Below are 59,241 nucleotides of genomic sequence, written 5' to 3'. Positions count from 1 at the left end.
TTAGCCCTCTGCAGGATCCAGTCCTAAGTACCCCGTGAAGTATTCTCCCACTCTCTGCTACCACTGAAGTCAAAGCAGTTTCTCAGAACCTTTTGGGATTAGGCCCTTAGCCAACAGCCTAGATGCTGAGGTCAGAAGGTGCTATTCCGATTGAGTCTGACCTCCTGCATAGCACAGGTCAGAGAATCCCATTATCTGACTGGGTAAGCCCTGCACATCAGCTGAGCCTGGGCAGAGGTTTAACATAAGGCTGGGAGAGCACAGGGAAATTTTGGGTTATATTTATATTCCCTTCCCCCAGCTGCCAATAGTACCCATTGCCCCCCTTTCTCCTCTTCCCCGGCCGCAATTAATTTTGCTCTGAAAACCAGGGATCTGCAGCCTAGCATAGAATATTTTAATTCTTACACAGCAAAGGTATTCAGTTAAAAAAAGCCACTCAAGTGACACACTCCCTTCTTTCTGTTTAAAGAAGCGATGCTACATGATAACAAAACTCAAGCACTTAGCAAACTTTTTTGATGGGAAAACAAATTGGAGTAACAGAAGAATAAATACACCAATTAATTACTTTGCTTTCTCACACACAGCAGGAATACTTACCATAGTCCAAGATCTCAGTTTCTTCTATGCATTACAGAAACTAAAGTGCATCTTTAGTAAATGTTCAGGGCTCTGTGATCCAGAGAGCAGGAGGGGCTTAGGTTCCAGACCTGCTAAACATAGTGAAACCTTTGTCCCTGTGCCTCGCTCTGCCACTGTAAACAAGCCTGTAACTTACTCCCACTGTGCAGGGCTAAAGTGGAGTAAAATGGCCTCAGTGTAAATGAGAATCAGGCCTTTTCTCTCCCCCCGCCCAGGACTCCTTGGGTTGTTAGTACCCAACGCTCGTCAATTTCACAATGCTCAGTTAGACAGAAGGCTCAGGTGCCAGACTCTGATCTCAGTGACGCTGGTGTAGATCTGGAGAGACCCCATTGACGTCAGTGGAGTTACTGCAGATTTACACCAGAGTAAATGAGAGCAGCAGCTGAATTCAAAGGCCTGGATTCTCCTCTCATTCACACCAGTGCAAATCCTGACAGGAGAACCAGGCCTCTTGTGTCCAGAGCAGTGTCCTTACAGAAAAGGCTCTGGGACCAGATCTTCCGCTGCTGTCAATGAAGGTAGCTCTACTGACCTTAGTGGAACTATGCCAATTTACCCCAGGTGAGAGTCTGGCTCCCTGTGGTACATGGTAGAATGTTTGGTGCCCTGCCATGGAGTAGAACTGGGAGACAGTGTAAATAATATCCATAAATAATCCTGCCTCCTGTTGAAAATGAGCTCTACGGGAGGACAAGCTGCATCCTAGCTCCCACATGTACAGAACTGGCTTATTTCATCCAGCACAGTCACAAGCTTTCCTCCCTTGTTGGTTTCTCTGGGTTCACAGCCCCTCAGCTAAGACCAGTGGGCTGTGTCTTGACTGCACAGTGGCAGAACAGGTTTGGCAGAAGCCATGTGCTGAGGTATCTGTCTCCCTTGTAAGCCAGGAATGCACTGAAACCAGCTTTGTTTCATTAAATAGTTTTCTTTGACTGCTCCAGGCTGCAGATTGTTACACGATAGCTCAAAGGAAGAGGCAAGGGACAAGGATTCCCCAGTGATTACAATGCCCTCGCTCAAGGCTATTTCATGCCACGTGACATGCTTCTGGAGAGGGGCACGCAAAGCGCCAAATGCAGGCAAGGGAGTTTGAAAACTGGGTCCCACCTTTGCCACAACTTTTAACACCGAGGTGCAGCCGGCAGAAACGACAGGTCCCAGCGTGCAGCACTCTGTCATGACCGCTGGACTCTAGCTGGAGCAGTACATGCTGGGAGCTGTAGTCTCTGCCAGTCTCCTTATTAAGGATGACCGTGGCTGCACTGGGATTCCTTTGGGGCCATTTGAGGGCAGTTGTCAATGGGGCCCTCAGCTGGGCAAAGCTCAGGGTGCCTCTGGCTTAGGCTGCAAAGGGGGTAGAGGGCTCAGTCATGGGCAGGCACTTTGGCCTTGTTTGCTCTATGAAAGCCAATACAGTGGGGAGGATGGGTTAGGGGGGCTTAAACCAAACACTGTGGGGGTCCTATTGGGTGAGATAGACATGGCCTATCCCCACTACGCTGCAGCTGCCTGTCCCCAGGGGGCTGTCACTTCATGCCCGGCTTGCTCTAGCTCAGCATCTTGTGTCGGTCAAAAACCGTCTTCCTCTGCTCCTGCACCTGGCGCTTCCATCGCTGCTGGGCTCCTTCCACCCTCTCCAGCACCGTGTTGGCTCTGGCGCCGGTGGGAGCGGGAGCTGCTGCCAGTGAGCGGGCCTCCTGCAATGCAAAGGAAGGAACCAGGAGGTCAAGGGAGTGAGTGGGGTGGAGGAGTGATATCTCTAATACAGAAAAAGGCTGCTCAGCGTTCGGAGACACTTTTACAGGAAGAGCTATTTCGGGACTGAGTTTTCCTTGCAGAGAGAGGGCCTGATTTTCAGAGGTGCCCAACTCCCACCGACGCATACTGGAGGAGTGGGTCCTCAGTGTAACTGGGCTTAAAGCTAGGATCACCCGTGCTAAAAGCACAGGCCTCCAGCACTGGAGCTAAAGGAGCAGCTCCCCTAGGAGGTACTTGTAGTAGGCTCTTATCCCTTTCTTTAGGCCAGCAACTAGAAGGGCCAGTGCTCCACACTGCTAATGTGAATTCCCTCCCCTCAGACTCCTTGCTTTCCACTCCCTCGCACCCATTCCCCTTCCCCTCCCAGGAATCTCCCCCTGCCCTCTGTGTCTCGGGGCTGCTGCATTTCAGTCCTTCCCAGCCACATGAACTTGCACAAAATCTCTCCATCAAAAGGAAGCATTACTTCCTGTAACCGCAGCAGGAGATGTTGGGGCTATCTCTGTGCTGAAGCTCAGCATGGCTCCCCAGTTCCTGGAGGGATTTCCTGAACGGCTCCAGGCACCTCTCCTCTGCTGCCACATACCTCATAAGGGATTAACATGCCTCATTTGCCTCGCTGAGAGCCGCCCACTAACTGCACCTTCCTTTGCAGCACCCTGAGGGCACGGCTTCTAAGGCTGCACAGCTGCCAGGCTTAGCAGGGAGCAGAGCAGTGGTGTGGAAGAAAGGGGTGGGGGGGGGGGAACAAGTCAGTGATTAACTCCTTGGCTTCAGTCTGCTGTCAGATCCATCTGATGGTCCATTGCTCTCACGGCAGCGCAGGAACTGCAGGACCAGCACTGAAGGGGTTGAAGTCCATGGCTGTTCATCCCAGCTTTGGTCCCAATGAAGTCAGTGATCCAACTCTCATTTGCTCTAACGGGACCAAACGTTGATCTATGCTCAGTGCTTCGCTCATGCCTCTGGAGGATGTTGTGTCAGCAGGAAGGAGGAGTGGACCCCCAACAAGGGCTATCCCACCAGCAGATCCAGATGCCCTCTGAGAGTGTGTGCGGCACACTTGCTAGCCAGACCCCTCATGCTCTGCAGCAGTTGCTCTCCAAGCTGCTCCCTTCCCCAGCCAACAGGAGCTGGGCTAAGCTCCTCTCAGGTGTAAGCTGCTCTGGGCATGCTGGAAAATGGTACAAATGACCATGGGTCTTCTGAGCCACAGCGCTGAGTCTGCTGCCATTGTGGGCTCAGTGCAGGCGCAGCGTGTTACAGAGGAGACACACACACTGTGCTCTCTCTTTCTCAGATCTGGTGTTTGTCGTTCCTCAGTTAGAAGGAAGCATGTGTCTGTTTTTTGTGGGTGAAAGGCAGCTTCAGAGTTTAGGTGCAAAAAACCTGGTGCTGGGAGAACGCAGGGACAAAGCAGAGATGGAACGGGGCTAGGGGTGGGAGTGAAGTCCTCTGGGTTGGGAACTTGGGACAGGGGAGTTGTTTCTGGCTGGCTGCAGACTCAGGCAGATATCACTGCACTGGTTACACTTGGGGCCCATGTGGAAGGTTCAGCCATGAATGGTTTTAGACACTTAATGGTTTTAAAATGAAGGATTCTGGAGCAGCTGAATAGGTCATGCCGGCCAGGGCCCATCTGCCAACTTCTCCTGGCGCTGGTGGGTGCTCAACCCCGCCCCCAGCCCTGACTCAACCCCTGCCCCACCCCCATTCCAACCCCTTCCCCAAAGTCCTCACCCCAACTGGACTCCAGCCCCACCCCAGCCCCGCCTCTTCCCCACCTCCTCCCCTGAGCATGCCGCGTTCCCACTCCTCCCCCCTCCCTCCCTCCCACAGCTTGTTACACCGCAAAACAGCTGCGGCAGCAAGTGCTGGGAGGAGAAGTGGGGACACAGCATGCTCAGGGGAAGAGGCAGGGCTGGGGCCGGGATTTGGGGAAGGAGTCCAGTTGGGGCAGGGACTTTGCCCCAAATTGCCTGGTGCCCTACGCAGCTGCGTGCTGCTCCAGCGGCCAGCCCCATCCCACGGCCAGCTGAGCCGGCCAGGAAAGTTGTCCCTGCTCTGCCCCCACTCCACCTGTTCCCCAGAGCCCCTGCCCTGCCCCCATTCCACCCCTTCTCCAAAGCCCCCACCCCTGCTCCACACCTTCCCCAAAGCCCCACCCCTGCTCTGCCCCTTCCCACCCCTGCTCTGCCCCTACTCCATCCCTTCCCCAAAGCCACACAGAAGCCTCCATGCACAGTGGGAAGGGATTAATGAACTCCTGGCAGCCCAGTTAGCTCAAATTGGAGTCACCTGGAGCAGGAGGCTTCCAGGGTGGGGCTTAATAAAAAGAAGAGCCCTGACCAGTTGGAGGGAAGCAGGCAGAGAGAGCAGTTGGTGTGGGAAGGCAGCTAGCTGAGGGTCAGGACTGGGACAGGCTGGTGCCTCGCAGATCCCCTGGAGGAAAGGGAAGAGTATGTGTTGTTTCATACTTGTTCTGGACTTTGAGAGCCCCGGGAGAAGTAGGACCACATAGGAGCCAGGGGGAGGGCTAACCCTCTGCAATCCAGAAGGCTTTGGAGGTAGAGCAGCGGAAGACAAGCTGGGGAACTGAGGTGGAGTGGCTGTTGCGCTGGAGTGCTGCTAGGGGGTGCTCTGGAAAGGCAGTGGGGCTAGAACAATACACCAGTGTGTAAACGAGAATGGGGCCCAGTGGTTCTATCGCAGCACTGAGCAGACAAATAGATTTCTGGGCTCTGCATAGCCTCACGTTGCATAGACCAAATCTTCCCCCATTAGTGTTTGTCAATCACCGTGTGGGTGCCCCATGATCAGTCCCAGGGAGGGTGGAGTGTTTCTGAACATGTCCAGGCTGGTCACACACCCTCTCAGCAAACACACTGGCTTCCTCTCTTCAAAGCGTGTCCGGGCACCTGGATTACAGCTAATCCGCTGGGAGGGGATGCGCCCAGCAGCTAGCAGGGAGCCCTGCCAAGCCTGCCAGGCGGTTGAAAGGAAGGCAGGTGTCTTTCATTTTACTCCTGAGCGGTGCTCTCTTAGCGCACAGGGGCAGGCGCAGTGAGGAAGGTCCCCTCAACACGAACGGCTGCAGGGACACCAGGCCGCCGTGGGCAAGCGCCCTTGAGCACTTGGGGCATATCCCGTCCTGCAGAACCGTCCCTTGCCCCTGGCTGGGACAGGGAAGGGGGCTCTCCCCAAAGTTCACGTTGGGTTCCCCTGCCCCACTGAAGAGCAGGCTGTGCTCTAAGGGTACAACTGCATCAGGGGGAGCTGAGCTCGTGTCCTGTCTTCAGCGACGTGGCCTGGGGTCAAAACTCTTCCCCCGCCTGACTCCTTAAGGCCCCATATCCTGGTAATCCTCTGCCTGACCTAGGGTGGGCTCCTCCAGGGCCTGTTAACACTGAGGCGAGGGGCCCAGACGTGCTGCACGCAATCCATCCCTAGGGCCGTCCCCGCTGCAGGGCTGGGACGGTGACTGGTGAATGCCCAGTGCCGCCGGTGGCACGCAGCGTCTCACACCAGAGCTCGGCATGGCTGGGCGGAGCCAGCGTCAGCCGGCCTCGGGGCAGAGACTCGCCTCCGGCTGAGGGCAGCTGGGAGCTTTCAGCATCCGGGATACAGCGAGTTCTGCCCCCTCTCAAGGCCTCGGCACCATCCCTTCAATGGCTGTTCTCTCTCGCCTGTCCGCGTCCCCTCCCTATCCTCCTTGTGCCCCTGCTGACAGTAACCAGGCTGTTGGCTGAGGAGGGTGACTGTCTAGGGAACCCAGAAGGGGTTGTCTGGAAGGGTCTGAGATGGCTCCCCCTGCCAAGGGGGCTGCCTCGCCCCATTTCTCTGCCTTGTCTCTCTCCTAGGAGCCAGGGCCTGACCTTAGAACCTGGGCATGCACCATGGCAGTGAAATGGCAGCCGCTAGGCTCCTGGGCCAGCCCTTGTTTGGGTAGTCTGCTCAGGACTGAGCTGGCCTGGAGACTGCAGCCAGGGTGGCTCCTAGAGGCCATGATAACCTCAGCCCAGAAGCTCCACTGATTGGGAAGGGATCATCTAGCGATCAGCACAACCCCAGCTTGTCCAGCACCATGGTCCCGGCTCATGGAGCAGCTCCAAACAACCGACACCTAAAGGAAATGCTGGGTCCCAGAACCGCACGTTCCACCTTCCATAATCCACCCCCTGCATCTCTCAATTATAGCGTGAGCCAGGGCTACAATTAGCTCATTACAGCTAATCACTGTGTGTGCATCAGCTCCACTCCCCCTGCCACCTGGACTACCATTACCGCCCACTAATAACCAGCTTCATCTACGTTTCCTCTGGGGGCTGGGACGTGGTGGCCTCCCTGCTCAAGCGATGGGAGCTGGGGGGGACAGACAAGGCAGGATATACAGGGCCTAATCCTGGTGTCCTGGCTCTGAAATCCACACGGAAGTCAATGGAAGCGTTGCCTGAGTCCAGAGCTGGGCTCAGGAGAGGACCAGTGGCTTTTGGACAGAGGTGTGGCAGCAAGACCACGTGTGACGTGATAGCTGTTTGCCAATCTCACACGTGCTGATCCTTCTCTAAAATCCACCAGAGCTAAAGGAGATCTCCCTGAGCTACTAGCAGTAGCAGGTCCTTTATCCTCACATCACTCCCTGGCTCATACGCAAAGCCAGGACGTTACCGCGCGAAACATCCCAAGCCGATTTGAAAACCAAGCCCGTGTTTATGGCGAGCAAGACAGAGCAGCAGTCAGAGCTGCTGAGGGCTGGGCGTTCTCTGGCTTAGAAAGTCACCTCCAAAAGGAAGAACAATTGTAATAATGGGGCACATGCATCCCCTCACCCCGGAGCCCAGGGCACTGTATGGACGCAGGGATCTAGCAGGGGAAAGATTAAACAATACAGGGCCTGGCCGTGGGGACAGCATAAAAAACCACCAACCCCCTCCCCGGCATGAGACAGGTTGAGGCGTGAGTGAAAGCAGGCAGGGTGGGACTGGATGTTAAGGGGGAGTCAATGGCCCAATCGAGGCCCATCAGCACAAAGGCCCAATCAACTGCTGATCCCTAAAATGCAGCCAAGTGGGATCTGTCAAAGGTGGGTGTGGCCTGAGTGCAGCTCCTGGTCCAGGTGGGGCCCCTGGAATAGGGGGTCTGGGGTGCAGCCCTTGGCACCCCTACAGAGTCAAAAGGCACCAGCTCTAGCTTTGTCAGCTCCTCTATGCAGCTCTCTTGCCTCCCAGCACTGTCTGGGCCTTCACCAAATGACCCTCCTCCTGCACCCCTCTAGAAGGGTATTGCCAGGTGGGGGCCGCCAGGGCTGCACACAGATGGGAGCAGTTTGCATTTTGTTTGGATCCAATCCACAATTCAGCAAATGAAAATCAGTCCAATTCGCAAATGGGCAGGACCACAAAACTCCCCTGTTAACCGCCCCGGGCAGGCCCACTCTGGGCCCTGGGAAACTTGCAGCCGCAGGCTTCACATTTCAGAGCGTCACGTGGACCAAGATCCGGGATTTAAAAAATAAAACAGAACGAAAAATTCTACATTTCTAGTTGGCATGTAAAAAGTGCCAGCCCCAGCAAGACCCAGGTGGGATGGGAGATGAGAAACATCAGCTATAATGACCCCTGGTGTCTGCCTGCCCTCGTTCCCAGGAGCTAACCCTGCTCTCTCTCCTCCTCTAGGTTCTCCTACCATGCCCACCACCCTCCATATCACCCGCTGCAGCCCCCTGACCTCGTTCTCCTCTTCATTGTGCAGGGGCTGGGTGTAGGCGTCTGGCTTCCGGATCAAGGGGTCGACCAGCATGAGGAAGGCCATGTACAGCAGCAGTGCCCCCACCACCGAGAGGTAGATGATGATGATGATCTGCGGGCACACCAAAAGGGGCTCTGGGACGTCTGTGGCGATTGCAGGGCTGGGGGCCAGCCAGCCTCCTCCCCAAGCCAACCCACTGACTGATGGGCTCAGGAGGAAACATCCCCGCCCCCCTCACCCCCCCGCCAATGGGCAGCTCAGTCCATAACTATCCACGGGATGGAGGACGGGGCACTGTCAGAGCCAAGATACCAGGCTAGAGGGGCCCCTGCTGTGCTGCAGTCTGGCAATGCCTCAGTGAAGTGGACTGGGGCTCCCATCCCAGCCTCCCTCCCAGACATAGGCGCTGACTCCATGGGTGCTCTGGGGCTGGAGCACCCACGGGGAAAAATTAGTGGGTGCTCTGCACCTGCTGGCAGGCCTGAGAGCAGACACCTGGGGGTGGCCCGGAGCAGGCTGGTGATAAAAGTGGAGGGGAGTGAGACTGGGCTGATTTCTTCGGGGAGGAAAGAGGAACCAGGAGGGCAGGGGGCTTTGCATGGAAGGCTCAGCAGGGAGGAGGAGATTGATGCGGTGTTTGCGGAAGGGGGCCATGGGAGGAGCCTGGCCAGCCTCCCAAGCCATGGCCACCTCCCAGCTACTCACAACAATAACAGCAGCTGGGCGCCCTGCTCCATCTCCCAATGTCGACACCCTTCCCAAAGGGGAGGGGGTCAGTGTCGTCATCCCCAGACCAGAGCCAACAAGGGGAAGGGGGGTGGAAAGTCTTTACTATGCCCCTCCCCAAGCTGGAGGACAAGAAAGAATCCAAGCGAGGAATCCCTTCCTCCCCCATTGCATGGAGAACGGGCATCAGGCCCCCAGAGCAATCTCCTTTGTCCCACGTCCAGCCCCTGCGGTTCTGCCCGGGGGCGTGTCGGGCAGGGGCGCGAGCAGCCCGTCTTTACCTTGATGGTGGTGGTGCTGCGCTCCTCATACTTGCACTCACACAGCAGGCAGTAGGCTTCCACGTCGTTCCCCGGCACTGGCATCGGCTCCACCACGTGCAGGCAGTTGCTGCGTCACAAAGGAGCCGGTGTCAGCGGCGGGGTGGGGCAGGTGGCTGAGCTCCTGGCAGGTGCCTGTATTCTGGGGCCCGGAGCGCGGCCAGCCGTCATGGAGAACCCTAGTGGTGATGCTAGGCAGCGCCAATAGCTTGGTGGAGAACCACCAGGCCTGTCTGCGTCCAGCAGCCCCCTTTGTGCTCAGTCCAGCTGGGAGAGCTCAGCAGTTGCTCAGATCACTTTACACGGGAGGTGGCCGCAGGCTGGCTGAAGCTCTGGGTGCCCCAGATACTCACCCCCGGAGCTGGGGCTGGAGGAGGACGGCCTCAGCGAGTGCCTTGGGGTCAGGTGGCTGTGCCTCTAAAGCCACCCCACGCTAATTAGCCCTCTGAGCAAAGAGGCTAAGGCCTGAATGGGCCCTGGAGGCTGATTTCCCCCAGAGAGGGGCAGGGCTGAGGCGTAGGGGTGGCTTGGGGGGAATCTTGCCCTGCTGCTGTTCCTGCTCTGGGGTTAAACAGATCCCGCAGGCTCCAGTCAGGCCAGCTACGCGACTGGCTCCACTTGCTCAGAGATCTGAGCCGGCTCCAGCTTCTAGGCACCCCCAGGAGCACACGGGTGCAAACCCTGAGTTAGGTCACAAGTGCAATGAGTTTTCTGGCCTCAGCCTAGTCAGTGAATGATGTATGGTCACATGACACAGCACCATGACATGACAGTCTTTTGGGGGAGAACAAGGCCTGGCACCGTAGCTGATGTGAGGACTGAGGGGCGTGGGCAGAGGCAAGCAATGTGTGTGGAGTCCAGGGCTGGACTAGCAGGGGGGTTGTGGGTCAGGATTGAAGGACACCGGCAGAGCAGTGTGGAGCTATGGCACAATGCAGACAGGTGCACTGTACCTTGCTCTCCTCAGTAGCTCTCAGACCTCACCCCTTTCAAAGGCATTCAATTCCCGTGCACTGCAGGAAGAGAGAAGCGGCTTTGGCAGGGCATGCCAGGAACAAGCCCCAGCTCTGCCTGTCCAGGACACGCTGCTCCCTGTGCTCCCTCGGAGGCAAATGTTGAAGCCTAGCTGTGGCCCCAGATTTTCATGTTAGCAGCACACAGTGGAGGCCGACAGCCTGGCTCGTCACTGTCGTTGATTCCCACGAACCACTAAACACACACACACGGGAAAAACCCTTGACAGTGTAAATTCACTGCAGCCTGGCATTTGGGGAGGAGCATGTACTTCTTGTACATGGTGGGTTGCAGGGCTGCTCCTAGCAGGTCAGGCTCCGAGTCTGTGCCAGATATGGACTGGCTACAGAGCTTCCTTCTCAGAGAGCCCCACCAGCTGTGTTCAGTGCAAGGGCCTTTAATCCTCTGCCACACCAGCATGGCTGAGGTTAGGTTACATAAGGCATGTTACGCACCGTGCCACCTAGTGGGTGGACAGTATCATACAGATGAGCATCCCGTTGCCGGGAGGAGAGTCATGGGGCAGACCCTCAGCGGGTGTAAATCAGTAGAGCTCTGGTGATCGCCACAGAGCTATGATGATTTACACCAGGTGAGGCTCTGGCCCAGAACCATTTGTTCTGGTCTCTTGTGCTTCTTCCTATTTTGTTCAGTGCACCCAGTGTGGTTGCAGCCCTCTCAGTATCAAGGTGCTTGTATTGGTATAGTTATGCCCCTACAAGAAAGGGAAGAAGCTACCCAGGTAAAAGGCACCTGTACAGCAGTATAGCTGGGTCTACGCTAGGGGCTGCTCCGATTTAATTAGTTCTGGAGAAAAACACCCTCTTCCCCCTTGTGGAAATAGTCAAATCAGTGAAAAAAAACTGTAGCTGTGGCCTATGCCAAGAGAGAACTGGTGCAGATAGACAGGATCCTGGTGAGAAACTAGCTTCACTGACTTGATGAGTAGAAATTATGAGGCTAAGTAGCTCTAACTTACTCAGTTAATGGCCCATCATTGTAATTTTCAGCCCCTGAGTCCTGTCGCTCTCCTGACATAAACTAATAGATCTCTGTGCCTAGGCTTGGCACCATTTAATTTAATTTTTTTATAATCTTGACAGATAATAGCGATGTTGATTCTGAAGCACTTTTTTCAATTTTTAGTGATTTAAATGTTCACAGTTGCAGGAAATCCTGGAGGGGGCAGACAATAATTATTTAATGACAGTAGATGTTGAGATTCAAAAAGTTAAAGCTACCTAACTGGTGCCCTGCTCTAACTCCAGCTTTACAACACATTTTAAGGTGGGACTCTAATGAGCTCTCAAGGAGCATTTTTCTTACTTTGCCTGTCTGTACATTTCGATTACTACTGATGGAAATATTCTGTCCTTGGTTTGTGTGTGTCTGGCGAAACTGATGTTTACTTACATTTACTGATAAGAAACAACATTTACAGATAAGCAAAGTAAGAAAAATGGTCCTTGAGAATGGATTAAAGTCCCGCCTTCTGAATGTGTATGAAACGTGTTATAAAGCTGGAAATCAAAGGCGATGGAATGACAAGGAAAAGGAAATGATTCAGCAAAATGCCTCCCTGTAAATGAGTCAGCAAAATGCCCCATATTTTAACAGAATAAAGTCTCACCCCATGCCCCCGAGGGTGTGAAATATACACTGCTATGTAAACCAGCCTTTATACAAGCATAAAGAGCATACAAGCTTTATACAAGCATAAAGAGGTCATTAGATAAGGAACAGTCTGCTCACTGATGCTCAAGGGCCTTTGTTCAATCCAGGTTGCAGCTTCAAAGTGATCATGGCCCTGTGCAGACACCCCACAGAGGACACCCCCGCAGCGCCAACACTTTCTTCTTAGCCCTGGGATTTGGCAAATGGCGTTAGCACTCAGGAACAAGCCAATTACAGAGTTGCTGAGAGTGCAGGTATGGGATGGTTAGGTACTGAGCTGGTTTTTCCTCTTCCACCCCCAGCTCTGCCAGTGTACCAGGCCACAGCCCCCCTGCTATGCCAATCATGGGCCATTGCGAGATTGCAAATCCCACAGATGTGCATAATCCGAACAAATGGAATGCAGGGAAAATGACTAATTCTGAACATAAGCAAGGGAGCTGATCTGATTCTCTGCTCAGGGTAACTGAAGTCAGTGGAGTTACCCCTGTATTACAGAGCAGAGAGCCAGGCTTGCGGCAAAGTGTGAATTGCTCATGAAAGCCATGAATTTATCCATCTGTCTACTTATGGGATCCTCACAACTGCAATATCTGTCATGCACAGGTGAATGTAACCCCACTATCACCTGAAGGTAGGGAAATATTATCCCCATTGTACAGGTGGGGAACCAAGGCCCAGAGAGATAAGTGACTTGCTCAAGGTCACCAGGAGAGTCTGTGGCAGAACAGAGACTTGAACCCTGGTCTCCTGACCCGCCCGTGTAGGGTGTTCGGGTATCACCAGTGGTTAAAGTGTTTGCGAGAGCCATGCTTTGTTCAGCATCCAGTTCCCAGCCCTTAAAGGCACAGCCCCAACCACCACACAATCTAGTGCCTTAACCACAATGCCATGAAGAAGCTGAAGTTGGTTCTTTGCTTCCCTACTTCACCTCCTGTTTGCAACAGAAAGGTGATGACTTCAAGTGGGAGGTGATTCTTCTCCTGTCTGTAGAGGGCACCCTGTGCACAGGACAATGCCCTGCAGCTGTGCAAGACAGAGATGCTGGGGAAACGGTCAGGCTGCCAACTTCAGTAACCAAAGAGCAACCCAGAGAAGGAAAGGCCCTGTGGCCTTTGGGTATGGCACAGATACACTTATTGCAGTGGTGCATTGTGGGAATTTTAAACCGATCAGGTGAATGCAATCAGGTGGATGTGAAAAAATTGGAAAGTTCAGCGGAGGGCAACAAAAATGATTAGGGGGCTGGAGCACATGACTTATGAGGAGAGGCTGAGGGAACTGGGATTGTTTAGTCTGCAGAAGAGAAGAATGAAGGGGGATTTTATAGCTGCTTTCAACTACCTGAAAGGGGGTTCCAAAGAGGATGGATCTAGACTGTTCTCAGTGGTACCAGATGACAGAACAAGGAGTAATGGTCTCAAGTTGCAGTGGGGGAGGTTTAGGTTGGACATTAGGAAAAACTTTTTCACTAGAAGGGTGGTGAAGCACTGGAATGGGTTACCTAGGGAGGTGGTGGAATCTCCTTCCTTAGAGGTTTTTAAGGTCAGGCTTGACAAAGCCCTGGCTGGGACGATTTAGTTGGGAATTGGTCCTGCTTTGAGCAGGCGGTTGGACTAGATGACCTCCTGAGGTCCCTTCCAACCCTGATATTCTATGATTCTATGATCACACATGTTTAGGTTCTTTCTTCTCTCATTCTTTATTATGCAAGTTGGTCTAGTGGTCAATTCAGGGGATTAGGACTCAGGACTCCTGGGTTCTGTTCCCAGCTCTGCCACTGACTCGCTATGTAACATTGGCAAGTCACTCCTCAGCTTAATGCCTCAGTTTCCCCATCGGCAATATCTGGCTAATGATACTTTGTAAAGTGCTTTGAGAACTATACTAACAGCTCAGCTGTTCCGGGGAGGGGGTTAAGATGGTACTAAAGCCTTTCCACTGTCATCCTCAGAGCACAAGGGCTACAGGATACTAGACTCTCCAGAGGGTGTAGGGCCATGGAACCCCGTCTGCCAGACTCCTGTCTCTCTCTAGATGAGCAGAGTGCCCATCACATTGCGGTGCAGAGACTGGTGGTGTGTAAATAGCTAGCAAGGGCTCAGCTAAGCAGCTCCACCCAGCACGAGCTGTTACACATGGTCTCTGACCTATTTCCATTGCAGAAGGACGGAACTCAGTTTCAAGCCCAACACCCTTGAACCTCAGGGGTGTCAAATCCAGGTCCGGGCTTCCTGGGTCAAGCCCCTCGTTATTTTGACAGGGGAACCCTAAAAGCCTCCCATAAGAGGGTAACTCACCAGTCTTTCTGTGACACATTCTTGTTGTAAATGTGCCCACTGATGTTCCGGTACGGGGGGCAGATGCACTTGCAGCGGATGTCCTCCGAGCTCTGCATGGGGAGAGGAGTTGGCATTAGTGACTGGCACATGAGCAGCTGTTCAATGAGTTCCCCCACATGGCATGAGACGGGCGAGATGTTCCCCAATGAGGGGTAACTTTCCTTCATGACTCTTCTTCCTGCGCTGCATGTTTCATAGCAATGACATCTTTCAGCCAGATGCCAGGAGCTCTCCAAACAGATTGTTATAGGGACTGAATCGCCCACTACCTTGGCCGTTCAGAGCTTCACGGACAGTGGGGCTAGAACTCAAATCCTCCAGCTCCAAAAGCACAGGCTGAAGGAGAATCTCCACTAGCTGTTTGCAGTATAGGGCACATGACACAAAAGGTGAGCAGTTCCAGTTCCATCCTGAAGAAGGCAGTGCCATACACCCCACACACACACACACACGCCAATTTGTTACAATACCCACCACCTTTGCAAACTTCCATGAAAAAGCACACTCCCTATCGTCCCTGTCTCAGGTGCATGTGGCATCTTAGGCTGGTGACTGCATCCGTAACTGTTCCCCACTCTCTGCCCCTCACCTTGCTGGCCTGCGCTGGAGGTGCTAGGACACACCACGCCACCGCTGCCAGCCACAAGATCTTCATATTTTCCCAGCTGCGCTGTGTCAACATCCCAGGAGCCTGAAACAAGGAAATAAAAGTGTGTGTTGGGGGAAGGATTCCCATCTGAAAGGGGCCAGCCAAGCCGCAGTATTTAGCTCCCTCATCTTCCCCAATCTCTCCACCCTCCTTCCAGACTGCAGGATGTCCCTAGATTAGTATTTAAATTACATTAACACCCAGATCAGGGCCCCGTTGTGCTAAGGGCTGTACATACATATAGAGACAGGTGCTGTCATGAAGAGCTTTTACAATGTCAAATAGATAAGACAGGCTAAGGATGGGTGGGGAAACGGAGGCAGGGCAGTGTGTCCAACTTTTGTGACTCTGTGGCAAGCCTTGCAATATTTGGTGCTTTTCTTACAGTCCCAGCTCCTGGAGTCCTGGGATGATGAGGGGCTCTCAGTTTGCCTTTATTATAAAGGGAAGTTCTTAGCCCTTGGGCTCGTGGAGAAAAACGCAGAAATGTGACCCCCTAAAGTCTCCAACTTCAGAAACAAAAAAAATCATTTAAAAAACATCATGATTTTAAGCCAACCTCATTTAGGAGAATGGGGGCAGGGGGACCTGACTTGTGATTTCTGAACACTTGTGTCATTGGCTGGCTAGTTCCTTTAAATGAAGCAGGTCCAGCGTGCCTGTACCAGGACAGGTGCTCCCAGTTTGGCCAGTTAAGAAGGTGGGGGGGAGGCAGCACCTGGGCTATAAAGGAGCAGAGAGAGGCAGAAAGGGAGAAGGTCCCAGGGGTTGAAGAGCAGTAAGAGGAATTGACCAGAGTTGAAGGCAGAATAGTAGCAGATTTGTTACCTAGTGATGTCTCTGTGCTAGAGGAGGCTGAAACCCAGAGGGACAGTGCCACAGGGCTGCCCGGGGGCAAGTAGGGCAATTTGCCCCAGGCCCCGTGAGCCCTGGCCCGGCAGCAGTCCGGGGCTTTGGTGGCATTTCGGCGGCGGGGGGGCCCTTCAGTCGCGGAGCCTGAAATGCCGCCAAAGACCCGGACCGCTGCCGGGTGAGTACAAGCGCTGCAGCTCCCCCGCTTTGCCCCAGGCCCCCATAATCCTCTGGGCAGCCCTGCAGTGCCAGGGTCTCCTGTTGGAGGTGAGAGCTTAATAGAACAGGGGGAGTGAGGGTTGATCTCCTAAGGAGACTAAACTCCCAGCAGAGAGGCTGGGGCAGGTTCCTGCTGGGAAGAATGGGGCACATTCCAGCTGGAAGGAGGAGAACTGAAGATGAGTCCAGGTGTGGTGAAAGATGCTGGAGCGTGGTATGTGCTATGCTGAGGGAAGATGGTGTGGGGTTCCCGAGGGCTATATGCACAGGAGATGATAAATGGACTGTGTTTTGGGACTTTAGGTTATGGATAATTTGCACTGTTTAGATCATTTGTAGTTCAGTAATAAACTGGTCCCAAGAGGGATATTTATTGGGGTGAGAGGAGTCCTCTGGGGCTTGAGAAGGGGTGTGGGATGGTAACCCTGGTGTTAGGGTGCCCTGTTGCTAGGCAGTGCTCTGGGATGAGGGGGAATCATTCACTGTGTGACTGTTGGTACTGGAAGTGACTGCATCAGACCAGGTTGCCCTGCTGGCCACTGGCAGGGTGAGGAATGGAGCCCAGGGTCTCTGGCCTCCCAGTCTAGTGCCCTACCCACTAGACTCCACTACCTCCCTATAGCCACACATTTCTAGATGTTCAGGAACCCAGAACTAGCTCTGAGTCAAAGTCCTGCATCTGAACTACCACAGGCTTGGGGACCATTGGGACCTAGTTGCCAGTAAACTCTAGCAGAGTCCTAGCTCTGCTCTAGTTAAGGCTAAGAACTCCTTTCTGTCTAAAGACTTGCTCTTCTCGGCCCTCTGACATCACTGTGGAATTGCAAAGTGTCTCCCAACTCCCCGTGTCAAGGAAAGTTCTTGCTTCCAAAAATCTCACTCCATAGTTTCCTGACAGGAGTTGTCTGTGGGGTTTGTTTTAGGGCTGCAAAAACAATGCAACCCTGCAGAGTCTGCATTATCAACCCAGTGATGACCAGTCACCAGTGGCTTCACGAGTGGAGACTCTTTCCCACAGAAATGGGAACTGGACTAGGAAGACCAAGAAATCAGAATAAAATAAGCTAGTTCAATGGGGCCCCCTCCAGCTGCTACTGCAATAGAAGTGTTAAATATGGCCCCAATCCTGCCACTGGGCTCCTCGACAGCAGATCCAATTGCAGGAGGGAGACCTACTATCATACTGCATTGATCACATGGCTAATGAGAGCCAAAGCTGAACTTATTCTGCTTAAATCAAGGTCCGGTAATGATTCATACCCCGGAGCAGACACTTGGATTTGTCGCCATGATTCTGTCTGTGTTTAATTTGCTGTCTTGTTTCTCATGACTCTCTATTCCATTTGCCCTCTTTGCACTAGTGATGTCTATAGCATAGCTTAGCAGAACAGTTTATAACACACACACACCCTCTATGCTAGCCAAGCAGACAGCGTGAGTGATGTGGGCCTGATCTAACCCTATTACAGCCACTGGGAGTCTTTCCCTTGGTGGTGGTGGACTTTGGATCAGGGCCCCTGGGAGCCCAGAACGGCATTTAACATGGTCAGAAGTGCATGTGAATTAGTGCCACAGCCCTGATCCATCACCCAGCAACTTCCCTTCCTCCTCTAGGCTTTTTGCAATAGTCACTTTTTGCAATAGTCACTGCACAATGCAGCTCGTGTTTGAGACTCAGTTTAAGTAACACTGAAAGTCTTCTGCCCCTGTGAAAGTTAGTCATCCCCCTGTGGCATGAGAGGCAGCAACAGATCACCCCACAGACACTCTTCTGTCCCTTTGATTAGCAGGTGCACAACATCCTGATAAAATGCTGCGAGACCTGCCAAGGGAAGGGGTGAGCATCCATGTGGTCGCACCTACTCAGACAGGAAACCAGCCTTCCCCCCCTCCCCCTTTCTCCCCTCTATAAAGTGAGGAGTTGCCCCAGCCTCATCAGACAGCAGAAGCAGGGAAGCCATTGCTTCCAAAGCCAGAAGGGGCCCTTGTGATGATCCAGTCTGACCTCTTGCATAGCATGGGCCAGGGCAGGGAGCCCACAGCTTGCAGTTGAATGGATAGCCCTCCCCAAGCAATGAGGTCTAACACAGACTGGCAACGGAGCATCCCCCTGCAGAGAGGCACAGAGTGCTGCAGTGCAAGACCAGAGCCTAGAAACCGAACCCTTTGTTCCTTGTTCAAATGTAGGTCACCCTCCCTCGCTTGTTGCTGTGGGGCTATTTTGCCCCTTCTCCCCCATTTAATCTTATTACAAAAGGGGCCTCTCTCACACTACGGAAATTGCGGCCTTCATCCTAAAAAGCACTAATCAGCTTTGGAAAAAATCTCCAAGCAAGGTGGCGTTGCATCTCTGAAGACTGTCTAGGCTGCGTGTGCTGTCAGGAAGGCCCTGAGAATCCAGTCCACGTGACAGCTAACAAGAAACTCGCCTGAGCAATGACCACGCTGTACATAATGAGCCACAGATATCCCTTGCAGAACCTACTCTAGAGCCATTAGACAGGTATGAGACAGCTATCAATCCTTGTGCCTTTGACTCATGGTTCCGCTGCTAAGGAAGGACCTAACCTGCTGTACTTCTGGCTAGGATGTGCAGTGCCTAACAAAGGCAGCAACTCAAGCTAATTAGTTTGCAATTAATGTGCAGATTAAAATTCTACTTGAATCCATTATGTCTTTCTGTACGATCCCAACAGACAGTACGCAGATGGCTCTGCACAGCCCATGGTGCAGGCACGCAGTTACACTAACCAGTAGTCAGCATTAAGGATTGCAAACCCAAAATGCCAACTGCTGTACACAGATCTAGTTTGCATTTAAAAAACAATTAGAATCATAAGACTCACCTTGCAGCCGAATTGATACCCACCCCGGCAGCAGCTCCTAGCAATGATGGAAGCCACGCTCCCTTACCACTGATTGGCTCCCAGCACTGATACTCTCTGGTCTGTGTCATAACAGACATCACCTGCTACCAGCCAGAAGTCCCAGCCTAGGGCTGAGCTAAGGGACTATGGATCATTTCTCAACCCTGATGTGGCAAGAAAAGGAATAGTTGCAAAATGTGAATCACTAGTGCAAAGCGCCATGTGAATGTGATGTCAAAATGCCACATGGGGGAGGGAGGAACAGTCATCAGGGAATCGTTGCATGAAGTAAAGGGGAAAGGATGGTCTTGTTAAAGCACCAGCATGGGAGTCAGGATGAGGCTCCCCACCTGCCCAGGTTTTCCCAGCTCATCCCTTGTTTGACATAGCTGTCCTGGGAACTCGGTCAGGATGCTCAATACACAGTCAGCTGGCCAGTTCTATGGATTCAGGATCCTTCCTGCTGCCCCAGCATTTTGTATCTCAGAGGTGGCAAGTCTAGTCGTGACTCATAGATTCTATATGCATCCGAAGAAGTGGGCTGTAGCCCACGAAAGCTTATGCTCTAATAAATTTGTTAGTCTCTAAGGTGCCACAAGTACTCCTGTTCTTTTCATAGATTCTAAGGCTACAAGGGACTGTGTGATCATCTTGCATGTAACAGAGGCCAGGGAACTTCCCTGGATTAATTCTTGTTTGAGCTTCTGGCTTCTACTCCCAGCTCTGCTACGGGCTCTGCGTGTGACCTTGGGCAAGTCACTGCCCCCATCTGCACAAGGGGAGACTGATCCTGAGCTACTCCCAAGGGGCAGTGTGTGAAGTGATCTGTGCACCGGCTTTCAATGGGGGTGGAATCTGCTTCCTCCTGTGGCAATGGAGAGTTTTTCAGCCCAACTCCTCAAAGGTATTTAGGTGCCTGAAATCAATGGGAGTTAGGTGCCTAAATACCTTCGAGGAGCTGGGCCTTAGTGCTTGAGCCAGGGCTGGCTGACAGGTGCAGAGACTGACACCTCCCACCCCTCGCACAGAACAGGGACTAGCAGAGCCCCCTCCCCTCCCCACCAGTGCACCTCAGCCTCGGCCCGGAAGGATGGGGGAGAGACGGCTGGTGGTTTCCAAGGAGTCGAAGGGAGTTAGCCCCCACCATCCTAGGGAAAGTCACAGGGAGCTAGGCTCGCTGTCTTAACTCTTGAGTCTTTGGAAGCCCCACTCTCCACGGTGCTTCTGGCCTCTCCGCTGTAGCTAAACCAGGGCACTAAGTGAGGGGTTGTTTTATGTAGAAACACCCTCCCCCCACACATACACACCTCCCAGGAATTGGACTGACCCCTACCAAACCCATTGTCACCCTGTGGCCATGGAACAGCAGTGGGGTAGGACCAACTAAGCTCTGAGTTGGTTGCCTAGAAGGGAAGGCGCACAGAGCCCCTGGCATAGAATCATAGAACAACAGGGTTGGAAGGGACCTCAGGAGGTCATCTAGTCCAACCCCCTGCTCAAAGCAGGACCAATTCCCAACTAAATCATCCCAGCCAGGGCTTTGTCAAGCCGGGCTTTAAAAACCTCCAAGGAAGGAGATTCCACCACCTCCCTAGGTAAAGCATTCCAGTGCTTCACCACCCTCCTAGTGAAATAGTGTTTCCTAATATCCAACCTAGACCTCCCCCACTGCAACTTGAGACCATTGCTCCTTGTTCTGTCATCTGCCACCATTGAGAACAGCCGAGTTCCATCCTCTTTGGAACCCCCCTTCAGGTAGTTGTAGGCTGCTATCAAATCCCCCCTCATTCTTCTCTTCTGGAGACTAAACAATCCCAGTTCCCTCAGCCTCTCCTCATGAGTCATGCACTCCAGACCCCTAATCATTTTTGTTGCCCTCCGCTGGACTCTTTCCAATATTTCCACATCCTTCTTGTAGTGTGGAGCCCAAAACTGGACACAGTACTCCAGATGAGGCCTCACCAATGTCGCATAAAGGGGAACGATCACATCCCTCGATCTGCTGGCAATGCCCCTACTTATACAGTCCAAAATACCATTAGCCTTCTTGGCAACAAGAGCACACTGTTGACTCATATCCAGCTTCTCGTCCACTGTGACCCCTAGGTCCTTTTCTGCAGAACTGCTACCTAGCCATTCGGTCCCTAGTCTGTAGCAGTGCATAGGATTCTTCCGTCCTAAGTGCAGGACTCTGCACTTGTCCTTGTTGAACCTCATCAGGTTTCTTTTGGCCCAATCCTCTAATTTGTCTAGGTCCCTCTGTATCCGATCCCTACCCTCTAGTGTATCTACCACCCCTCCCAGTTTAGTGTCATCTGCAAACTTGCTGAGAGTGCAGTCCACGCCATCCTCCAGATCATTAATAAAGATATTAAACAAAACCGGCCCCAGGACTGACCCCTGGGGCACTCCGCTTGAAACCGGCTGCCAACTAGACATGGAGCCATTGATCACTACCCGTTGAGCCCGACGATCTAGCCAGCTTTCTATCCACCTTACAGTCCATTCATCCAGCCCATACTTCTTTAACTTGGCGGCAAGAATACTGTGGGAGACCGTATCAAAAGCTTTGCTAAAGTCAAGGAATAACACATCCACTGCTTTCCCCTCATCCACAGACCCAGTTATCTCCTCATAGAAGGCAATTAGGTTAGTCAGGCACGACTTCCCCTTGGTGAATCCATGCTGACTGTTCCTGATCACTTTCCTCTCCTCTAAGTGTTTCATAATTGATTCCTTGAGGACCTGCTCCATGATTTTTCCAGGGACTGAGGTGAGGCTGACTGGCCTGTAGTTCCCCGGATCCTCCTTCTTCCCTTTTTTAAAGATGGGCACTACATTAGCCTTTTTCCAGTCATCCGGGACCTCCCCCGATCGCCATGAGTTTTCAATGATGATGGCAAATGGCTCCGCAATCACATCCGCCAACTCCTTTAGCACCCTCGGATGCAGCGCATCCGGCCCCATGGATTTGTGCTCATCCAGTTTTTCTAAATAGTCCCGAACCACTTCTTTCTCCACGGAGGGCTGGTCACCTCCTCCCCATACTGTGCTGCCCAGTCCAGCAGTCTGGGAGCTGACCTTGTTTGTGAAGACAGAGGCAAAAAAAGCATTGAGTACATTAGCTTTTTCCACATCCTCTGTCACTAGGTTGCCTCCCTCATTCAGTAAGGGACCCACACTTTCCTTGACTTTCTTCTTGTTGCTAACATACCTGAAGAAACCCTTCTTGTTACTCTTAACATCTCTTGCTAGCTGCAACTCCAAGTGTGATTTGGCCTTCCTGATTTCACTCTTGCATGCCTGAGGAGTATATTTTTATACTCCTCCCTGGTCATTTGTCCAATCGTCCACTTCTTGTAAGCTTCTTTTTTGCGTTTAAGGTCAGCAAGGATTTCACTGTTAAGCCAAGCTGGTCGCCTGCCATATTTACTGTTCTTTCTACACGTCGGGATGGTTTGTTCCTGCAACCGCAATAAGGATTCTTTAAAATACAGCCAGCTCTCCTGGACACCTTTGCCCTTCATGTTATTCTCCCAGGGGATCCTGCCCATCTGTTCCCTGAGGGAGTCAAAGTCTGCTTTTCTGAAGTCCAGGGTCCGTATTCTGCTGCTCTCCTTTCTTCCTTGTGTCAGGGTCCTGAACTCGACCATCTCATGGTCACTGCCTCCCAGGGTCCCATCCACTTTTGCTTCCCCTACTAATTCTTCCCTGTTTGTGAGCAGCAGGTCAAGAAAAGCTCTGCCCCTAGTTGGTTCCTCCAGCACTTGCACCAGGAAATTGTCCCCTACACTTTCCAAAAACTTCCTGGATTGTCTGTGCACCGCTGGATTCCTCTCCCAGCAGATATCCGGGTGATTAAAGTCTCCCATGAGAACCAGGGCCTGCGATCTAGCAACTTCTTTTAGTTGCCGGAAGACCGCCTCGTCCGCCTCATCCCCCTGGTCTGGTGGTCTATAGCAGACTCCGACAACGACATCACCCTTGTTGCTCACACTTCTCAACTTTATCCAGAGACTCTCAGGTTTTTCTGCAGTTTCATACCGGAGCTCTGAGCAGTCATACTCCTCTCTTACATACAATGCAACTCCCCCACCTTTTCTGCCCTGCCTGTCCTTCCTGAACAGTTTATATCCATCCATGACAGTACTCCAGTCATGTGAGTTACCCCCCAAGTCTCTGTTTTTCCAGTCGCATCATAGTTCCCTGACTGTGCCAGGACTTCCAGTTCTCCCTGCTTGTTTCCCAGGCTTCTTGCATTTGTATATAGGCACTTAAGATAACTCATCGATCGTCCCTCTTTCTCAGTATGAGACAGGAGTCCTCCCCTCTTGCGCTCTCCTGCTCTTGCTTCTTCCCAGGATCCCATTTCCCCCACTTACCTCAGGGCTTTGATCTCCTTCCCCCGGTGAACCTAGTTTAAAGCCCTCCTCACTAGGTTAGCCAGCCTGCTTGCGAAGATGCTCTTCCCTCTCTTCGTTAGGTGGAGCCCGTCTCTGCCTAGCACTCCTCCTTCTTGGAACACCATCCCATGGTCGAAGAATCCAAAGCCTTCTCTCCGACACCACCTGCATAGCCATTCGTTGACTTCTACGATTCGACGGTCTCTACCCAGGCCTTTTCCTTGCACAGGGAGGATGGACGAGAACACCACTTGCGCCTCAAACTCCTTTATCCTTCTTCCCAGAGCCACATAGTCTGCAGTGATCTGCTCAAGGTCATTCTTGGCAGTATCATTGGTTCCCACGTGGAGAAGCAGGAAGGGGTAGCGATCCGAGGGCTTGATGCGTCTCGGCAGTCTCTCCGTCACATCGTGTATCCTAGCTCCTGGCAAGCAGCAGACCTCTCGGTTTTCCTGGTCGGGGCGGCAGATAGATGACTCAGTCCCCACGAGGAGGGAGTCCCCGACCACCACCACCCTCCTCCTCCTCTTGGGAGTGGTGGTTGTGGAACCCTCATCCCTAGGACAGTGCATCTTTGGCCTTCCAATCGGTGGAGTCTCCTTCTGCTCCCTTCCTTCAGATGTGTCATCTAGTCCACTCTCCGCATTAGTACCTGTAGAGAGAACATGGAAACGATTGCTCACCTGTATCTCCATTGCTGGTACATGGACGCTCCGCTTTCTCCTTCTGGAGGTCACATGCTGCCAAACTTCTTCACCATCCTTCTGGCCCTGCTGCGCCTGCTCTGAATCTTCAGAACATTGTGGCCGTAGAAGCATCTCCTGACGTCTGTCCAGGAAATCTTCATTTTCCCTTATGCAACGCAGAGTTGATACTCGTTTCTCCAGACCTCGAACCTTCTCTTCCAATATGGAGACCAGCTTGCACTTTGTACAGACAAAGTCGCTTCTGTCCTGTGGAAGAAAGACAAACATGGCAAGACAAGCAGTGGATGTGTTATTCCTTGACTTTAGCAAAGCTTTTGATACGGTCTCCCACAGTATTCTTGCTGCCAAGTTAAAGAAGTATGGGCTGGATGAATGGACTGTAAGGTGGATAGAAAGCTGGCTAGATCGTCGGGCTCAACGGGTAGTGATCAATGGCTCCATGTCTAGTTGGCAGCCGGTTTCAAGCGGAGTGCCCCAGGGGTCGGTCCTGGAGCTGGTTTTGTTCAGTATCTTCATTAATGATCTGGAGGATGGCGTGGACTGCACTCTCAGCAAGTTTGCAGATGACACTAAACTGGGAGGGGTGGTAGATACACTAGAGGGTAGGGATCGGATACAGAGGGACCTAGACAAATTAGAGGATTGGGCCAAAAGAAACCTGATGAGGTTCAACAAGGACAAGTGCAGAGTCCTGCACTTAGGACGGAAGAATCCTATGCACTGCTACAGACTAGGGACCGAATGGCTAGGTAGCAGTTCTGCAGAAAAGGACCTAGGGGTCACAGTGGACGAGAAGCTGGATATGAGTCAACAGTGTGCTCTTGTTGCCAAGAAGGCTAATGGTATTTTGGACTGTATAAGTAGGGGCATTGCCAGCAGATCGAGGGATGTGATCGTTCCCCTTTATGCGACATTGGTGAGGCCTCATCTGGAGTACTGTGTCCAGTTTTGGGCTCCACACTACAAGAAGGATGTGGAAATATTGGAAAGAGTCCAGCGGAGGGCAACAAAAATGATTAGGGGTCTGGAGTGCATGACTCATGAGGAGAGGCTGAGGGAACTGGGATTGTTTAGTCTCCAGAAGAGAAGAATGAGGGGGGATTTGATAGCAGCCTACAACTACCTGAAGGGGGGTTCCAAAGAGGATGGAACTCGGCTGTTCTCAATGGTGGCAGATGACAGAACAAGGAGCAATGGTCTCAAGTTGCAGTGGGGGAGGTCTAGGTTGGATATTAGGAAACACTATTTCACTAGGAGGGTGGTGAAGCACTGGAATGCTTTACCTAGGGAGGTGGTGGAATCTCCTTCCTTGGAGGTTTTTAAAGCCCGGCTTGACAAAGCCCTGGCTGGGATGATTTAGTTGGGAATTGGTCCTGCTTTGAGCAGGGGGTTGGACTAGATGACCTCCTGAGGTCCCTTCCAACCCTGTTGTTCTATGATTCTATGCCAGGGGCTCTGTGCGCCTTCCCTTCTAGGCAACCAACTCAGAGCTTAGTTGGTCCTACCCCACTGCTGTTCCATGGCCACAGGGTGACAATGGGTTTGGTAGGGGTCAGTCCAATTCCTGGGAGGTGTGTATGTGTGGGGGGAGGGTGTTTCTACATAAAACAACCCCTCACTTAGTGCCCTGGTTTAGCTACAGCGGAGAGGCCAGAAGCACCGTGGAGAGTGGGGCTTCCAAAGACTCAAGAGTTAAGACAGCGAGCCTAGCTCCCTGTGACTTTCCCTAGGATGGTGGGGGCTAACTCCCTTCGACTCCTTGGAAACCACCAGCCGTCTCTCCCCCATCCTTCCGGGCCGAGGCTGAGGTGCACTGGTGGGGAGGGGAGGGGGCTCTGCTAGTCCCTGTTCTGTGCGAGGGGTGGGAGGTGTCAGTCTCTGCACCTGTCAGCCAGCCCTGGCTCAAGCACTAAGGCCCAGCTCCTCGAAGGTATTTAGGCACCTAACTCCCATTGATTTCAGGCACCTAAATACCTTTGAGGAGTTTGAGCCACGGGCAGCAGGTCCGATTCTCCGGGCGAGCTTCCTGAGGGGCGTGCGAAGGGTTAATGGTGCTGGAAGTGATGTCACCCAGCTGGGGTGGGGTTGGTGGGTCGGGGACGGGGGAGTGGCTGTATGTGTGGGGTGGGGCGGGCCGGGGGGGAGTGGCTGTGTGTGGGGTAGCCGGTGGGGGGGAGTGGCTGTGTGTGGGGCGGGCCGGGGGAGGAGTGGCTGTGGGGGGGCCGGCTGTGTGTGGGGCGGACGCCTCATGGCTGCCGTGGGCTGCATCGTGAAGCTGGGGGGCAGCGCGCTGACGGAGAAGAACCAGCTGGAGACGCTGCGGGCCGAGTCCCTGCCGCGAGCCGCGGGCATCGTGCGGGGGCTGTGCGGGGCCGGCGCCGGGAGCTGCATTGTGGTGCACGGAGCAGGGTAGGAGGCGGCCCTGCCGGGGTCCGGGGAGCTCGCCCAGCCCGGCCCGGCCCTGTTCCCACCCACCCCCGCTCTGCCAAGGCACAAACCCCCAGCGCGGATCCGAGCCAGGGAACGAGGCTCGGGCTCACGCCCGGGGGTGAAGGACACAGGGGGCTGCAGGGGGCTCCCCATTGCTGATCCCAGGAACAGCCGGGCTGAGGAGAAATGAGCGCCCCTAGAGGAGGGAAGTGGCTCTGTTCCTTGGTCAATCTCACTGCAGGCCTCTGGGGAGGCAGGTGTTACACTGCTCTAAACACGTGTATCCATGTAAGAGTTGTGTATAGAACCGAGTCCTAATGCCTTGGCCCAAGATCTAACTACAGTACTAGACACTTTGCCCTATTTTATTGGAACTTGTGCTATGACTGGATCTGCTAGAGATTTTTAACTTTCTCTTAGTTTCTATGAGGTGGGGGTCTTGATTTGCCATTCAGAGCCCTGAAACCTGTCTCCCACTCCCTTCTGATTTACCTTCTTTGCTTTACATTCCTCCCAGAATTTAAAACACAATCTCACCAAAAATCAGGTCTAGAGGACTTTTGGAGTCAGTCTTGCTTCACTGGCAAGAGTTATGTGGCACCACAGCCCTGCAGCGCAGCGCCCTGCAGCGCTTCCAGCTCTGCTAGACTACAGAATAAGAAGAAATTGAAAATAAAAACATGCCTTCCTTATTATAATGTAGATACCCAATAGAATGAGTACACTTGTTTTTAAATACTGAACAAGAAAGTCAGCATGTTTACCTTCAAAACAAACAAACCAAACAAAAACTCTAGTATAAACAGACTAGACAATACATTGGATTAATAGAGTGGCCTTCTGTCTTGAGGCCTGGGTTCCAATTTGTCTTGCTTTGGGTCATTAGAGATAAGACTTTAGTGGTGCCATCCTAGGTTGTTTGTACACAATGGCAGGGAGGATGTCCCTAGCTTCTGTTTGCCAGAAGCTGGGAATGAGCAACAAGGGATGGATCACTTGATGATTCCCTGTTCTGTTCATTCCCTCTGGGGCACCTGGCATTGGCCACTGTCGAAAGACAGGATACTGGGCTACATGGACCTTTGCTCTGACCCAGTGTGGCCGTTCTTATGTTCTTATCCAAGCGTCCACACTTCATTGTAAACCCAGGGTCTGCAGGACCCAGGCTTGTGGAGTCCGTTTCCAAGCGTCCACACTGCATTGTAAACCTGGGCTTACAATTGCTGGGCCTGGGTCTCGCAGCTGTGCTAACGCATCCACACTTCACTATGCAGATCTTGTGACTCAGGTCTGCGGTTTGACCAGTGTCCACACTGCAAAATGACAGGGCTTGGCCCTGAGTCACAGTGGGACTCATACTCTGACCACCCCCCGCAGCAAGCTCCTAGGACCAGGGTCCTGAGTGCTTACTGACCTGAGTCAGACTAATTTGTGTGTGGACGGAAGGGGGAGTGGGGCTCCACCCTGAACCAGAGCTGGGGCTTAGTGTGCAGTGTTGACATACCCTGAGTTAGGTCACTGTGGTGTGGGTCTCTCAGGTCTAAGGAGCTTTGGATGGGACCCGAGGGTAGGAGTGGACAGTGGAAGGGGAGGGATGGGGCTGAAGTAAAGATGGGCACAAAATTAGGATCTGGGAGTGGCTTTCGAACATTAGGGTTGTTTGGATCTGGGGTTTGGGATTGGGCCCCATCTGGTTATAAGGGGACTTGGGGACAGAGGAAGGGGATTTTCGGATGAGGGAGGCTGTTCCAAGAATAAGGAGCAGTGTGAAAAGAGGCTTGGAGGTGGGAATCTAGAGGTCACGGTCAAGGTTGAGGGGCATCAGCAGAGCAGTGGGATGGAGTGAGCCCAAGCTTGCCATGAAGAACATTTGTATAGGTAAGCCTTAAGTGCTAGAGAACTGGGCGCTGAGATTGGGCAATTTCTCCATAGCCAGCAGCGTCCGCAGGCTGTTACCTCTGTGAGAGCAGCCTCCAGACAAACCCTGGTGATGCAGTCTCAATACGCTGAACGCAACCTCCAGCTCTGCTTGGTGTTCCCACCAAAGACAATATGCTCTTGTGGCACTAATGCAAACGTAGACATTGCAAAGCCCCATACATGGTGTGCTCTCACCCCACCTCCTGTCATAGTAGATGGGCCCAGGAGTCTATCCAGCCTAGCTGTCTATAAGGCACCCAGTAACTGCAATACTTAGCCCTGTATCCTGCCCTGGTCAGCCACCCCCATGCTCTGGGAAGCTGGCTCCACAAGCTGCCAGTCCCTGATGTTCCGGGGAAGATGGCACCCCTTGCCCAATGCCAGATAGCTGGCAGTGCAGTGCTGCAAGGCAGGCGTGAGGGAGGGGATCCATCTGTCATAACTATAAAGGGAAGGGTAACAGCTCTCCTGTGTACAGTACTATAAAATCCCTCCTGGCCAGAGACTCCAAAATCCTTTTACCTGTAAAGGGTTAAGAAGCTCAGGTAACCTGGCTGACACCTGACCCAAAGGACCAATAAGGGGACAAGATACTTTCAAACCTTGGGGGGGGGGAGGCTTTTGTTTGTGCTCTTTGGTTTGGGGGTTGTTCACTCTTGGGACTAAGAGGGACCAGACATCAATCCAGGCTCTCCAAATCTTTCTGAACAAGTCTCTCATATTTCAGACTTGTAAGTAAACAGCCAGGCAAGGCGTGTTAGTTTACCTTTGTTTTCTCAACTTGTAAATGTACGTTTTGCTAGAGTGTTTACCTCTGTTTGCTGTAACTTTGAACCTAAGGCTAGAGGGGGGTCCTCTGAGCTCTTTAAGTTTGATTACCCTGTAAAGTTATTTTCCATCCTGATTTTACAGAGATGATTTTTACCTTTTTCTTTAATTAAAAGCCTTCTTTTTAAGAACCTGATTGATTTTTCCTTGTTTTTAGATCCAAGGGGGTTGGATCTTGATCCACCAGGAGTTGGTGGGAGGAAGGAGGGGGGATGGTTAATTTCTCCTTGTTTTAAGATCCAAGGGGTTTGGATCTGTATTCACCAGGGAATTGGTGAAGAGTCTCTCAAGGCTACCCAGGGAAGGGAATTAGCTTTGGGAGTGGTGGCAGTGGACCAGATCTAAGCTGGTAGTTAAGCTTAGAAGTTTTCATGCAGGCCCCCACATTTGTGCCCTAAAGTTCAAAGTGGGGAAGCAGCCTTGACACCATCTCTGCCCAGTGGTTGTCAGTCACCATGAGATCGGGGCTAGAAGGGCGCTTGGAGCCTGGCTTACCCATGCTTGTCAGGGCTGCTTATCTCTGGGTCATTGGGAGGGTGACCGCTCACCCAACAGCATCTACTGCACTGCCATGGGTTGGGAGATCCCCTGTGCGCTGCTGGCAGAAATGGCTCCAGGCACTTGCACACCCTTCTGCTATTGGCCCACGTGAGCCATGGTACACCATGTGTGTAGGTGTGGGCATCTCCTCACACTGGGCGTGCTGGGTCGAGGAATTAGTGGCACTGAGTGGGATGTTGCCTGCCCTTATCCCCTCACCCTGGGCCTTCTCACTACTCTGCTTCTATGACCTCCCTGGACCCGGCATGTTCCTTTCTGACTTGACACAAGTGGGAGGAAGGTGCCGGAAGTGACTAAATCCTTCAGCTGCCTCTGGGAGGGTGCCAGGCCCAGTCAGCCAGATGTCTGGTAGGCTCATCGCAGGATGGCATGGGCACTGCGCACTAGGAAACTGGGTTGAAGTGAATAAATTGAGCAAACGGGCCAGGTGTATCTTGGTCTGAACATATTAGGGTCACATTTTTAGTGGCCTGCAGCCATTTACCTCAAGCTGCAATCCAGAAACCTTGCAGACTATGTGGGAATGGGCTGGGTTAGTACTTGGATGGGAGGCCACCAAAGAAAACCCAATATTGTGAGTCAGTAGGGGGCGCCCTTCCTTTTGTTCCAAGACTGGAGCAATGCCCCGGGGGTGCTGCCCTTTGGATGCACTATAAAACCAAAGCCCCTGTGGTCATTACAGATCCCTTAGCACTTTTGGCAGGAGTAAGGGTGTCAGGCCAGGTGTCCTGGCCAGATTCCACCTTGGGCAGTTGCATTCTGCCTACAATTCCTGTGTGTTTCAGTTGCATACAGGATTTTTCCTCACTTCTTCCCCTGTCCTGTCCCGATGCATTGCTGTGCTCAGGGCCGGCTCCAGGCACCAGGCACCCAAGCACATGCTTGGGGCGGCACCTGGTAAGGGGCGGCGGGGGGAGCGCGGCGCGGCATTCCGCGGGGGGGGGGGGCGCTCCAGCGGCGCGGCGCTCGGCGGGGCGGGCGGGCGGCACTCTGGGGGGAGTTCCGGCGGCGCTCGGCGGGGGGCGGGCTCCGGCGGCGCGGCGCTCGGCGGGGGGGGGCAGCTCGGGGGGAGGGGGGTTCCGGCGGCGCTCGGCGGGGGGGCGGCGCGGCGCTCGGCGGGGGGGCTCGGGGGGCGGCGCTTTTTTTTGCTGCTTGGGGCAGCAAAAAAGCTAGAGCTGGCCCTGGCTGTGCTGTACCAAACTGCTGCCCCATTTCAGTGGGGGAGGAAGCGATTCCTGGATAGAGCTCATAAGGCACATCAGGCAGCCTGAGCTGCCAGTATTTTAACATAAGGCTTCCACAAAAATATTCCCCTTTAGCCAGTGATAGACCCCAAGGATTGGGGAGGGGGGCGATTGCCAGGGGAATTTATTTATTGCCCCCATCAACAAAAATGAGAAGAAAGGTCACCCCTTGGCTAACAGACTCATAAGTGTCCTTTGGCCATAAATGTTTTGCTCCTGAAAATATTTCAAGTATAGCACAGTGCTCCACTCTGGAAATGAGGCAAGAGGAACAATGAAATTGTAGGGGAGCTGAGCAAGACAATCCCCTGGGCAAAGAGTGGTATTACTAGACACCTTCTGCAATCAGTTCCATTCCAAAGGCAGAGTGGGGGAAATGCAGGTAGGAGCCCCAGAGACAAGCCATCTCTGCTAGGAATGAATTAGCAGCATCCAGGGGGTGGGGCTCCAGCATTGGTAAAGTGATCGCCCAATCTTCCCTGCAAAAATGATGGCTGGATTTTAACAAGAGGTCCCTAGACACCCCCCACCAGTGCACCACTGGGCCCTGAACAGGAGTGGCCCCCAGATCACATTAAGATCTTTTAGATGCTGGTTGAATCCAGGTTCCAGTTTGGCTTCCTACAGTAGCCTCATGGTAGAGTTCAGGGAAGAGCCACCAGTGCTGAGAATGACTCATGATGAAAGGTTAAAAGAGCTGACTATCGGTAAGCAGTGATACAGGGGTTCTGCTGCCAGAATTCCTGGCAGGTGTTAACACCTGAGCAGGAGAGGAATGATTTAGGGTGGGTCACGGGGGCATAACTAAGTATAATGGGAAGAAAGGAGAGCAGCAGAATACGGACCCTGGACTTCAGAAAAGCAGACTTTGACTCCCTCAGGGAACTGATGGGCAGGATCCCCTGGGAGAATAACATGAGGGGGAAACGAGTCCAGGAGAGCTGGCTGTATTTTAAAGAATCCTTATTGAGGTTGCAGGAAAAAACCATCCCGATGTGTAGAAAGAACAGTAAATATGGCAGGCGACCAGCTTGGCTTAACAGTGAAATCCTTGCTGACCTTAAACGCAAAAAAGAAGCTTACAAGAAGTGGAAGATTGGGCAAATGACCAGGGAGGAGTATAAAAATATTGCTCAGGCATGTACGAGTGAAATCAGGAAGGCCAAATCACACTTGGAGTTGCAGCTAGCAAGAGATGTTAAGAGTAACAAGAAGGGTTTCTTCAGCTATGTTAGCAACAAGAAGAAAGTCAAGGAAAGTGTGGGCCCCTTACTGAATGAGGGAGGCAACCTAGTGACAGAGGATGTGGAAAAAGCTAATGTACTCAATGATTTTTCTGCCTCTGTCTTCACGAACAAAGTCAGCTCCCAGACTGCTGCACTGGGCAGCACAGTATGGGGAGAAGGTGACCAGCCCTCTGTGGAGAAAGAAGTGGTTCGGGACTATTTAGAAAAACTGGACGAGCACAAGTCCATGGGGACGGATGCGCTGCATCCGAGGGTGCTAAAGGGGTTGGCGGATGTGATTGCAGAGCCATTGGCCATTATCTTTGAAAACTCATGGCGATCGGGGGATGTCCCGGATGACTGGAAAAAGGCTAATGTAGTGCCCATCTTTAAAAAAGGGAAGAAGGAGGATCCGGGGAACTACAGGCCAGTCAGCCTCACCTCAGTCCCTGGAAAAATCATGGAGCAGGTCCTCAAGGAATCAATTCTGAAGCACTTAGAGGAGAGGAAAGTGATCAGGAACAGTCAGCATGGATTCTCCAAGGGCAAGTCATGCCTGACTAACCTAATTGCCTTCTATGAGGAGATAACTGGGTCTGTGGATGAGGGGAAAGCAGTGGATGTGTTATTCCTTGACTTTAGCAAAGCTTTTGATACCGTCTCCCACAGTATTCTTGCCAGCAAGTTAAAGAAGTATGGGCTGGATGAATGGACTATAAGGTGGATAGAAAGCTGGCTAGATCGTCGGGCTCAACGGGTAGTGATCAACGGCTCCATGTCTAGTTGGCAGCCGGTTTCAAGCGGAGTGCCCCAGGGGTCGGTCCTGGAGCTGGTTTTGTTCAGTATCTTCATTAATGATCTGGAGGATGGCGTGGACTGCACTCTCAGCAAGTTTGCAGATGACACTAAACTGGGAGGGGTGGTAGATACGCTGGAGGGTAGGGATAGGATACAGAGGGACCTAGACAAATTAGAGGACTGGGCCAAAAGAAACCTGATGAGGTTCAACAAGGACAAGTGCAGAGTCCTGCACTTAGGATGGAAGAATCCCATGCACTGTTACAGACTAGGGCACGAATGGCTTGGCAGCAGTTCTGCAGAAAAGGACCTAGGGGTTACAGTGGACGAGAAGCTGGATATGAGTCAACAGTGTGCCCTTGTTGCCAAGAAGGCTAACGGCATTCTGGGCTGTATAAGTAGGGGCATTGCCAGCAGATCGAGGGACGTGATCGTTCCCCTCTATTCGACATTGGTGAGGCCTCATCTGGAATACTGTGTCCAGTTTTGGGCCCCACACTACAAGAAGGATGTGGAAAAATTGGAAAGAGTCCAGCGGAGGGCAACAAAAATGATTAGGGGGCTGGAGCACATGACTCATTCTTTTTGCTGATACAGACTAACACAGCTACCACTCTGAATCCTAAAACTGTGATGGTTTAATGACCACCCCAGGCAAGTGGGGAAAAGCAGCCCTGGGAAGAATGGGAGCGTGCAGCCCCATTCCCTAGTCAAGGTGTTGATCAGACAAGCCCTCGTGGTCCTTTCGTAATTGCTGCATTAGCAGAGGATCAAGTAGCACTTAATGAGTGTAGGCTCTCTCAGAAAACATGCTTGAAAAGGTCGGGGGGGAATATTTGCAGCAGTCTGACATAAGCCTTGGCTGCTAATAAGTGCCAGATTCTTATTTTACGATGTCCTCTCCAGCCAGCATTTTCGCTACCCCTGCCCTCCCCTCCACGTGCCAAGTCCATGCACTGCAACGGCGCCAATGGGGAGCCATCACTGAGATCAGCAGGGAGAGCAAAGGGCATCATTCAATCTCCAAGCAGCAGGATTCAGGCAACAAAAGGATTTGGAAGTCACTTGCTGTCTTGGACCCTGTGCAAAAGCAATGGCATAAACTGGGGTCTCTGAGATTAAGCTGCTCTGCTCGGTGGGGCATGCTTCCTTCCTGATTCTTCAAAACACAAACCTGTTAGATGTGTTAATTCCTCGCATTGATACCAGCAAGGGGACAAAAACCTTGGAGGCCACTTGCTCCATGAGTAAAGACATGATGAACACAGGCCAAGACCTGCAGAAGAACTCTCTGGAGCTCAAGAGCTTGTCTCTTCCACAGAAGTTGGTCCAATAACAGATATCACCTTACCCACCTTGTCTCTCCCACTTTGGTTAAGCTGAAAAGATACAGCTGTGCTTAGCCTTTGGGACTAGATGGCTCAGGAAGTTGGGATGGAGAGTTTTGTCACTGGCTTTGTTCGTTCTCCTTCCCATCTGATGGCTGCTCAGTGAATCGGTGTGAAATGAATTCAGTAGATCTCAGCCCAGTTCCTCATCTCCCTGCCCTCCCCCACCACCATAACTGGCTGGCACAGACTTTGTTACCGCTCTAACGCTGGCAAGCCAGACACCATGATGCATATCGAATTGCTTAGTCTGTTTGTTTAACCTGTTCCCCCTGCTGCCATCCATCCTTTCCAGGTTTTGTTTAGGAGAACACAGGATACTTAATCCTGATCAAGCTGCTGCTGAGAAGATAATTAAACACATGGCAAGAGAGGACCATCCCAATGAGGAGGAGGTGGAAGAAAGTGCAGTTTCCCAGGGCTGGGTTGTGTGAGGCAGTTGCCTGGGGAAGCTAATTCTGCAGCAGAATTTGGAAGGGTAATATGCCCATTTCACAGAAAGGGGTGCCCTCTTTAGACTGCAGGCTCTGCAGGGCAGGAACATTGTCTTCTTTTAGAATAATTTCTTCCTCTAGTAACTCCAAGGGAATCAAATTTAAAATGGAGAAAAGGAGATAATCCACTGTAGAACTGACGTGTGGAACTCACTGCAGCAGGATATCATTGAGTCCAATAGTTCAGCTAGGTTCTGAATGCATGAATAATATCCACGGGCACACTGGCTTGGATAAGAACCTCAAGGACTGCCAATCATCATGCGTCAGGTCATATGCTAATCAGCAGCTGGGGTCAGGAACTAATACTTCCTACTACACTACATAATACACAATTGATCAGCTGTTTTATAGGGGTTTTGCTGAAGCATCCAAGGCTGGCCATGTTTGGGAGCAGGGTAACAGTCTAGATGGACCATTGGGCTGTTTCTTTAGGTTGATTCTGATGTTCCTAAAATTGTTTTTGGGATTTTCATCCTTCAGCAAATGTGTTATGCTCTGGCTCTACCATTGCTTTAATAGATAATAAGAACACACTTTGCACATCGCTAGCCTAGTGTCTTCCAACATTAATGACCAAATTTGCAAGTCTGCCATCCCCATTGTTCCCAATTGTGCGTGTGAATTCTCCATTGTTCTCCAGTGTGAGGTATTGTTTGGGGATTTTCCATTGATCTTAATGAGAACTCCTGGATGTGGAACTGTTCTTGAAATTTGGCTCTAATGAATTAAGTGACATCATCCCTGGTCCATTCGCCACAAAGGGAGTTGGTGGCAAAGACGTGTTAAGAACCTAGGAGTTCCTGGCTCCTTGTCCTATATGCATCCACTTAACGCATCCTCCTAATCCACTTTTTCTAGAATTCATGGGGCTAGATTTGCAATTGTGTCCAGTGGATACAGGGTCCATTGGAGGTAGTGGAGGCCCTGTGGAGCCATTTGTGACTCTGATCTCAGAGCTGGTTCTGCCCTGCCCCTGCGGTAATATTAGAGCAGCTTTGAGGCTACTGTGAAGTATACTGATGGGTAAGGTCCTGGACTGGGACTCGGGAGATACGGGTTCATTTCCAGGCTCCTTGTGTGACCTTTGGGCAAGTCACTAAATCTAGCTGCACCTCAGTTTCCTTTTCTAGTGGGAACTGGGAATGATACCACCTCCTTTCTCCCACCTTTTGTCTGCTTTGTCTATTTAGACTGTAAGCGCTTGAAGGCCGAGACCATCTCATGCTATGTCCTAGTCTCACAGAGCAGCATTTCCAGCTCTCTTTTTCTAGGGTAGTTTTACAGTAAGGCAGTATTATTATTTATTGGTTGAGCAACCGATAATATGCTTGGAGCTGTGCATGACGGTCCCTGCTCTGAAGCGCTCACTATCCAGAAGACAGACACAGAGGCCTCAGTGTTGTTGACGCTCATAATTTTACTGCAAGTCTTTTGCTTTTGGACAGTTTTCTTAAAGGCCCAGCTCCTGGTATCATGTGATGATGTGAGAATCTCCACTTTTGGTTAAAAAGTGAATTTCTGTCCCTTGTGGTGGCATAGAAAAGGTTGAAAATGTGGCCCAAGTGCACTAGAAAGGTTCAGAAATCAAACAGCAAAGGAAAAGGCTTAAAAAAATCAGGAAATCCTTACAAAAGCAATCTCATGATTTTGGGGGCCTGGCTAATGAGTTTTGGCAATACGGAGTCATACCAGCTTATCCATATCGGTTGAATCAGTGTCCTGTAGGCTGAGTGCATTTACACTGACATAAAGGTGCTCATCTTGGTAGAGATGATTCCTGTACGTTTCAGAAAGATGAACTGGGAATCTAGGAGAAGGGGGTCCCACGAGAGAACTTTATTTCCCTTGATTTATTTTTTTCCAGCTAAGCTTTTCATTAGAGACTTTACTGCACTGTGACACTGCCTGTCATTTGACTGCTCAATGAAGTTAATTGTTACCTATAACTTTTAGAAGGGAGGGCGACCTAGTGGTTAGAGCAGGGCCCCAGCACCCAGGATCCTTGGGTTCTATTTGTGGTTCTGGAAGGGAGTGTGTTCTAGTGAGTAGAGCAATAGGGTTGTGTGTCAGGGCCCCTGCTTCTATTCCCACCTCTAGGTGGCAGTGTTGTCTAGTGGTTAGAGCAGGGTCCTGGGAATTGACTCCTGGATTCTAGTCCTTACTTTGTTGCTGTCTTTGCCTCAGTTTCCCCACCTTTCAAATGGGAATAATGATACTGACCTCGGAGGAGTATTTTGAGGCGTAATTCACTCACTACAAAGTACGATGAGATTCTCCTATGAAAACTTCTGTGCGAATATTTCAATAACCATGGCAACGATGCTTAGTAAAGGCCCCTCTCAGTCATGTCAGCAGGACCCTGCCATAGAGGCAAACCATGGGTGGCCGGGAGCATGTGCAGGGTCACTCATTGCATTCTCTGCATGTCGCAGCCTTTCTTAAGCATGAGGGACCATTGCAGCTTCCAAAACTCCTGTCTCCTGTCGGTTTATATCTCTGGGCTAGTCTACACTGGCAACGCTAAAGTGCTGGTGCACTGTCTACACGGGCGCTTTACAGCGCTGAAACTTGCTGCCCTCAGGGGGCTGTTTTTTCACACCCCTGAGTGAGAAAGTTGCAGCGCTGTAAAGTGCCAGTGTAGACAAGCCCTCTATTACCGACATCTTTCTGGGCAGCCAAGCGTGCCGAACTGCTAGAAAGCAAATGCCACAGGGGAGCTGGGCCTTTGATAAGTTACTATATAAAGAGGTGTTAAAACTCACTTGGGGTAATTTACGCTCTCCGCCCACTCCACAGCTGCTTTAACTCTCCTAACCCTGGCATTCCTCCAAATGCATAGGGAAGGAGGCTGGATCCCCTGCTCCCTGTCAGATCAGATGCTTCTGCAGTGCCATGAGCCCTAAGGCGAGCATCATAGACACTAGGCCCTATCGCACCCTACAAAACGCTCACACACGCACGTCTCGTGGTAAAGGAATCTTTGCTAGGGCTGGCAGAGGGGAAAGGTGATGGATATAGGCACACAAATGGATATAGACTATAGGAGAGGGCAGTCTGTGAGATGTCTAGCTAAAGCAGGGGTGGGCAAACTACGACCCATGGGCCATATCCGGCCCTTCAGACATTTTAATCCGGCCCTCGAGCTCTCTCCGGGGAGCAGAGTCTGGGGCTTGCCCTGCTCGGCGCTCCAGCCGGGGAGCGGATCCCGGAAGCAGGGGCATGTCCCCCCTCCGGCTCCTACACATAGGGGAAGCCAGGGGGCTCTGCACACTGCCCCCGCCCCAAGCATGGCCCCCGCAGTTCCCATTGGCCAGGACGGGCAACGCGCAGAGCTGCCTGGCCATACCTCTGCGTAGGAGCCGGAGGGGGGACATGCCGCTGCTTCCGGGAGCTGCTTGAGGTAAGCACTGCCCAGAGCCTGCACCCCTGTCCCCCTCCTGGGCCCCAACCCCCTACCCCAGCCCTGATCCCTCTCCCGCCCTCCAAACCCCTCAGTCCCAGCCCGGAGCACCCTCCTGCACCCCAAACCCCTCATCCCCAGCCCCACACCAGAACCCACACCCTCAACCCTCACTCCCCCCATCCCAACCCCCTACCCCAGCCCGGAGCCCCCTCCTGCACTCCTCATTTCTGGCCCCACCCCAGAGCCCACACCCCCAACTGGAGCCCTCACCCTCTCCCACACCCCAATCCCCAATTTCATGAGCATTCATGGCCCACCATACAGTTTCCATATCCAGATGTGGCCCTCGGGCCAAAAAGTTTGCCCACCCCTGAGCTAAAGGATATCAGGGCTGGTTGGTGGAAGAGAGATGGATCCCCTTGTTCATCAGAGTTGTTTGCAGGCAGGACCATCTCTTGTGTCAGGTGTCCGGTTTGGTGCTGTGTTGTCTTACTGAAGTGCTCTGTCTTGTCCTCTTGCTGTGCCATGCTCTGAGTTCTCCCCTCTACTGTAGTATGGATAGTGTGGGAGGATGCTATTATGGGTACTGCACTGCAGAGATAACTGCACGACAAGCCATTCCCAGCCCCTGGCTTGGGTGTACTGCTGCCAAGGGGTCCCATATGTGGCATCTCTGAGCTTTTCTTCCCTGTGATCTTGGCTCTCCACCCTTTCATGTGCTTCCCCCACCCCAGCACCAGGAACTGGATCCCAGAAGTAATAATGGGAGTCCTGTCTTTTTAAAGGCGGATCAGCCTTGTGGTCCATATCCTTTTAAAAGGGATCAGGCGGTGGGGGGAAGGAAATTTGGATTTTTAAGCTTTCCTCTTTCTTTATAATTTATGAAGAAGGCCTGAAAGGGGCTTGTATTTGAAAAGAACCCAGATTGTTTCTTACCCTGTGAATATCAGGAGTGTCCATTCTGGTCTTCTCTGTTTTGCTGGAGGTTACACTGGAGGACCCGGATATGTAGAATAGCAGCTCTGTCAGCTGTTTGATCTTTAACTCAGATTTTTTTTCTCCCAGCTGTTTCTCAGGCATTTGAGTTAAATAGGTGCTACTGAAAAAGACAAAACAAAGTGCTTAAAAATCTGAATAAATCCATTCCCCTCTCCGGTATCAGGGCTTACTTTGTTGCTGTCTGTGAAGTCATAATCCTATTAGTTCCCAACTGTCCAGGGAAAAACAAGGTAAGTGTAGACCTGGATTTCTGATGTAAAAAGCAGAAAAACTGGAAGAATGTTCAGACCTTCTTTATACATTACAAAGGAGCAAAAATTTTATACATTACAAAGGAACAAACAATTTCCCCCCATTTGTCCATCACCCGTAGGAAGTGATAATTATCTTACATTTATATTACAGCCCCCTAGCTTACATTAAAAGAATATTAAGTTTGCAAAGTCAAGCTCTCAGAAGTTAGAAAAAGCCAGAAATTAAGTTGCCTGTTGTTAATTAATAGTATAACCAACCGATTGACTTGTGGTTCATTACGAAGAATGTTCAAGAGACAAAATAACCAAACTCAGCCACAGTTATTGTCTTAAGACAAAATATACCTCTACCCCGATATAATGCGACCTGATATAACATGAATTCGGATATAACGTGGTAAAACAGTGCTCCGGGGGGGGGAGGGGTGGCTGCGCACTCTGGCGGATCAAAGCAAGTTTGATATAACGGTTTCACCTGTAACGCAGTAAGATTTTTTTGGCTCCCGAGGACAGCGTTATATCGGGGTAGAGGTGTATACAATATGAAAAGGAAACATACATGCCCGCCTTCTGAGAAGCAATTTTTATCTCACAGCATGTTTACTTTTCACAGAAGATGTGCTTCAAAGATACACTCCCAAAACCACCTATATTTATATCATGACTGTTCCCATTTAAAAATAATTTAGATGTAATCTAAGAGCATCCCACCAATTCCTTAACTTCTTGTTCGGTACCTTTCTACATTCCAAACCAGTTGGGTGTAGAAGGACCTCCCAACCTGTGCTAGGAAATACCATTCATGTATCCTGGCTTTAACAGGCTTCCTGTTTTCTAATGCCAAAGCTGACTTCAGGTTTGCAAAATGTTGTGGGATACTTGACATGGGTGAACAGAATTGTGGAAAGAGCCTAATACATTCCGTTAATACAACTTCCCAACCCTTCTATCCATAATGTATATTATATTATTGCCATGTGCATAATACCTACCTAATGTGATGTATACTATGTCTAACATACATGTATTGGCTAACACTGCAACCTTAATTCGGCCTTCTGATACAGTCTTTAATTATATGGGCTTTTCTATGGTGCTCATCACTATTGTACTTGAGTGCGGCACAAACATCAATGAATTTCTCTTCACAACACCCCTTTGAGATATAGAGAGATTATTATCCCCATTTTTCAGATGGGGAACAGTGACACAGAGAGATTAAAGCCAAAATTGTCAAATGCCCAACTGGAGCTGCCCCCAGCCAAATATTTGGAGTTACTTAGCATTTTTATAGCACATTATATGTTCGGAGTTGCAGCTCTAATTGACTTCAGTTGCAAGCACCCAACCCTTCTACAAATCAGAACCCGGGGGCATATTTATAAAGACATTTAGTGGATTTCACAGCTATTTGCCGGCAGCAGAGGAATGGTGAGACCCAAGTCTCCTGAGTTTAATTCCAGATTCTTGGGGTGGGTGTATATAGTGGTTACAGAACCTTTTACCCCCATTCCTCCAGCCTGTCCCCCTCTGCTGTCATCTCTGCTCCTGCCCTCCTCTGCCTCTGACTCCATTCACCTGTCCCACACTGCTCCTATCTCTCCCTTCCTCCCCCACCTCCTCTTCTCCTATTTCCCACTCCTATGACTCCTACACCTCTTAGTCTAACCTTGTCCTCTCCTCTGCTCCTCACCCCTCTGCATTCCAGTTGTGCTGTTCCTCCTCCACACTGCCTAGGATCTAGCAGGGCTGGGGAAGTAATCAGGGCATAGGAGGGATGAGCAATTGCAAGTGGGATGAGCAATTGCAGGGAAAGTCCTGCTCAGCTCAGGGTGGAGCGTGCTCAGTGCAGATGGAAATTTCGAAGAATGTAGCTGCCAAACTCTGTCTCTACTGAGCATGTGCAAACTGAGATTTTCAGAGACTTCTTAGTTGGTCAAATTTGGGCAGATTTTCAAGAGGTCAGCAGAAGGCTTGTCCCTGATACCAGGGCCAATTGCCTGCGAAATTTCAAGTCCCTGCTCCAAAGCACGAAGGCTTTAGAACAGTGGTGGGCAATCTGCGGCCCGCGGGCCACATGCAGCCCATCAGGGTAATCTGATTGCGGGCCGCGAGACATTTTGCTGACGTTGACTGTCCACAGGCACGGGCCCCCCGCAGCTCCCAGTGGCTGTGGTTTGCCGTTCCCGGCCAATGCAGATTTTATAGCTCTAGATACAGCTATGTATTGCTATATGGATATGGAGAACAGCAGCATCATGGCAAATCCCAAAGGAATATAGCCTCATGTAGATCGAGCACCACCTGGACTGATCTTTAACTAGGTCCAGTTGGATATTCAGTTTATGACCATCATTGGTGATCTTATCATGCCACCGAAGCTTTTAGGCAACCTTGTGATCGCTGGCCAGGTAGTAACATTTCTTGGAAAACACACTTTGTAATTCATTGGTCTTCCATCTTAATATCATGTCCATACCAAGAAAGCTGCTGGATATAGAGATACCTATATGCAAAATTAGTGACAATACATGACTAAGGTTGAGAACTTACACAGCTAAAATTCAGGAAATACAGAGTTAAGGATGCAATCTCAGCCTTAACTCTGGTCCCCTGTGCTTACATTTGCAATGCAATTTCTGTTTAGTTCATTATAAATGACTTGCCAGTTAGCACCATAGGGGATATAATGCAATCTATAATTTCTTATGCAATGTAATATGTTTTATAGACATTGGGTCTGATTTCCATTTAAACTACAGCCCCGTCACACCATTCTGGTGGTATAAACGTAACTTACTCACACTTTAAGGCCTCTTTATACTTCCAGAATGGTGCAATGGGGCTCTAGTGTAGTTGCAAATCAGGATCAAGAAGTTATAGAATGATGGTACATGTATTCTTCAGACTTGGCTTGATTTTTCAGACTCACTGAAATCTACAAAATAAGTCAGATTTGAAGGAAATACTCTTGGGAGTTTAAAAACTATGAATGTGTAGAGTTGGCCTGTTGAAACTTGTATTTGTTTATTTTAAGGTCGGCTCTTTGTCAGAGCAGCTGGGGGGCCGTGATGTGCTTTAGATTCAAGTCATTCTCACTTGTAGGTGCTGAATGCTTCAGAGGGTGACCTAAAGGGCAGGAAGCATGAGGTATTGGATAAAGGGCAAGGCTGGGAATTGGAGAGCTGAGCTCGGTCCTTGTCGAGCAATCACAGCTGTGTTTTCCAAAGCAGCCACTGATTTTAAGGGGCTCAATTTGAGATAAGAGGCAGCCACAATCAGATGTTGGTCCTGATGCTTAGACCGAATTACCAAAATCGCTGCCTCCCCAAGTTCCCCCTCCACTAAGCCTCCAGCTGCCTATAGCCCAAGTTCTATTGCATCACTCTGCAGTCAGCTCTGCTCTTCTGGCTCCTTGCTTCAGCCTCTGACTTTACTAGTCTGCTCTTCTGGATTTGAGGCCCTGTATTCCAGATTCCCTTCTGGCCTTTGGTAGCTTGTGCAACCACCTGCCTGCCCCTTTCCATTCCCTAGCTTGGACTCTCTGACTCTCTGGCTCTCCGCTCCACTTAGGCCTACTGAGCTGCCTCTGTGAGCTCCTGTCTGGGCCTGCTCCTGGCTTTCACATCACCTGCAATGCTGAGTTGCTATTTCCTATCCCAGCTTCTTCTCAGTAACACCACCTGCTCCTCCATCTTCACGGCTGAGAACTCTTCCCTGCATGAGCTGCTGCTTGGAGCCCCAGCCTTGTCAGACACATGAAAGCGAAGACAGAGGGGATTGCTCACGTGTCCGGTGGGATGTCCTTACACAAGTGGGGCTCGACCACAGGGCTGAACCTATGTAGGATCCAGGAAGCATCTGCCCAGGTGGCCTCCCATTGGCCAGGTGACTGATGTGGTCAGGTACTCTGACCAAATCCTGGCCCCAACCCACCAGGATCATTTTGGCACAGGATCTTAGAGCGATGAGGTCATAGAGTCACTGCATTTTATTTAATTGCTTATGTGATGGGATCTCCAAGGTGCAGCCTGAGACTGTGGGACCACTGTGCCCCCTGAATCTCTCCTGCCTGGGCTGTCTCAACGCCTTGCTAGTGACAAGCAGCGAACCCCTCCAGGTGCTGTTATCACTCAGCACAACCACATGTGGAGACCCAACACCCAGCTAGATTGCATGAATGTTCCCAGAGCCACGCATGAATCACACAGAAAAAAGCACCAAAGCCAAATCCCCTCAGTTCCCAGCACTGTACTTCAGGAATAAACTGCCTTGCACTGCTCAAGACGAGCAGTGCAGATTTATTAATTGGTTCACCACTTCATCAATGGAAAGTGGACATACACCAGCCTTTGCAGACCTGAGCACATTTGCCACACGCTTCAGGCAAACTCACTGGTAAAGATAAACAGTAAAAGAAGTTTATTGACTACAAAAGATAGATTTTAAGTGATATTAGGCAAAAAGTCAGAGTTAGTTACCAAAAGAAAAGAAAATATAAGCACGCAGTCTAACCTCTCAACCCTATTAGACTGGGCAACATCTAGATTAAGCAGTTTTTCTCACCCCACTGGATATTGTAGTTTATAGTACACAGATTTCACCATTGAAATCTGGGCCAGTCCCCTCAGTTGGAGTCTTCAGAGTGTCCTTGTTGCTTGCAGCGTAGGTGGGTGAAGGAGAAAGGCCCAGCATGTGGCCACTGTGTCTGTTTTATACGCTCAGTCCATGTGCTTGGAAAACACAAGTCCAGGCATGTCTGGGGGGCATTGCTGAGTCTCCAGGCAAGGTTGAGCAATTCCCCTGGTGTGGCCTCATGCAGGTGAGTCATTGCATTGTAGCTCCCTTGCTGGACAATGGCTGTTGATGGGTTGTTTGACACCCCGCCTGGGCGTTGGTTACTTTCCTTGCTGTTGCCTCTGGGGAGCTAATATCTGGCTGATTCCCCAACTTACAGCATGTTTTAGTGACCACCATACAACCCAATTCTCATAACTTCATACACATATACGGGAGAGAGAAATGACTTTCAGCAAATCATAACCTTTCCCCTGGTACCTTACAAGGCATGCTCTATATGCAAGATCACAATCATATATAAATGAGGAATATGGGGGTTACAGGGCACTCCCCCAGGTACAAAATGTCACTGCTTATTTCACCACAGAAATGCAACCACATCTGGTAGAACACAGCAGCTGGGTCTCCGGGCACAATGACACTGCACCACAGATTAGGACAGGAAGTGAAGGCTGTGGACCCTGGCAGAGGTAAATGGAGTTGCACTGCCTCTGACCTTTCCTCTCAGAGCGATCCCAGGGAGTGGGGTTGGGCAATTACTCTTCTGTTTGCTTGCCTAGGGTACTGAAGGGTTCTACTCTTACCCCTACCTGCCCAGTGCGTATGTGAAGGGAGAGTGTCGAATGATCTGGGCTGAACTTCCATCACCATGTGGAAGAAACTCAGCCCTACAGCTCTGTTCCATCTGCCTCAGACAGTGTGGCTTCATGGCTCTCCTGCTGTCCAGCCACGATAGAGTCATGGATCAGAGCTGTGGCCTCGTGCAGGTTGTTGGAGACAGGTGATGGGGCAGACAATACCAGCGTCTCTGACTCAGGGGTCTGCCCATCTCTTGTTGATAAGGTTAATACTCAAAGGGCCCTTTGGGATCCTTAGCTGCTCCTGAGTCCCCAGGTCACAGCAGTGGTTAATATTTTTATTTGTACTTACAGACTCCACCTCAGGAATCCTGGTCTCTTTTACCTCCAGACTGGATTAATCTGATGGGCTTTCCTTGGGGCTATCCCGGAACGGCGCTTGGGAGCTTTGTCTGGTGCAGAATGCAGCTGATTGTTTCATGAGCAAGCGCTTCTTATGGGGAACATATTATCCCAGTGCCCTATGGTCTGCTTTGGCTTCCAGTTTGTTGCTAGGACATTTAGATCCATGGAGCCCTGTATCGATAGGGTCCTGGCTTCCTCAGACATACCTTCTCTCTTCAGGCTCCAGCACAGCATTTGAGATCAGCTGAGATAGTTACGTTGACAGCCCCTGGATCTCTATGACTGCATGCTGGGGACAGAGCAATGTTAGTGGAGGGCCCTTGACCCTGGCATTCACTTCCCCCATTCAGTTTGTTGACCTTCATGTCATGTGTCGAGGCCGATGAATTGTGGCCTGGTTCAGGGAGGTTTCTTTGTAAGTGATGTTGTCTCATGTTAGCAATGGTCGAGTTGTTCTGTTTTTGTACGTGCACCTCGAGAGATAGGAAAGAGGCCAAAGCTCACCTGCAAAGAGGGACTGTGGATGTAGGTCTTTTTGTTAAATGGCATGACGTGCTTTGAGCTGTAGAGGAGCACTCCCATTATTCTACTAAGATAAGCACAGAGAGAGTGGAGGAAAGAAGGAAGATGCATAGACAGTGAGAGAGAGAAATAGAAAGATGGCCAAGTTAGGTCAATACGGTAGAAAGGAAAAGAAAGAAGATGCTGTATCCAGGGAAATCCCAGTGGGGGATTTAGGGACATGGAATTGAAATACTTCTGTTGGAAACTGGGCAGGAACCGGGACACAGAACACCCCTGCTCTTGCTGGAACTGTCACGATGGGAGCTTTAATAACCATGAGGGGCTGGAACATTGTCGTCATGTCCCTTGCTGAAGAAGGGCAGGTGTTGTTATTTATTTATATGACCCAGGCTCTTCAGAGTTCTTTATTTTGGCTCTTTGGGCTCCTGGCATTTTGGGGAAGCCCCCTCACTTCCCCCCTCCCCCCAGTACTAGTCTCTTTCAGTGGTTAGGGCACTAGCCTAGGACTTGGGGGGTTCAGTTCCCTGCTCCATCACAAACTTTCTATGTGACCCTGGGTAAATCACTTAACTTCTCTGTGCCTCAGCTCCCCACATGCACAATGGGGATCACCAGCCTGCCCTGCCTGACAGGTGTTGTGAGAATAAATACATTAAAGACATGAAGTGCTTGGAGATCTACTGATAAAAAGTGCAATATAAGCAATAGATATTATTAATATTCCCTAAATGATCCCGCTTTGCTGCTGCTGCCACCAGTTTGAGCCTGGATTGAAGTTCCTTGCCAACCCGCTGCTAACGAGAACATCCAGGAGTGGTCTCTCTTTAATGATGCAAAGATATTCCTCCCAATGACAGTGCCCAAAGCTGTTTCCATGATCCTACAGGCCCTGTGGGAATGAAGGGCAGTGCCCAAGCTCCTGGGGGAGTTGCTGGATTCAGGACAGGCCCACAGCTGATAAACATGACTGGCTGCCCCCACTGTGACACTGCCCGATTTCCTCCACAGAGCAGGTATCTCCGGGAGAAGGACCCCTTTGGAACACAAATTGATTAAGTTCCTTTCAAAACAGAAACAGCTGTTGGGGGTGAAAGGAGAGAAGCGAAAGGATATGGAGCACAAAACAAGACATGCCTGAAAACGACACATGACTGGCCAAAGGGGAAGAGGGATTCGCCATTCTCTGTCATGAATGTCAGTGAGTTAGAGATGGCCCCAGATCGTCTGGGGACACTTGATATGCCAGTAAAAGAGATTGACAGGAGCCTGCTGGGCTTCATTAATGCCCCAGATGGAAAACAATTTGCTGGCCATCATCTTTGCCTCAAAGTTACAGAACTGAAAACCAGGCTAGTCTCACCCTGCTCTGCTTCAGTCACTGCTGGATTTATACTGCAAGTTCTATTAATCAGCCTGTCCACTTATATATACCTCCTCGGCCCCACCACAGCAGCCACCTGTGGCCTCCATCCCTGCCAGAACAAGCCCCTCCAGGGCCCCTGTTCCCCTGTAGATCACATCATAGTTTCTACCCACAGTATTTATCTCACCGTCCAATCCATCTACCCATCCCATCTCGCTTGCTCATCCTTCCATGGATCCATCCAATCATGCATCCACTCCTGGCATCCACCCCTCTATCCCTCTACTGCATCCACCTGCAGCATCTATCAGTTGGCCTATCATGTTCCCTCCAGCCCTTTATCCTGCAACAGCCTATCTGTCTGTCTGACTGTAACCAAAGGGAGCTTGTGTCTGATTCCTGTGACATCTAAAGGTTTGGTCCAGGTGGAAATGTGTCATGCGGGTCATGTGGTAATAAGGTGTATCTATGGAGATGGTCAGAGACAGTCGCATGGAGGGCTGTCAGTCAAGGGGCTCCAACTTAGCAGCCACCTTTCCCAGCTCTTTGTTAGGTAGAAACCTGTGCTGGGTAAAGGTCTGTGAGAGGTAATCGGTCCAGTTCATTTTAAACCCCTGGGAACCCAGGGGCCAGGAGCCTCTGGGTGTCTTTGCTGGTCCCAGTCACACCCCTAGCCTGGTGTGTGTGGGATACTGGATTTTCAGGCGCAAGCTGCACTATAATATTTAGGCAGATTTGTAACCAGTCATTGGCCTGGTTTGTATCCCCACAAATGTGGTTAGTATTTAGTTAATAATCGTGGCAGCTGTCCAGGTGTTGCCCTTGCCAACAGGTTAGGTGGAGCCATGGTTGTCATCCTATTGTGGGTTTGTAGCACAGTGCTTTGCTGACCCTATAAGTGTGTCTTTGTAACAGACTTGGCCAATATTTCTGCCTCCCAGCTGTCTGTGACAGGACATCCCAGACTGCTTTGCCTCACATGCTGCCCTCTGTGTCTGTCCTCTGGGTAGGCTAGTGTCATCGGAGGCACTGCAACACCCAAAGAACACCCAAACTCAGATAGTCAGTGGTGTTATATTAACAACCCCTTGGGATTTTTGCTGTAGGCTTTGTCACAATGGCATGGTAGGAGCTGAAATCTCAAGGCTTAAGAGGTGGTAAAGGTAAAGGTAAAGGACCAAACATCTAGGTCCTGAAATTCTTCCTGAGGAGACACCAGTTCCGCCTCTTGCATTAATCTCCACTCTGAGGCCTGAGACACTGACTCCGAAATCATGTGGTCTATCTTCCTGCTGCCCCATTGCCTCTGGCCATTGCTGTGTCCTGTCCACTCATCAAGCCAGCAACCAGCAGGGGGCAGGAGGCATGTATGGGGAAGGCAGGGATGGATTGGCATGACAAGGAAGGGCCGAGACCATGGCCAGCTGGACTAGGGAGGGGACCCAGACCTGGGGATGTGGGCAAGGGGAAGACCTCCTTTGGTGCTCATTAAGGGGGACAGAGGAATGTAGGGAAGGGCTCTGGGAAGAGAGTAGGAGCTGGAAGTGAGGCAGGTTTCCTGCTGAGGCAATAGGGGAAAGATATTCTAGCACTAGAAAAGGTTCAGAAAAGAGCAACTAAAATGATTAAGGGTTTAGAGAGGGTCCCATATGAGGAAAGATTAAAGAGGCTAGGACTCTTCAGTTTGGAAAAGAGAAGACTAAGGGGGGACATGATAGAGGTATATAAAATCATGAGTGATGTTGAGAAAGTGGATAAGGAAAAGTTATTTACTTATTCCCATAATACAAGAACTAGGGGTCACCAAAAGAAATTAATAGGCAGCAGGTTTAAAACAAATAAAAGGAAGTTCTTCTTCACGCAGCGCACAGTCAACGTGTGGAACTCCTTACCTGAGGAGGTTGTGAAGGCTAGGACTATAACAATGTTTAAAAGGGGACTGGATAAATTCATGGTGGCTAAGTCCATAAATGGCTATTAGCCAGGATGGGTAAGAATGGTGTCCCTAGCCTCTGTTCGTCAGAGGATGGAGATGGATGGCAGGAGAGAGATCACTTGATCATTGCCTGTTAGGTTCACTCCCCCTGGGGCACCTGGCATTGGCCACTGTCGGTAGACAGATACTGGGCTAGATGGACCTTTGGTCTGACCCAGTACGGCCTTTCTTATGTTCTTATGTTCTTATAGGGGAGCATATGAGGGACGGAAATTGAATTCACTTGGCATCTTCCCCTCAGCTTAGCACCTCTCCGAGGAGGGTGTGGGATTAAAAGTCTGTGACCCCCTGAAGCTACAGAGAACGGCGAGCTCAAGTTGAACTGGCTTCACTGTAATAACCAACTTCTTCTTCCTGATTCCAGCTCCTTTGGGCATTTCCAAGCGAAGGCAAATGGCATGGCCTCAGGATCGCCAGCGGGCTCGGCCGGGAGCGAGGCCCTGCGACAAGGGCTGTGTCTGACCAGGCTCTCCGTTACGAAGGTACGCAGCACCCCATGCCTCCCTTAATAGCGGGTAATCGGCACTTAATAGCGGGTAATCGGCATCTCTGACCCCGGGGGTGGGGCATCATGAGTAGAGCTGGACAGGGAAGGTGTTTCCCATGCACAAGTGTTTTCGAGAGTTCCAAAAAATTTTCCAGTCCTGAATTGGGACAAAAAGTCGAAATCTCAAAACTTTTCACCAAGCAGTGATTTGGATTGGGTCAGGCCAAACGTTTTGTGTCCCATTTGACATTAAAAAAAAAAATCAGTGTCTTTGTTTACTATCAGTTAACTAAAACTTTGAAACAAAAAGTTGTTTTGATCCAGAAAATGAAACTTTTCACTTTGCAAATGTCAACCGGGGGCATTTTGACAATTTGGAAACTTTTTTTTTCAGTTGGGAGCTTTGTTGTCACCAGCTCTTCCCAGGGACAGTTTCTCTTTTGTCAAAGGGCCAGATCCTGGGCTTGCACTCTCCACAGCTCAAGAAAGGGGGACCCAACAATTGTTTTAAACAGCCTGTTCATTCCCCCAGTCCTGGACCATAATAGTGTCAGACTAGTGTCTCAGTAAAACGTAGAGAAGCCTTAGGTTTGCTCTAAGTTACACTTAGCTGCCCACAGCTACGAGGGGCTGTTGCAGCAGTCAGGGACTGCCAAGGTGTAGGGGTGCTCTGGTCACACACCCTTAATCCCAGTCCTATGGATCAGAAGGGGAGCAGAGGGTGAGAATAACCCAGGAATCTCTCTTACACACACGGGATCCTGAGGGACCTGGGGAAGCCGATTTTCCAGCTTCCTAGAGCATCATGGGGCCTGTGTAAAGTTTCTATCCGCTCTGTTCAACTGAATCTTTTCTGTCTGCACTGAAGTTCCCTATGAATAAATGATACAGTTTCAAGGGCAATAAAATAAACAAATGCTTGAGATTTTAAGGCAAGAAAATGCATATGTACCTGCTAAGGCCTGTCCCATGGCGCCTTGCAGCTGGGCCACCTGGAAGAACTATAGCCTTCCACTGTTTTAGGTGTGAATGATCTCAGAGAAATGCAGAACTGTCAGGTCTTGGCAGGTAAATAGAGGAGGGACTGGTTTGCAGCTATTTGCAATTATTAAGCTTGCATATGTATTATGTAAATAATATAATTTAATAATAATAATAATACCTTTATATAGCTGCTTTTTCCTGAAGTATCCCAAAGCATTTGCAGAACTTAATGAACTGAACACAGGGAATGAGTTCATCTGCCAGTGAAATGCAGCCACCTCTAAGATATTTTAGGGGCAAAGAGCACAGTAGGATTCAAAGTGTGATTAGATGCTTACATGAATAATGAGTCCATCCACAGGAATATCGACTCTTCTGCTTCAGGGCATGAGCCAACCATGAAATGCCTGGGCTCAGGTCATGAAGTGACTTCTCCCATAATTCCATAACTGTCTACTAGAGGGCTTAGTCTATACTAAGTTTTGCTAGCTAGGAGTTTGATACAAATCACACCCTGTAGCCGATATAGCTATGCCATCAAAACCTCTGTGTAGAAGCAACTGTGCTGATAGATGAGTCTCTCTGTTGGTTTAGCTAATGTGGTTCAGGGAGGTGGTGTAGCCACACGGGCAGAGCTCCTTCTGTCAGTGTATGCTGGGTCTCTACTAGGAGGCTATACTGGCAAAGGCTTAGTAATTTAGACAGGTCATCTGAAGCAGCTAGTGCTGGCCATGATTGGAGACCCAAGACTGGGGTAGATGGGCCTCTGCTCTGACCCAATTTGTCCGTTCCGATGTTCTTAGAATTCACTATTAAAGGAGCGTAGAGCTGATTAAAGAGGGAGCCGGGTCTATTGGGGAAATCCCAGGACTGGGAAACCAAAGCTGAGTCCTTCTCCTGGCTTTGCAAAGTGGGAATACTCATCCAGACCCACCTCTCATGGGTTGAGGAGCCACATACTGATGCCTGCAAAGTGCCTTGACTCCTTGGACTATAGGCAAGGAGAATAGAAAGGATGATTACTTCTAGGGGTACTAAGATTTTAGCACGTGAGACTTTCCATGCAGAAGCCCCAGGGCTGAGGGTGGAAGTTATTTTGATGGCCCAGTGCTCTCCACTCCCCTTTTTTGCAGCATTCAGTTTCCAGCTCCGGAGGAGAGAAACATCCTTGTTGCCCCCTCTCTGCTGGGATTCATTGTATCACTTGGGACAGCAGCGAAACCTCCTTGTCCCTCCAGTGTGTAGCCAGGAGCAGGACCTGCCTCTATTTCAGTAGAGATAATCAGGCCTGAGCCAAAATTCCAAGATCCAAACACACCTGAACTTTTCAGAACTTTATATCTTGGTCCAATTTCTAGTAAGGACCTGAAAGTACTTTACAAACATTCACTAATTCAGCCTTCCAGCCACTCTCCTGCATTGTGAAGTAGCTCAGTATTATTATCCCCATTTTATATATGGGGAAACCAAGGCACAGCAAGAATAAGTGGCTCACTGAAGGTCTCACAGCAAGAGAGTGGCAGAATTGGAAACCGAATGCAGGAGTCCTGGCTCCCAACTCCCTTCTCTACACACTGTACACTGCCTATGATAAACCCAAGATCAGGGGTCTGTATAGGCCCGTTTGCCCAAAGAGCCCAGCACCTTGGCTGCTGACCAGTTTTGAAAATCTGGCTCTGTGTAAATAAGTAACTAAAATTTAACCCGGAAAGTCTCCCTAGAAACCAGTGCAAAACTAATCAAGGCGCCACAACCATTTTACAGACTAGTCCATTTGTGCTTCAAACCACAAATCCTCCACAGAAGAACTAATGGAAAGGGAGCCAATGCACTCAACCAGCAGCCAGAGGTCATCTGGGTGCATAACAATAGGAGCAGCTTAGAACCAATAGTGTATGTCACATACCTCTGGTCTGTTGAGTAGTCTCATTAAACAGAAGGTGAGATGGCCGGAGAGGTGGTGACTCCACATGTTGCCGTATGGACTCTTACCGCCCTGGTGAGACGGCTCTAATAAACACAGGGAGCTGCTTTGGCTCATGTCCTTCCCTGGGTTATTGAACTGATGCTGCAGGTGGTGTGGGGTGGCACATAGACAGAAAAGCTGTTCTGATGGGAATGATGCTTGTTTGGTCCCACAGCTGAACCACCTGGTGACGGAGCAGCTGGTAAAGTGCGGCGTCCCAGCGGTGGGCATTTCGGTAAGGGGCATCCCGTATTTGTCTTCTCTGCTCTCTAGAGGCTGGTAGAGCTGCTGGCTGTGAACTGTAAGGATCCTGATTTGAATCCCAAGAGGGGCAGCATGAAGGACATACTTACACTGTGAGTCTGGCCACCGGATAGAAGACTCTGAGAACTGGTTAATTCTTCTGTAGTGTCTGGCCACCTAGTTGTCAGACACAACACAGGGAATCCAGAGGTTAACAGGTGTAACATGGCCTTAGAATGAAGCTGTGGATTCTGCATGCTTGAATGCCTGCAAGGTTTCTGACTGGGGCGAGGGGGAGGGGAGAAGCACCCAGCTGGGGGATGCTGTTAGATCATGACAGGGATCAACATAAGCCATTGGCCAACATGGTGTCTGTCTTGCAGCCCTTTGGCGCCTGGAGGACAGCAGGCAAGAAAGTCAGCCAGGCTGGCATTTCTGCCATAAGGGACGCCTTGGATGCTGGCTACATCCCGGTCGTGCATGGGGACTGTGCTCTGGACTCTGAACAGCACTGCTGTATCTTATCAGGGGATGCTATCATGGAGGTAAGACGTCCGGCGTTTCCCCAGGTGTGGGAGTGGAAGTGGTGGAATCTCTCACTGTCATCCACAGATAGTTACTGTTGGGCTTTGTCTTTGGAGGGTGCCCTCTCTACCAGTAGGGCTGAATGCTGGTGATACCACCCCTTCCTCCTCTGCTCATAGACAGGCCTCTGATGGGTGCGGAGAATCTCTGAAAGAGCCGATCCCCTGAGAGTCCATACAGGAATCTCCTGGGAATGTCGTCTTATTCATGCACTCTGACTGTGGATTCCATACAGGTGACTAGATCCCCAACTTGACTTTAATGGCTTCCCCGCTTGTTTATTGGGTACAGGCCCAACCAGCACAAAAGCTCCAATATGGGCTTATTCGGAAATTTACAGTTGGGACTAGGACTGAAGGCACTTGTGACCTAACCCAGTTGTGACCACAGTTGGGTCCATTCTGTCCACCCACATGTTCAGGGGCAGGATTCAGCCTTGATCCCTTACTGTGCAATAGAGACATAGGAAGGAGCACAGAAGCTGGGGAGAGGATTCTGAGTTATGTGGCTGTATATATACATGGAAGAGGAAGCAATGGGAAGAACACTCACAAGAGACTGGCCTTGGAACTGTTACTGAGATTCCAGGGAACCTGTTGCTTTAGATCCTCTGTTGCACAGTTTTCATTTTGCAGGTTCTGTCCAGGGAATTCTCCCCTCAGCGAGTGGTTTTCTTGACCAATGTCAGTGGAATCTATGACCGTCCACCTGATACCCCAGGTATGGTGTAAGGCTCGAGAAGAAAAAATGGAGTCTATTCCTGTCCTTCCCCCAATATCTGTTCATGTTCTGTGCTTTTTTATTGGGTTCAGTAGATTAATATGCTAGCTATTCACATCTGTATTTTATCCTGGTGTGGCTCACAAATCACATGAGTTTTGTAGTCTCAGCGCAATCTCTACAGGATAATTTAGAGCTTATCACACGAATATGGCAGGGTTGCTAGTGTCTACCCAAATGAATGCAAGGACTGGGATGGTGCGGGGGCTGCAGATCGGATTTGAGGGATATCAGGAGAGCTGTTTAGGGGCCCAGGACTGGAATGTCGGAGCGCTGCAGGTCTAGATTGAGGGGCAGCAGCAAAGAGGTGTGAGAGCCAAGGACAGAAGTAGCAGCAGACCTGAAGCACATGGGTCTCACAAAAACAGCCTCAACTGTAACTGCCTCTAAACAGTGTTGTTTGCAGTGCGGTTGTAGCCATGTTGGTCCCAGGATATTAAAGAGACAAGGTGGGTGAGGTGAGATCTTTTATTGAACCAACATCTGGTCCAATGTGTAGCCATTTGCACCTGTGCAAAGAGGATGTGAAATGCTACCACCCACTTTGCATAAATGTAAATGACACATAAGTGCAAAGCAAAAAAGAATTAGGTCTCAGGTATATTATTATTATTATTTATTATTTATTTGTATTACCATAGCACCTAGGAGCCCCAGCCATGGACCACATTGGACATAGCCAGATGACACCTGATAAAAATGATGTGCAAACAATGGTTCCTTATGGAGGGAGGGATAGCTCAGTGGTTTGAGCATTGGCTTACTAAACCCAGGGTTGTGAGTTCAATCCTTGAGGGGGGCCATTTAGGGATCTGGGACAGTCAGGGACAGTACTTGGTTGACCTTTCAAGGTCCCTTCCAGTTCTATGAGATAGGTATATCTCCATATATTTATCTATTAATAACTATCATACATAATTCAGTGTATGATGCATTAATTGACATTTTAGATAGAGATGAGGTCAAGTCGCAAAATTGCAGTTGCTTTTGTGGACACCTAGAGGATGGGGGATTTGAGAATCTGAGCATTTAGTTTGGCCCATTGCAAAACTTGGATGCTGAACCAGGATCGGATTCCACAGTGGTGTTTTGGATCCAGGGTTTCAAATCTGGCCCATCTTTAATGTGTGTGTACATGCGAGTGGTATGAGCTCTAAGGCAAACGCTGTAGGAGTCTCTAGTGCTAGGCCCATCTAGGCCCATCCCTAGCATCTGGTAGATTCCCCATATTCTTGCATGTGTATCTGATAGAAAAATAATCTTGACTGGGGCCTACAGAAAGGAAAGGGATACCTGGGCGCACACATGCTGCAGTTGATTATAGGAAAGGGAGGTGTCGGAAGGATTGCCAAGTAAAGGGAGTTGTATAACCTTGCCCTTTGGGCTTTCGGGGTTAAGTAGCTGGGTTGTTCCTTCAAATCTATTCCTCTAATTTACAACCTTGGATTGCCAATGCTTCTGCTTTCTAAGACCGTCTTAGTGTTTTGATGGGATCCCTCTGTATTGTCTCCTTACTGGCTATTTATGGCTATACTCTATTGTAAATGTGTCTACTGTATCCCTTTGTGATTTGTCACCTTTGATGGTTTAAATCAACATAATCCCAGTGATTTCAATGGAGCCACTCCAGTTAACGCCAAGAGAAGATCTGGCCTTGTCTGCAGTTCATATCCAAGACACTTGGGGAAGTGTTGAATGGAAAATTTTGTTTTCCTGTATGGAATTTAGCCTTATGAGATGGTGAGGCAGTCCCAACCTTCTTCCATATTGTGAGGATTCTCATATACTACAGTGATAGGCAAGGTATAAACCCACAGATAGATTTCAGTTGACCAGTGCAGTGTTGAAGACCTAGAAGCCTAGTCTTACATATCTGGTGAATTTGAATTGAGATGGATTGGATTGGCTGGATCTTGGTGAAGGGCAGAACTCCCCAGTGGGGTTAGGTCAGTTCTGCACAGGGCACAAGTCAAACCATAACCCTGCCTGTAATCTATTGATTTGTCTGAATATGCTCCAGCTGTACCTATTCTGTAACCAGTCGTGTGCCCAGAGCACAGTGCAGGCTGGCGTTTGTAGTGCTATTGGGCACCAAGCCCAGGTCCTTTTGCAAATGGGCCCAGGGTGATAAAGTTCAGAAACAAACTGTTGTTGAAGAGTATCTTGTTCTTGTTTCCCCTTCTTGATCAGTAGAGCTGGAATGTGCCATGTGCTATCTGGGATGGGCTTCCACAATGCTGGTGCTACAGAATTGTCTCATCTTTCAGCATTTTTATGCCAGTTTTGACCTACGTGCCCTACCTCTTTTCCCAAACAGGTGCCAGACTGGTGGATTCCATTTCCGTCAGCCCTGATGGAAGCATGGACCCCCCTGTGCTCACATCTGCCCTGCCACACGATACCACTGGGGGAGTCTCCCTGAAGTTACTGGCTGCGGTCAACATAGTCATCCAGAGTCACGGAGCCATCCCAGTGCTGATCTGCAAACTGGACAGCGAAGCCGCTGAAAGAGCATGTTTAACTGGGGAGCTGGGAGTGGGTGAGGGCACGAGACTCTCCCTTGCAACAGCCTGAAGAAGCTGTCTCTGTAGTAGCCTGTTGGACAGGGGGATTTGTCATCAACTTGTTCCAGTTGGGCCCCAGTATCCACTCCATGATTTATCCATGTCACCGACGACTCCAGATAAACCATCCGGTGGCAGAGGACTCCTTCATCATTCACTGGCAATACACAGATCCTAGTCTGCATTTTAATGCATCTGTTCTCCAGCCCAGGTCTGACCTGAATGGTGGATAATCCTCTGCTAATGTTTCTTACGTATGTCTTCACTTAAAGAGGCACATAAAGCCATGTAGCAGGCAGCCAGCTGGGAAATGGGCTCAGGCTTTTCAGCTGAGGATTAATAAATTAATATTAGCTCAGCAATTTGGGGCTGTAAAGTGCTGTGCAAGTGCTAAATATTTTAGTATGATATAGAGGGGACTTTGATGTGAATTCTCAGGTTATCTGATTCATTCTAGACCATGGTGTCTGAAATTCCATTCTGCTGCTGGAAGCTGCCCTAGAAACACTTCTATATGAAGTGTCAGTGCCAAAATTTCAGACTTGGGTGCTTAAAGTTAAGCGCCTATGTTCATATTTGGGCACCTAATTAAGTAGTCTAGCTACTCACAGTTCTGTTTGTCGGTCTAGATGCTTGTATGGCCCCCAATACGCGAGTGTGTGAGTGCTGCACAGATACTAACGTAACCCTTGCAATTTCCATGTGAAGCAGTTCAGTATTAACCCAGCTTTACAGATGGGAAACTGAGATGCAGAGAGATTAAGGTCAGACTTTTCAAAACAACTCAGCGCCCAATATTGGGGCCGGTTTTTCAAAAGAGCTGAACATGTTGGCTGCTGACCACTTTTGAAAACCTGGCCCTTACTAAAGAGAAGTAGTATCATCCGTAAGTTATTTTCCAATTTTGCAACTTTTAAGGTCATGTTCACTGGTGCGTGCTGACTACATTATGCATTACCTGGAGCAGCACAGAGCAGCCAGAATTTACTGGCTCGCTAAATAGGTGCTTTGCATTACCACAGCAGAGCAAAGAAGGTGGAGTGTATACCTCAGATTTCCTCTGCCTCCTGCCCTCAAAATTCCCCCAGCCTCTTGTACCCCATATTTCTCTGCACACACACACATATACTTTCCCTCTTCCTCCTACCCCTTCTGTTGAACAGATCTTTGCAAAGACTGACTTTTGAGGAGAAATATTTAGGATTAATGGTCATTTTTGGCCACACTTTTTCATAACGGAATGTTTTCAGTCAACAGAGGCCTCTTCTAGCTCCTCAGTTAGACAGGCAGGTGGCTGCTGTCTAGAACCTGGAGGTGGCTCCGTTCCAACATGCCTGCTTCCCTCTGTGATAGGGTGTTCACCCCACACTTGCCCTGAGAGGGTTAAGGCAGACTGAGAAGGGGGCTAATTAACCCAACAGGCCACAGTGGAGAGGAATCGGGTGGCTAAGCAATCCTGGTTGAATGAGGAGGCCCAGCTGAGGACTATAAAGGCAGGAAATTGGCAGCAGAAAGGAGCTGCTGGGGAAGTCTGTAGTCCCTCCCTGGCAGAAGGGAGGAGTGTTTGGAGGCTACAGGCACAGTAGCCCAAAGTTACTCCCTGGGATGGGGGGAGTTATGCGGTTGGCAAACCCAGCTGGGGGGAGTGCTAGATGGTAGGAGAGGGCTCAGAGACAGGCCGTAAGGTCTAGAAGGGAACAGGCCTCGGCTACCAGCTAGAGGATCCCCAGAATAGAGGGCAGGCCCTGGTTCCCCTGCCAGCCGCTGAGGGAGTGGAACTAGGAGGCAGTGAATGGGAAACCTGCCTAGGACTGCTGGCGAGGAAAGACTTCCCAAGCCCAGAAGGGGAAGATGCGGATAGTGACCTGGCTGGAGGGCTAAGTCACCAAGAGGCAGCAGCAACTCATGGAGCAAGAGAGGGGCTGCAGAGGCAGAGCGATGGTGTGCAACTGCAGGAAGGGGCCTTGATCTGGAGAGCTATTCCTCAGAATGACCAGGAGGAGGTGCCAACCGAGCAGTGAGCGGGGCACCCCCCTCACATCCTCCCCTCCCAGCTCACTTTGTAAAGGAGGGCATCCTAGTTGGCCACAGAGGAGGCTGAGCTGGTTATAGTGGAGACTGGGCCCCTGCCATGTTGAGGTACAAGGGAGAGGAGCTGGGAATACCAGGCCCTGGAGAGGGGAATGAGGGGACCTGGCCACTGAGGGAAGCTTGGGGGACACAGGCTTGGGAGAGCTTTTGGAACGGCAGCTGGGGACAAAATCTCGGCAGGGAGCCTTGAGGCGAGTTGTGGGTCTAGGCAGGGAGGGGGGGTTGGTGTGAGATGGAGCATTTTGTGGGGAGAGGCTGGGAGGTTGGAGGGAGTGAGGGGGGTGTTTGGTGTGAGCGGTGGGTGGAGTCTTGTGGGTGGTGGAAACAGCTGGTTGCAATTTCTGAACCAGAAAATTTTCCTCTGGAAAAAATGGAGTTTTGTTGAAAATGATTTTTTCT

General features: G+C 50.6%; 2 protein-coding genes across 3 annotated transcripts; one reads left to right on the top strand and one right to left on the bottom strand.

Moving 5' to 3' along the window:
* Positions 1–2,195: 2,195 nt before the first annotated feature.
* TMEM9 (transmembrane protein 9) lies at positions 2,196–14,912 on the bottom strand. Of its 2 annotated transcripts, none has more exons than XM_065403852.1 (5): positions 14,820–14,912; positions 14,189–14,280; positions 9,162–9,270; positions 8,134–8,265; positions 2,196–2,345 (listed from the first exon to the last, which is right to left on the bottom strand). In XM_065403852.1, the coding sequence occupies exons 1-5, from the start codon at positions 14,910–14,912 to the stop codon at positions 2,196–2,198; spliced, it is 576 nt and encodes a 191-aa protein (XP_065259924.1). The 2 variants fall into 2 exon arrangements, with proteins under 2 accessions (XP_065259924.1, XP_065259925.1); XM_065403853.1 differs by having other exon boundaries at positions 14,189–14,282; positions 14,813–14,885.
* Positions 14,913–26,175: 11,263 nt separating this feature from the next.
* On the top strand, positions 26,176–56,761 carry LOC135877387 (uncharacterized). The gene is made up of 6 exons (XM_065402816.1): positions 26,176–26,336; positions 49,507–49,624; positions 52,755–52,814; positions 53,206–53,367; positions 54,043–54,127; positions 56,505–56,761. The coding sequence occupies exons 1-6, from the start codon at positions 26,176–26,178 to the stop codon at positions 56,759–56,761; spliced, it is 843 nt and encodes a 280-aa protein (XP_065258888.1).
* The last annotated feature ends 2,480 nt before the right edge of the window (positions 56,762–59,241 follow it).

The sequence above is a fragment of the Emys orbicularis genome, chromosome 4 (genome assembly GCF_028017835.1).
Source record: "Emys orbicularis isolate rEmyOrb1 chromosome 4, rEmyOrb1.hap1, whole genome shotgun sequence".
Classification (NCBI taxonomy): domain Eukaryota; kingdom Metazoa; phylum Chordata; order Testudines; family Emydidae; genus Emys; species Emys orbicularis.
The sequence above is the reverse complement of the archived record's forward strand: the minus strand, read 5'-3'. Positions and strand labels throughout refer to the sequence as shown.

Coding starts and splice junctions, on each gene's coding strand:
- TMEM9 (XM_065403852.1), bottom strand. CDS start 14,912: ATGTTGACACAGCGCAGCTGGGAAAATATGAAGATCTTGTGGCTGGCA. Junction 14,281..14,819: donor CTCCAGCGCAGGCCAGCAAG/GTGAGGGGCAGA, acceptor CTCCCCATGCAG/AGCTCGGAGGACATCCGCTG. Junction 9,271..14,188: donor AATGTGTCACAGAAAGACTG/GTGAGTTACCCT, acceptor TTTGTGACGCAG/CAACTGCCTGCACGTGGTGG.
- LOC135877387 (XM_065402816.1), top strand. CDS start 26,176: ATGGCTGCCGTGGGCTGCATCGTGAAGCTGGGGGGCAGCGCGCTGACG. Junction 49,625..52,754: donor CCAGGCTCTCCGTTACGAAG/GTACGCAGCACC, acceptor TTGGTCCCACAG/CTGAACCACCTGGTGACGGA. Junction 54,128..56,504: donor CCGTCCACCTGATACCCCAG/GTATGGTGTAAG, acceptor TTTCCCAAACAG/GTGCCAGACTGGTGGATTCC.